The 66,385-nt window shown below is 42.0% G+C and overlaps 2 protein-coding genes across 2 annotated transcripts; both read right to left on the bottom strand.

Annotated features, from left to right (window-relative positions):
* Positions 1-16,334: 16,334 nt before the first annotated feature.
* On the bottom strand, positions 16,335-34,121 carry LOC310789191 (extracellular calcium-sensing receptor-like; the record flags this gene model as incomplete). The annotated part of the gene is made up of 6 exons (XM_083650778.1): positions 16,335-17,248; positions 30,727-30,847; positions 31,969-32,196; positions 32,378-33,172; positions 33,428-33,725; positions 33,889-34,121. The coding sequence occupies 6 exons, from the start codon at positions 34,119-34,121 to the stop codon at positions 16,335-16,337; spliced, it is 2,589 nt and encodes an 862-aa protein (XP_083506904.1).
* Positions 34,122-49,971: 15,850 nt separating this feature from the next.
* Positions 49,972-65,559, bottom strand: LOC310789190 (extracellular calcium-sensing receptor-like; the record flags this gene model as incomplete). The annotated part of the gene is made up of 7 exons (XM_083650777.1): positions 49,972-50,885; positions 57,675-57,798; positions 58,594-58,821; positions 59,130-59,924; positions 60,151-60,306; positions 64,994-65,135; positions 65,327-65,559. 7 exons carry the CDS (start codon positions 65,557-65,559, stop codon positions 49,972-49,974), a joined length of 2,592 nt encoding a protein of 863 aa, XP_083506903.1.
* Positions 65,560-66,385: the final 826 nt, after the last annotated feature.

The following is a 66,385-nucleotide window of genomic DNA, read 5'->3' as shown; positions in this document are numbered from 1 at the left end:
TTCAAACAGTCTGCTTTTCGTGGTGAATTTTACTTTCGGCCCTAATTCTAGGCTATTTTGTTTCTCAATTGTAGCAATCCACAGAATGGAAACCACGCAGAAGTGAAATTTGCAGTGACGTCAATGAGAGAGCGAGAGAGAGAGAGGGAGAGAGAGAGAGCTGCACCCACATGAGCAGACAACGCGATCTGATCACTTATTTAGTGATCAGATTATTTAGTTATTTATTTAGGCTATTTAATGACCTTGGCATGGCACTGTTGCGGTTGGCTATTATTTTGTTTAGGTTTTGTTTATTTTTGTAGTCAACTAGCCTCTATCTTTGATTGTGCATTTGTAGCCTATGTTCAGACTCAGAGTGCAGACAGTTCCCGACATGTTGCATTGTGCAAGGACACTCAGGTTTAACAGTGCCTTCATTTCACCACTGCTGTGAAATAAATATTTTACTTGATTTCGAAACATAGTCTTTAGTTTCTTGTGTTGTTATTTAGCTTTTCAGAGGCTATGGTTAAAAAGTGCAGAAATAGGCATGGCGGGTATATAATCTAAGGTTTTACTACAAAAAAAATATCAGCCCCCTCCCCATAACTGCACCCTCAGTCATGTCATCCTCCCGCCGGCCCGTAGGTTACTCCCGAGTGGAGGCATAATGTTAGATTGCGTGGACAGCTGTGGAGTGGAGAGAGAGAGAGAGAGACAGAGAGAGAGAAGAGGAAACTAGTTAAAGTGTCCTAAAGCAGTACAATAAAATATTAGTTTTTACAGTTGGTTTAGGCTACATTTCAGCACCCCTGCCGATGGACAGCGACATCAGCCTGCCTGGGAAAGGATGTTCTTGAGTGCGACTCAGACATTGGTAAGAAATAGCCTTTATTTAGATGTCGGCTGCCTTTATTTAGATGTCGGCTGCGGACCTTTTTTTTTTTTTTTTTTTTTTACAGTGTGACTACTTTATTAGATAATATGTATTTCTGGTTGAATAAAAACTACATGAAATTGATTGTGACAGACAAAGCACTACTCGAGGTGATTGTTTGCACTCTGGGAGCCGCTGCTGCAGGGACTGGGCACAGCTGTCCCGCTTGCTTTCTCCCCCACTCCACTGTGGGAGATCTCCCAGAGCAAAAGAAATAGGCTAAACCTTGAGAACGCACACTCTAAAGCGCGTATTGGGCCCGGAGCAGTGTTTTTCTTTTCTTTTTTGGCACACAGACTTTCCACTCTGCTGGTCTAAATACCAGGTGTGGTCTTGCACATTCCTGAGTCGCAGTTTTCTGCAGGTGCACAGAGATATCTCTATAATCACTAAACATTGTTCATTTATGTTGTCTTTCCACACAGTTTGTTAAGTTTGTCAAATGCGTAATCCGAGAGTGCGAGGATCTGTTCCACAGCAGCATATTCAACTGATTATTTATATCTCCTGACACGCCAACAGGATCTAATCATAAATTATGTTTTCTACACATCTAAAGGTGAGATGTTACACACGCCCACATTCATACCGTGAAAAGTGTTTGAAAAAAGAAATTGTAACTTTGAGTGAAATGCTCACAGTTGAATAAGGACCATTGAGTCATATTAGCAAGATGAGGACGTTCTTATTTGTGAATGCCAGTCGGGTTGAACTGATTTTGTCTCATGAAAATCTGAGGAAATGTAGCTTCCCCATTCCCGATGTCTATAACGCCGCCTATGCATATTTTCAATAAAAAACAATGAGTTGAACATTTCAAGCTTTTGTAATTGGCTGCAGTTTATTTCCAAATTGTGCGATTGCGGCCGGAGAGCTGGCTGCAGTGTTTGATGCAGGAAACTCGGAGAAATATGGACTTGAAAATCAATTTCGGAGTGGGGGGGTTTCGAAATGGAGGGGATGTCCCCATTCGGAATAGCGGTGCCTTTAAAAAAAATGGGAAACCCCTCCATTACGAAGAATGGAGGTCGATCTTCGGAGTGGGGGGGTTTCGAAAAGGCAGGGTGTAACCGATTACGCTAATGTTTCCGTGGCATTTTGATTAACTATATGATTTAATTCCTTTTGGAGCAAATGTTGGTTTAACAAATCTGACCGTGACGCTTTAGCTTACGTTGTTTACTGGTATAGTGTGTGGTAGGTTAGCCAAACCTAACGTTAGCCCAGTGCGTTAGCCAGGCTGCCTGTCTCTTCTCTGACTAACCCACTGAGCTATATCTTATTTATGTCAATGGTATATCATTACAACAGCTGAGAGAGGAGCTTGTGAAGAACAAACATCCCCACACTCAAAGCATTCCCTGAGATATCCATATAAAAACGTTTGTTGCTTTAATACCAAAAATAAAACCTCTGTTTGTATGTGACGCTAACCCGTTAGCGATTAGCTAATGGCTGGTGGTTGCGTACTAGGCCCCATCTTACCCGGTACGGGAGTTAACATTATAAAACACATTTCCTGGCAGTTGGACAACCTGGTAAGTTCTGAAAATATGTGTATATTATTGTGTTATTCCAGCTATCGTTATCGGTTGTTAAGTTATAGTAATATTAAGCCGATAAATAATGAAAAACAGTCGACTAGCCTAAGCAGCTAACGCTAGCCTGCATGTTAAAAACCATTGTGTACCGATAATGCTGGAGTAACTAATAAAACACATATTTTCTGAACTTACTTCAGTCCCCAACCAACGTTAATTCCTTGCGCACCTTTCTCAAAACAATGTTCTTTTTATTGCGGTCCATCGATATGTCTGGTAGCCAGCACAGCCACCCCGACCTCCAGGCAGCCACTACCCGTGGTAAGAGCCCCTGTCCCGGCCCCACACACCCACCCAGACAGACCTCCAGGCAGCGTTAGATAACAGATGAAGCCGTGTGTCTTGTCTATGACGATAGATCTATAATATGAAGAGCCTTTCCAGCCAATGGTGGCTTGAGACTGGCTGCCACAGCTGTCAATCATTCATTTTTATATGTCAAATAACTACTTAAAAACAAACTGATCAGAAAAATGACCACTTGCACAGGCATTAGCATGATAATAACTATCTAAAATGATACAAACCACCTTTGGAAAAAAATTATCTGATGTGTACTGTGATTATATCGGTTGTCCATTTCCCCATCCACTAACATGGGGAGGTGGGCCTTGTGACCTATACTGGCACCTGCCGCCAGAGCGGTGATCTAACATGCATCACTGAACAGGACCAGAGCTGCACCCCTGGTGCGCTCCGGGTGCGCTCCGAGAGCGCGAGGTATTTGCGACGATAGGGTAATGCCATCTTTTCCACATTTTAGCCCTGAAATGCCTGCTTTGGCTTGTGGCAGCCAATGTCCAGTACAATTATCACAGGCATGCGCTTGTGTCCGCCCCCAATTTGCATTGCGCACAGCGTTAAACGAGCGCAAACGCTAAATTAGCGCATTTGGGGAGATAGAGCCCTATGATTTCCAGCTTGAACAACAACCTTGATTTTCAACTCAGACGACGACTAGGTTTGAACTCCAGCTTAAATGAAAGAGGGTAGAGCCTGCACACTTACTCAAAATGCCAAAAAAGTTTAATTCAAAAACAAACGTTTTCGATCCACACTGGATCTTCGTCAGGTCAGCAATGATTGGTGGATGAAGAATGCCCATATATATAGTACACCACAAGCGCAGTCATAGGCTGATGGGCTCTATGCTGATAGGTGGGGGTGACACAATCACCACCTCACAGGGTGGAGCACATCCACACATAATTGATAATTAACCATTTAAAAAAGCCCAAGGAAATAGATAATAAAGTGAAACAAAGTGGGCTTAAAAGGGAGAACAATATACAAACAACAATATAGGACTATAATGCAAGAAACACCAATTAAAATCTACATTACGCCATGATACATAATATAAAGGTAGCAATGGAAGTTTTGAATAGAAAAATAGAAAAATATAATAATATGGAAAAGGTTTAATTTTGTAAATGTTTTAAAAGGGGGGGGTACATATATTATACGTATCTAGATGGTTCAAGGCCCAATAAATAAATAAATAAATAAACCGGACACTAGAGAAGACATTAGGAAACAATCATAGGGGCAATAATAGAACCTCCTATACATAGGCACATTTACAACTGTTTCAAGTTTTATTAAAGAAAGTGTTTTATATCGTACTCTTGGTTCAGACCTCTGGGTGCGAGAGTCTGAAGGTTAAAGATATGAAAACTCTCTCTTCTAAGTAGGAGGGTGTTTTGGTCACCTCCTCGTCTTGGAGTTGGTACATGCTCAATGCCTATATATTTCAGGGAGGACACTGGGTGCTTTGCCTCCCTAAAATGGACTGCCACCGGGTTCCGTGGATCCTGGGTTCTGATGCAGCTCCTGTGCTCTGCAATCCTAGTTTTAAGAGCTCTTTGTGTTTTACCCACATACGCCAGGCCACATGGACATTTAATTAAATAGACCACATTTTTTGTTGAACAGGTTATCATGCCCTTTATTTTCATCGTTTTACCTGTTGTCGGGTGAGTGTATGTGGTGCATTTATATGTGAAATTGCACTGTGTGCAAGAACCACATCGGTAGTTGCCAGGTGGCAGATCAAGAAAGGTGGTGTTTTTTGTTGGAATGAGGTCAGATTTGACCAGCATTTGCCTCAAATTAGGAGGACGTTTGTACACTACCTTGGGAGCCAAATTGAACTCATTTTTGAGCGATGGATCCAAACTTAAAATGTGCCAGTGTTTCCTAATAGTTCTCTCAAAGTCTTTCCCCAGAGCTGAATAATTAAGGAAGCATCTAGGGGTGTTAGTGGGTGGAAGTTTATCCTTCTTAATAAGACTTTGTTCTTGTGTGACAGTTTTAAACCTATTACGGGCAGAGTTAACCCAGCTGTCATTGTAGCCTCTGTGCTTAAATCTTCCACCCACTTACACCCCTAGATGCTTCCTTAATTATTCAGCTCTGGGGAAAGACTTTGAGAGAACTATTAGGAAACACTGGCACATTTCAAGTTCGGATCCATCGCTCAAAAATGAGTTCAATTTGGCTCCCAAGGTAGTGTATAAACGTCCTCCTAATTTGAGGCAAATGCTGGTCAAATCTGACCTCATTCCAACAAAAAACACCACCTTTCTTGATCTGCCACCTGGCAACTACCGATGTGGTTCTTGCACACAGTGCAATTTCACATATAAATGCACCACATACACTCACCCGACAACAGGTAAAACGATGAAAATAAAGGGCATGATAACCTGTTCAACAAAAAATGTGGTCTATTTAATTAAATGTCCATGTGGCCTGGCGTATGTGGGTAAAACACAAAGAGCCCTTAAAACTAGGATTGCAGAGCACAGGAGCTGCATCAGAACCCAGGATCCACGGAACCCGGTGGCAGTCCATTTTAGGGAGGCAAAGCACCCAGTGTCCTCCCTGAAATATATAGGCATTGAGCATGTACCAACTCCAAGACGAGGAGGTGACCAAAACACCCTCCTACTTAGAAGAGAGAGTTTTCATATCTTTAACCTTCAGACTCTCGCACCCAGAGGTCTGAACCAAGAGTACGATATAAAACACTTTCTTTAATAAAAGTTGAAACAGTTGTAAATGTGCCTATGTATAGGAGGTTATATTATTGCCCCTATGATTGTTTCCTAATGTCTTCTCTAGTGTCCGGTTTATTTATTTATTTATTTATTGGGCCTTGAACCATCTAGATACGTATAATATATGTACCCCCCCTTTTAAAACATTTACAAAATTAAACCTTTTCCATATTATTCTATTTTTCTATTCAAAACTTCCATTGCTACCTTTATATTATGTATCATGGCGTAATGTAGATTTTAATTGGTGTTTCTTGCATTATAGTCCTATATTGTTGTTTGTATATTGTTCTCCCTTTTAAGCCCACTTTGTTTCACTTTATTATCTATTTCCTTGGGCTTTTTTACATGGTTAATTATCAATTATGTGTGGATGTGCTCCACCCTGTGAGGTGGTGATTGTGTCACCCCCACCTATCAGCATAGAGCCCATCAGCCTATGACTGCGCTTGTGGTGTACTATATATATGGGCATTCTTCATCCACCAATCATTGCTGACCTGACGAAGATCCAGTGTGGATCGAAAACGTTTGTTTTTGAATTAAACTTTTTTGGCATTTTGAGTAAGTGTGCAGGCTCTACCCTCTTTCATTTATGCAGCATTTTTTGCTCCAGCCTTATTGCACCTTCCCGTGATGTGCGTATAAATCCCTCTTTTTACTTGAACTCCAGCTTAGCCAACAAGTAGCCTGGTAAACCAGCCGGTCACGTGAACTCACATTTCATTTCGTTCTTCGTTCCCGTCTGGCCAACCCATTCTCACTCCGAGCGCGTAGCGCATTGACGCTCTGTCCCGTCCCTTGTGAGTCGCTTGTTACTAACATGGTACCCTTGAGCGACCCATGAAACGACTTGGGCTTTCCGACTAAACTCAATGTAAACTCATTGAAGTCATCTTTGATGCTTATGGCAACTGCTCCCCATTAGCCTAACTGCTCCCCCATTAGGGTCTGGGGGGAGGAGCTAACCTCTCCAGACCCTAACCCTAAACCTAACCTCTCCCACCCCCCACGCCTAAACCTAACCTCCCCCAGACCCTAACCCTAAACCTAACCTCTCCCACCCCCCATGCCTAAACCTAACCTCCCCCAGACCCTAACCCTAAACCTAACCTCTCCCACCCCCTACGCCTAAACCTAACCTTCCCCAGAAACCTAACCTTAAACCTAACCTCTCCCACCCCTGTAGGCTAAATAAGTCAAGATGCTATGTAGGAATGGTGGACCTAATATCTTTCGCAATGGTGAAACCTTTTTTGGAAAGCATAGAAGTCAGTGATCGGAATGCCGACACTTCGGAATGGCGAGAGGACCCCCATGAACGACTTACTGACCTTTGTTCTATAAACAAGAAAACTCCTAGGCTAGAAGAACAACAGGAAAATACATAAATCACCAAAAAAGACAAACATCACTTGTCATAATACATTGTGAGACCAATAGAATAAGAAAATACATATATAATAATCATGATGCAGAACGGAGGCTAGGGAAAATATAACAGAGGAGTAGGCTACTAAATTCCTGAGGGGAGGAGGTCTATAGAAAATAAACCATATCTATAGCATCGTTCAGCCCTGGGGAACGCAAAGCCTGTAGCCTCTCTTGACAGATTGTGTCTGCTGGGAGTGCTGCTCTTAGAGAGTATATATATATATAATATGTTATATTTTCTCATCAGGAGCGATGAGACGTTACAAAGGGTCTTCCCAGATCCCCCTATATTCTCTTTCAGAAGAGCACCGACTTTAGGAGATAAACTAGTGCGCAATCACCAGCCTGCCAAGGAGACAGCCACTTGGCTACCTAGAGTCCTGAATGGCACCTTCAAATGTGGCCATTGCAACCAATGCCGACCTAGTAGTAAAATCTAAAGGCTTTACTCATCCACACACATTACAGACCTACTCTTTAAGACATTTTGTGAATTGCAAAACCACCCATGTAATTTATATTCTGTCTTGCCTTCGATGCGAGGCGTTCTATGTGGGACGCACTAAGCGACGGCTTCAGGACCGTCTAGCAGAACACAGATATGCTGCTAAAATTAACAACATGGACTATGCTTTGGTCAAACATTTCAAAGATAGCCACGCTGACTACTCTGTTTCTTTCACAGCCATCGCTATAGATCACGTCCCGTCCACATCTAGAAGAGGAAATTGAGAAAAAGCCCTGAATCAGTTAGAAAGCCGCTGGATCCATAGACTACAGGCTTTGCGTTCCACAGGACTGACCGATGCTACATATATGGTTTATTTTCTATAGACCTCCTCCCCTCAGGAATTTAGTAGCCTACTCCTCTGTTATATTTTTCCTAGCCTCCCCTTTATTTATGTACAAGGGTTCTGCATCATGATTATTATATATGTATTTTCTTATTTTATTGGTCTCACAATGTATTATGACAAGTGATGTTTGTCTTTTTTTGTGATTTATGTATTTTCCTGTTGTTCTTCTAGCCTAGGAGTTTTCTTGTGTATAGAACAAAGGTCAGTAAGTTGTTCATTTATGTGACATGGTTGACCTCTTGTGGTTAACATTATGTACTATTTCCCAGCTAACAGCTGTTAAGAATGGAAGGACATATTGTGCTTGGCCAGTATTGAGCCTAAGGGCAACAATGAAAGTAGGAAGAGAATGGGGCCCAATATCGACCCTTGAGGAACCCCGCAAGTAAGGGGGGCCACAGATCAGAAAAATTCTCCTAGCTGCACTGAAAAGGTCCGGCCAGACAGGTAGGACTAAAACCAGCTTAGAGCAACGCCTGTGATGCCCACATAATGCTCAAGGCATGACAGTAGGATTCAGTGATCCACAGTATCAAATGCGGAGGTAAGGTCTAAGAGCACCAAAATGGCGGGACTGCCAGAGTCAGCGACTAAAAACAGGTCATTAAGGACTCTCAAGAGGGCCGTTTCAGTGTTATGGCGCTGTTTGAAGACAGACTGAAATTTCTCATGGATGTCATGCATGGCTAGAAAAGACTGCAGCTGGACATAAACTGCTCACTCCAGGACTTTGGACAGAAAAGGTAGTTGAGAAATGGGCCTGAAGTTAGAAAGAATAGAGGGGTCGAGATTTACTTTTTTTTATATCAGTGTCAAGCTGGCCTGTCTAGTTGCATAATGACATATAATTTGTAAATATGTAAAATAGTAGTGGACCCAGGCAACTCCCGTGAGGGACCCCACAGTCCAGCCCGACTGCTCGATAAAGGACCATTGAAATATACCCTCTGCAGAAGATGAAGGTGTTACTGGACGGCAGACAAATATACTTTGATCAAGATTACGCGCCAGCAGTCCTGCAGAAACGCAAGGAATACACTGAAGCGAAAAAAATACTGAAGCAGAAAAACATTCGTTTCCAGACTCCCTTCCCTGCTAAACTGAGAGTCTTCTATGGTGAGGACGACACACAACTGTACGAGACAGCAGAGGAGGCGACCGCTGACATGGCCGACAGGGGATACGATGTCAGAGTTACCACAGCGAAAGAGAGCCTGGCCGAGCAGTTGGCGCACACCGCCTGGGAAACAGTGGAGTCGACAACGCAGAGCCGAACGGGGAGGGAGAAGGAACGAGAGCGAGATAAAAGCATCAAGGACAGGCTGCGCGTCTACAGGAGGCGGGACACTTCCCCGCGAGGAAAAGGAAAGAGATGAATAACTTTTCATAAAGTTGGTAAGATAAGCAGTTTATAAAGATGGATAAGGCGAGACGATTTTATAGCCTATAGTATATTTTTCCCATTTTTTGGTTACTTTTTTGCATTCATTTCCCCCGATATAAAGTGAGAAAATGTATACAGGAGGATTACACAGAGACCTTCTACCTGTGTAATGGACAGAAACTGTTTTGGGTTAGGCAAGGAGGGCCCTCATCCTAGGAGAGGTTCTCCCTCACAGCTAGTTCATACTAGCCCAGTCCAGGGTCAGCTAGAGACCCCAGCCTTGGAACCACACCTTGTTCACGTTATGTTTTTATATGTTGTTTTGTTGTTTATTCAGGGAGTAAAGATACCAAGTTTTATTTTGCTTATTATAATGACACATTTACAATCAATGCTCCATGGCCACAGATAAGTTAAAATTTATTTCCTTTAATGTAAATGGAATGTTGAACCCAATCAAACGCAGTAAAATTCTATCTAAAATGAGGAAGGAACAAGCTCAAATAGTATATTTGCAAGAAACGCACTTGGATGATAACGAACATGTAAAACTGAAAAGAATGGGTTTCACTAATGTGTTTTTCTCTTCATATAAATCAGGACATCGTAGAGGAACTATAATTCTCATATCACGCAAGGTAAACTTTGAAAAGGTATTTGAAATGGGAGATAAGGAGGGTAGATTCATCTTGGTGAGGGGGAAGATAGATGGGAATCCAATTACCCTCTTGAATATATATGCACCCCCAGGAAGTGATTTTGTTTTTTTTCAAAAAATGTGTAATATAATGGTAACAGAGACAAGAGGTTTCCTTGTATGTGGAGGGGACCTGAATTTACATTTACAACCAAGATTAGACTCCTCTAGTAAAAAAAACCAATGTCACAAAATCTCTATACAGAAAAGTGAATACACTTTTTGAGGAAACTGGTCTAATTGATGTATGGAGAGACTCTTTCCCTAACAGAAGGGACTACACCCACTACTCTGCCCCTCACTCTGTATATACAAGAATAGATTATTTCATAACATTTGGAAGAGATAAAGATAAGATAACTAGCTGTGGAATTGGGACAATAGATATTAGCGACCACGCCCCTATATATCTCACTGTTGACCTTAATTTGAGACCAAAAAACAATACATGGAAACTGAACTCTGGCCTTCTAAATGATCCACATTTCAAGGAACAGATCAAAAAAGAAATCAAGACGTACTTGGAGCTCAATGATAATGCAGAGACCTCGCCTCCCATTTTGTGGGACGCTTTAAAGGCTGTTCTAAGAGGGAAAATTATAGCAATATCCTCATATAAGAAAAAGTTAAGGGACAGCAGATTAAATTATCTACAAAACAAACTAAAGGAACTAGAAAAGAAACATAAATTAAATTTGGCACAGGACATACTAGAAGAAATTAAAACAATTAGGAATGAAGTTAACGACATAGCCACACAGGAAATTAAGAAAAACCTGATGTATCTTAAACAGAGATATTACGAAAGTGGATCTAAATCGATGAAAATATTAGCATGGAAACTAAAAAAAAAGGAAGCAGAAAATACAATTCATAGAATTAGACACCCAAGAACACAAACAATTAAGACTAAACTGAGTGATATTTTGGAGGCCTTTGAAGCGTTCTACAAAACATTGTATTCTGAAGTTCCAGGGGAGGGCTTGACTCAGATTGATGCTTTCCTGAATTCCCTAGACTTACCGGGCTCTATCGTTGCAGCGGCGCAGTTTCTAGGCCGAGCGCCAGCCGCAGCGCAAAGCAGTGGGCGTGGAAAGGCGCACTTGATATCTTGGTATCGGCGCTAAACTCAGCCTCAACCATTATAACCACGCCTTTTAAGCGTAAAATTATGCATTGTCCGCTCATTGGAGAATTGCAGGGAAGAGACACACGCTTGCCTTTTAAGCTCCAATTCCTGGACAAATCCGGTAAAACCAGACAAAGCCAAGGGCTCCGCCGCCCCCCCCTCCCTTCATCCGGTCTGTCTATCTCCATATATAGGCTATTATTCCATATTATTATGCTTCTCAAACCAATCTAACTGCAGTTAAAATACTGCAAGCATGTAAATACGCTACACTATAGCAAGACCAAAGTGAAAATAATGTTCTAAATGCATCTGATAGAAAAAAATATTGCCTATGGCTGGATGTCATGAGATTAGATGAAAGTTTGGCCAGAATGATATCGTTTTATCTCTCCTCCCCCACTGCACGATGCAACATCCTCTGAATGACACCTATCACTTTTACTGGATCTGATAACTTTATTCTATTTAATTTACTGGATTTTATTATTGAGTAATTGTATTTTATTTGGCCTATATATGCCCCCCCCCCCCCACCCCCTGCCCACAGGCGCTGACAAATATGTTAATTCTCAATAAAATCTTCAGTAATCAATCAGAGTGGCTTTAATAGCCAGATTGGCAGCAGCTGGCGCAGTGTGGTCAATATGGCAGACCAAAACCGCTCCACTAAATTCACAGCAGAGGAGAAGATGGTGCTGGCGACTCAGGTGATATATCTGTCCACCATTCATTTTGAATAGCTACAAAACAACTCTTTACTTAAGTCGTTTATTCATCTATCCATCCAGGTTCAAATGTACCATCGCGCACTGTTTGGGGAGGGGAATTACTCCCGCCGGGAGGGCCGATATGCGCTGCGGCTTGTTCAGCACCTCGGACAGCGCCGCTGCCACAGACGGGGGAAACATTTGGAAATAATTCTAACTACTATGCTTTGCACACAGAAAAAATAAATACAAAAGACAATTCTGTAATGAATAGCTGTAATGAAGAGGGGGGTTTGAAGAAGCGCTACACAACAGTTTATCCAGTTTCTCTCTTTCTCTCTTTCTTTCTCTCTCCCTTTCTCTCACATTAAACGATATACATGCCTATAATGTCAATTATCTGAATGAAATAATAATACATATTAATTAGGAATATTAGTAATATTAGTAGCCTAGCTAATTTCGGGGGGGGGGGGGGGGGGGGGTAATAAAACGTAGAGCTATATTACACATAAATGGGGATTATTATGATAGCCTAAACTAAATTTATGAAACTGCATTACAGCTTCACCCAAAGCCTGAGAAGGGTTGCAATCTTATATTCTATTGTATTCTAAAGTATTTTTTTCTATATATTGTATTCTCCATTCACTTTCCTGTCCCCGGTGCACAGAATCCTGCTTTAGGCCTGCTTTTCAAAAGTGCAAAGCGCTAAAAGTAGGCCAGGTCGGAAGATGGCTGGAAGATAGCAGTACGCCGGTATTTAGCGCCGACACGCCCACTTTGGCGCATTCAGGGACTCCGCCACGCCCATTCGGCCTAAAGCGCATTTGGCAGCCTAAAGCCTATTGCTATCTTGCCGAAACAGGCGCAAGGCACGTTTTTTTGCGGTTAAGGCCCGTAATAGCGCCGATGGCCTGTGGGAGAATAGAGCCCGGCCGACTTTAAATGAAGAACAAAACAGAAAGATGATCGCTAGCATAACTGAAAAGGAACTGAATGCTGCGATTAGCAGGCTTAAGTCAAATAAATCACCGGGATCGGATGGATATATATCAGAATGGTATAAAGAATTCAGAGAGGAATTAATGCCTGTTATGCTTTCCACATTGAATTGGGTTTTAAAAGAGGCACAGACACCGCCTAGCTGGAAGGAGGCAATAATCTCAGCTATACCGAAAGAAGGCAAGGACAAGATGGAATGTGGATCGTTTAGACCGATATCGGTTCTTAACATAGATTATAGACTGTTTACTTCCATTATGTCCAAACGATTAGGAGTTCCTACCAATACTGATACACAATGACCAGACAGGTTTTATACAACAACGTCAAACACAAGACAACATACGAAGGACACTACACATTATGGACCACATTAAAAAAAATAAGGTTGAGGCATTAGTTATAAGTGTGGACGCCGAGAAGGCATTTGATTCGGTGAGGTGGAGTTTTCTATATAGAGTGTTACATCGATTTGGCCTACATGAATCAATTATTAAGACCATACAAGCATTGTATAGAAATCCCACAGCTAGAATTAAAATTAATGGATATTTATCTAATAGTCTTACACTAAGAAGAGGTTCACGACAAGGATGCGCTTGGTCTCCATTACTCTTCGCTTTATACCTCGAACCATTAGCCCAGTATATAAGACAAAATAAGGAGATCAAAGGAATTATGATTAAAGGGATAGAACATAAATTGGCCTGTTATGCAGACGACATTTTGATTTTTCTGGGGCAACCAACAAACTCATTACCTGAGTTAATGAAAGCAATGAAACAGTATGGTCAATTATCAGGATATAAAATGAATATAGGCAAAACACAATCACTAGCATATAACTATAACCCACCAGAAATAATTGTAAGTAAATACCCCTTGACATGGCAAACAGAATCATTCAAATATTTGGGCATACATTTACCAAAAGATTTAACCAAACTATCAGAATACAACTACCTACCCTTAAATAAAAAAATCAAAGAGGATGTAACAAGGTGGAACCTAATTCCTTGTTTTAGTCTTAGTTCAAGAATCGAATCCATCAAAATGAATATATTACCCAGACTGCTCTATTTATTCCAGACCCTACCGATAGAAGTTAGCCAAAATCAATTCAATGAGTGGGACAAAATGCTGTCAAGATATATATGGCAAGGCAAAAGACCTAGGGTTCGCCTTAAAACCTTACAACTAAGAAAAGAAAAAGGGGGATGGGGTTTACCAATTCTTAGGGACTACTACTATGCAGCACAGATGAGAGCCATGATATGTTGGTGTAACCCCTCATACTCCGCTCAATGGAAAAGCATTGAGGAGAAGGTATCTTCCATTCCCCTACAAGCAATCCTGGCAGATAACCTACAAAGCAATATGGTAAACGCAATTGACAACCCATGGGTAAGACTCACTCTCAAAGTATGGAAAACAGTGATAAAAGAATATAAACTAGAGAAAGGTATTATTATTCTTAAATGGTGTGCATATGATTCTGACTTTACTCCGAACAAATTTGATTCCAGATTTAAAGATTGGGCCGATAAAGGAATAACAGCAATGTGTGGGGTAATGGAAGAAGGATCATTTCCCAGCTTTGAACAGCTTAAAGAGAAATACTTGCTAGAAAATCAAGACTTCTATCGATATCTCCAATTACGACATTATTTTGAAAAGAAGATAAAAAATGTAAACGAAGCAAACACAGGCATATTAGAACTTTTTAGAAAAGCATACAATTCGAATATCAGTAGTAAAACTATATCTTGCATATATAGGTCCTTGTTAAGTCTGAAAGGACATTCTACCTCATATATAAGAGAAAAATGGGAAAATGAAGGAGGAATGGCTATATCTGAGGAAGAATGGACAACAATGTGGGGATATCAATGGAAGTCTACTAGATCACAAATATGGAGGGAATTCACATGGAAATGCATCATTGGATATTTTATTACACCATCTCAGAAAGCTCACTATGATAATAACTCATCTTCTTGCTGGAGAAACTGTGGAAGTCAAATAGCACATCACTATCATGTCTTTTGGGACTGCCCTGTTATCACGGGTTATTGGAAACAGATTCACGAAGCTATACAGGATGTTTTCGAATGTGTAATACCCCTAGATAGTAAAACAATGTATTTCGGTATATCGGAAGACTGGTTGAAAGAAGACAGATATTTGATTAATATATTGCTGGTAGCTGGTAAAAAAGCTCTCACCAGGAAGTGGTTATCACAGGAAAGCCCTAAAGTGAAAGAATGGATGAATATTACGATGGATATATATAAGATGGAAAGACTAACTGCTGTTATCAATCATAAAGTAGAACAATTTACCTCAAGATGGGAATGCTGGGTTCAATATATAACACCCATTAGGCCAGATTTTATTTTTTTGGATACAAGATGAATGTATAATGAAAAGTCGACTCCCTGCTCTATATGTTTTGTTTTTTGTTTTTGTTGGTTTGTTTTGTTGCTGCTGTTGCGGCTTTTGTGGTTTTGTCTTTTCTTTTATTTGTCTATAAAAAAAAAAATCTATGGCAGTACATATCTACAATGTATACAATGTAAGAATATATAATAATCTGTCAATAAAAAGTAAAAAAAAAATATATATATATATATATACCCTCTGCGCCATAGATGATAGATATAGCTCCTGCTGAGGGTTTAAAACCATCACTAATGAGTTTGGAAATTAAAATGTTGTGATCGATCACATCAAATGCAGCACTGAAGTCTAGCATCACTGCACCCACAATCATCGAGTTGTCAATTGATTCCAGCTATCTCACATAGCAGTGCAGGTGGAATGACCAGCCCTATAAGCATGTTGGTACATACTGTAGTAGTTAAACCGTTTGCAGAAAAATAAGTTTGGATTTGTTCAAGCACATTTTTTTCTAATAATTTGCTAAGTACAGGCAACATGCTGTTGCGACTGCAGAAAGTTGATTTTGTGTCTTCACATCTATTGAAAATATGACAGATTGGCTTGGAAATGTGTGCAGCAGATATTCTTGCAGACAGAATAAGCCAGCAAACTAAATGTCCTTTCACAGTTTTAATCCATCATCTGGGCAGTAGCAACAACGGACGTTTCAGACGTTTCAGGCCTTCTTCAGCGTTGTGCTGTATAAGGCGGGAATGAGAGCTATATACAACCATACCGGAAGTACATTCAATTATTCAATAAAGGATTTTACAAAGACACCATGTAACCACTGATAGAAGAATACATTTGTAAAGAAACACTGTTACACAAATGTTCCGTTTACAAGTTACACACATCATAGAAGACTCCATCAATAAACAATAACAAATATGTGTAGCATACAGACAGAGATGGGGAAAAGTCATTGGGTTTGCAAGAGCTAGTTTGCCTGTCTGAGAAATGAACCTAAACAACAACTTGTTTTAATAAAAACACATTTCATTCATCAATGCAATAGGGCCTATTGCATTAATGCATGAAAAGTGTTTTTATTGAAAGAAGTTCTTGTCATCCCACTATTTTATATTCACTTGTCATGATGATTTTGATGGCATTTTACCCATTATGTTCTTTTTTGTATTCTTTTCTGGCTTCAATAAGATTATGTAACATTTTGGAATAAAAATACAGATTAGCAGTGCAAAACTGGAGGCCAGAATTGCAAATATCTCCACAGCAACACTGAACTTCCCCGGAGAGCTGACATACGCAGGGATAAAGGTGATCCAGACCGCACAGAATATCAGCATGCTGAAGGTGATAAATTTGGCTTCATTGAAATTATCAGGCAGTTTCCGAGCCAAAAAAGCTAGAAAGAAACATAACATAGCCAGGACTCCTATATACCCCAACACAGACCAGAAGCCTACAGCTGAGCCTAATGCACACTCTAAGATGATTTTGTCTTTAAAGTGTTCAAAATTCTGGAAAGGAAAAGGAGGAGAGATAGTTAGCCAAAGTATGCAAATCAGGGCCTGTATGAGAGTGAAAGCCAGAACACTGAGTCTCTGCTGAGCAGGGCCGAACCATTTCATGATATTACTCCCTGGAAGTGTAGCCCTGAAGGCCAGTAACACCACCATCGTTTTCCCCAAAACACAAGACATGCAGAGGACAAAGGTGATCCCAAATGCTGTGTGACGCAGCATGCAGGACCACTCAGAGGGCCGGCCGATGAAGGTCAGAGAACACAGGAAACACAGAGCCAGGGAGAAGAGCAGCAGGAAGCTCAGCTCAGAGTTGTTGGCCTTGACTATGGGGCTCTTCCTGTATCTGAAGAAGATGAAAGCCACCATAGCAGTCATGCAAGTTCCTAACAGGGCCGCCGCCGTGAGCAGTGCCCCCATAATCTCTTCATATGATAGAAACTCTGTGTCCTTCTTTTCACAGTCATCTCTTTTCTCGTTTGACCAGAATTCAGGATGGCATCGCTCACAGGTGATGGAATCTACAAGTTAAAATCAAAACAGATATTAGATTTCCTGACTAGCTCCCTTATTTTCCCACGGCGGTGGCAGCAGGACAGGCCGGGGTCAGAAGATGCCAAAGTCAGGACACTCACTCACTCACTCATACACATTTAGGGAAGGGGGCTAGTGAATAGGAGCCATAGCGAGGGATAGGTAGGTGTCGAGTTGGGGTTTGACTGGTGGGTAGGGGGAGTGGTTAGGGGGATGTGGGTGGTGGGAGGGGGCGTGGTCAGGAAACAGGGTAGGACTGGGGAAGAGGGGCCGTAGCTTTACTTTACTTTACTTTACTTTACTTTATTGTTTAATTAGACAGGACAATGCACATTAATAAAACAGTTTTACACATACATAATGATCCATACGTGACAACAGTAAATGTGCCGGGATTAGCCGAAGCTAATTTTCACCCGCAGTCCTCGGGACATAGATAACTAAAAACTACAAGATAAATACAGGATATGGGAATAAAAAAAGCAATATAATAAAAATGCACAAGGGATAACAATACATACGCAAGGGATAACAATACATACGCAAGGGATAACAATACATACACAGGATAAAAGCAATACACACAGACAAGATAAAAAGATAAAATAATAAAATGATAAAAAAATAAAACGTCCAAGAGAAGGCTACTGATTATGGGTGCAGTTGTTTCGTTTTGAGCCATTCCTTGAGTTTGACTTTAAAGGTAGGGTATGTGGGGCATTCCCTTACTGCGGCCGGGAGACCGTTCCAGACCTTTCCGCCCACGATGGACAAGATGTTTTTTCCCGAATGCGGTGCGTCTGTGGCCTAAGTCACAGTCTCCTCTTTGACACGCCCTGGTGGTCATGCCCTCCACGGACCTCCGCTTAAAAAACTCTCCCAGAGGGGGTGGGGCAAGACCATGGAGACACTTAAAAACAAGGCAGGCCTGTCTGAAGGTTTTAAAATTGTCAAAATCAAGGAAATTATTCTTCTTTATAATGTTACAGATATGAGCGAAGATGGGTTTTTTATCGAAGATCTTTAGGGCTTTCTTAAAGAGAGATTAAATCAGCTTAAGAGCTGTTTTACAAGCCAAAGAACAGCTCGTTAAGCAGTAGTCATGTGGGAAAAAATCATAGAGTGTAAGAACATCAAGGCAGCATCGTCCGTCAGGAAATTTCTGATTTGTCTGAAGTTCGCCAGATTGTATTTGACTGAGTTGGTCACTTTCTTAATGTGTTTCTGAAAGGTGAGGGTTGAGTCCAGGGTGACTCCGAGATATTTGAACTCGTTTACTAGAGCGAGTTCCTCGCCGTTCAGGAACACACCTGAGTGAGTGACAGTTTTGTTATTTTTGTGTGTGAACATCATACAGACCGTTTTTTTTGTATTCCTGGACGTGGACCATCGCTGCCATGACGGTTTGTGCAGCATCCGCAGCGTTTGCTGCAGCCGTAAAGATTATGGCGTCGTCCGCCTATAACTGTGCATGGAAATTTTTGCATACATCAAAAAAATCATAAATATATAAAGAAAATAAGATCGGACCGAGAATGGATCCTTGGGGGACCCCTACTGGAGAGTCTATGTATGGTGATTTGACTCCATTGATCACCACACACTGCTTTCTGTTGGAGAGATATGATTTAATCCAATCGAGTGCCTGGGCCGAGAAATTAAAATGGGCCAGCTTGGTCAGCAGTACACGGTGGTCGACTGTATCAAAAGCCCTCTTGAGATCGAGGAACAGAGCACCGACACAGCCATTCTTGTCCAGGAGGCATTTAGTTCTTTCAATTAACATGCGTATAGCCGATTCTGTGGAGTGGTGGGCGCGGAAACCGAATTGCATTGGGTGCAGGGCTGTGAGGCCACTGTTGAGATGTTCTATCAATTGTTTGACCATCCATTTTTCTATGATTTTTGAGATAGCTGGGAGAATATTGATCGATCTGTAATTATTAATGTCGGATTTACTTCCGGAATTAAAAATTGGGCTAACCATGCCCACCTTCCATGCGGCCGGGACAACAGAGTGTTTTATAGATAGGTTTATCAGGTGTGTAATAGGGCAAATCAGAGAGTCCATATGTTCTTTCAGAAGTTGGTATCTAAGCCATAGACGTCTTTCGCATGAGATTTGTTCAAGGAGCAGATGATTTTAGTTACTTCTGTTTCTGATATTTAATTTATGGTCAAGGTAGACTGTGCACCAACGATGGTGTTATTTATATTACAAGATGGTTGAGTACCAACGATGGTAATACATAAGGGAGAACCGTTGGTGGTAGACGTGGTTGAGTGTGGAGTAGCGAAAAGTCGCGATATCTCTAGGACAGAGTTTATTAAAAAAGAATTAAATTCTGCTGCTAGGGTAGCCGGGTTATTTACTAGTTGATCCTTGATCCTTATTTCCAGGTCTTTATTTTCTCGTTTAGTTTGGCGGCCAGAGAGTTTATTGATTTCTTGCCAGACTTTTTTTGTGTTACCTTTTGCGTTTTCAATTATATTTATAAAAAATGTTGCTTTGGCCTTTCTTATCGCATGTGTAGCTTTATTTCTAGCTGTGGTGAAGTTTTGGCGGTCTATGATCAGGCCAGATTTCAAAGATATTTTGAGTAGTTGATCTCTAAGTTTCATTATATCAATACAGTCGCTCGTAATCCAGGGGAGAGAGCCGAGATTTTTTTTCCGAGGGCTCCCTCTTCTGGAGAGTGACTGTAAGACATCTTTAATAGTATTGAGGAAAGCTAGAGATAGGAAGGTCATCGAGTCGGGATTCTAGGGGTGGGTATGGGTTGTGGGAAGGGGTTTGGGTGGTGGGAGGTGGTGGGGGCAAGGAAGGAGGTGGGGCTATGAAAAAAATGGCCGGAGCTAGGGATAAACTAGAATGACCGCACCGCGGATATATGAGCAGTCGACATCCATGTGTCCATTTCCATTTAATTGAAATTGTTTTATTTATTCAACCAAAAAGTTGCAAAATCTTTAAAATCGGTGTGTTCATAAATTCAATCTGAACATTTGATCTCCGATCTGGAGAGAGTGTCACAGAGATTACTACAAAAAGTCTAACAAATAAAATATGATGCAATACTACTGTATTTATTAAAATATCCAGCATTTTGTAAGGATTACATGCTGCTACAGTATCACTGCCGATACCAACATTCAGTCAGGAAATTGTAAAAAATAAAGCAAGACAGACATGGGCTGCTCTGGGCGTTATCTCTCTTCTAGATGGAATGTTGAAAATATATCAGTCAAATGTTTTATATATCAGTTATATTTGCAAATTCAAACCAAGTTAAATGTGTAAGATAATGTTTATGCCTAGTGTTACGGATTGTTAGGTGAGAGTAGGCAGTATCCCATTAACTCAAATATGCTAATGTTTACATATGTATTTCTGGCTGTCTGATCAATGCATATTGTTGAATTGCCGCCTGGTGGAATTATGAAACTGTGACTTTAAGAAGGCTTCCCAGGGTGACCTTTTCCCGCTTTCTTCTGGAGGGAAGTGCTTCCGGGGTGAGAAGGACAGTATTCACGAGGAGAACGACGGGCTAGCAGGAGCTAACAGCCTGCTAGCTAACAGAGCAAGTCAACTCTGACCTGCCCCGGATGTGCTTTAGAAGAAGCAGTGAGAAGTGCTTCTCTTTGGTAACAGAAGAAGAGAAAACCACAGAAGAAGAACAAGCACATCTGGGGCAGGTCAGAGTTGACTTCATCTGTTGTATTGTGTAGCTTAGCAACCTAGCTTAGCATATAGATATGATCTGATTTCAAGATTATGGACGATTCAATTAAATTGCCGCTTGTATGGAATAAGGCCATATATCGATTATAAACAGCAGTGGGAGATAAAGCGGGAGGTGTTATCTATGTGACGGACACTCAGACAGCAAACAGAGCAGGCACTCGGCAGCACAGAGGTTTGTTACATAGCTAATTCATGTTCTCATAATTATATAACAACCATAATGAACCGTGATGTGACAGAACATACATAATTTACAGTGTGAATGATGTATGCCCCGTTTACGCCCGTTTTGGCCAGTTCCAGGACTCTACTCGGATCTGAATAGGGGATCAGAGTGACACCACAGTTATTTGGGTGAGTAAGACATATTTTAAGCTGGAAATAAGGTCTGGGTGTAAAAAACAGGAATTCCCCTTCAAGATGTTTTATCACAACTGAAAAACTCACTGAAATACATTACACAATTGGAATCACAGATCAAAATACACTACCCGACTGTGCACCCAGCAAACTCACGTATTTCAAGTTATAAGACAGTGTATTGAACCCATACCACAAATAACAAGCAAATTGACGTGACCATACTAAGCATACGGAAGCTAGACAATTTTAGTTTAAAAATAAAAGCACCAATGCATTACTGCATGACTCACTACGGGTTAAAATTGACTTTTCGAAGCCACAACATTACGTTAATTTAAAACAGGTTTCTATGCAAATGTGTTCTTTATTTCCTCTTTGGTAGTTGGGGTATTTCGGATCACACACACAAAACGGTTGCAATGGTATACTTTCATTTTGAAATTTGTAACGGGAAGTTTCGGTTTTATTGTTTCTCACTTAACCATGAGCAACCGGCATACTATCGTCTTTAATTCTTCCCTCTATTATTCACGTGTGCCGTGGTATCAGAAATATCTACTGTATGAAGACGAGCTATTTGACTGCTTTTGGCTCATTGCCTCATAGTTTTTCATTGGATATTGATGATGGGATTCCACATGCACCTGTGAGTTGAGTTGAGTCGGGTCGTTGGACCAGTTTACACTACACATCTCAACGCGAGAAATTCAAACATGTTATCATTGTGGCTCCGACTGGTGTCGGGAGGCAGTTTACACTTGACGATTATAAATCTGTACCCATAATACACTAACAGATTTTGCTGCTAATTGGCACAACAACTGCAGACTAGAGTCAACAAAGACGGACTGAGCCCAACTGGAAATCCTATGTAAAATCGGAGGGAAACGCTTGTAGTAATAGAGGTAGACAACAGCACTCGAATTAGAGTAAATCTTTAGTTTTTTTTATTAAGGGCAAAACAGATGCGTTTCAGCTTTAGGCCATCATCAGTGTACATCAGAACAGATGACAATGGGTAATATACAGTATATAGGTGTGGTCAAACAAATCACCTTGAAAAAAATATCAGCAGATGGAGTGCATCTGTGGAAGCTGCAATGCACCCAATCACAGAGAAGGAGGTGAGGCCACAGCACAAACAGGCAATCAACATTATTTCCAAGAACTATCATACTAGTGACAGCCCTTGTTAAATACAAAGAAATGCGGATTACAAACAAGATAAAATACAAAATAGAAAGGTAAATAGAAGGTTAAAAAGAGGTCTTTTCGCTAATCAATGGGACAAATTACTCAGGGAGTTAAGACATAACATTACAAGAAGCAACCTAACAGCAATTCTTCATTAAGGCCTCTAGGGGTCTCAGTTTGTAATGTGTGGATGTAATAAGCTTCCCTTTGGAGTAACAGTTTATCTCTGTCTCCACCTCTTCTGAGAGGCTGAATCATTTCTATACCTTGAAATTTGAGAGAGCTGACATCATGTCCAACAGAGTTAAAGTGACGAGCGACTGGGGATTTCTCGTCCCTGTTCCTTATGCTGGACTTGTGTTCAGATATCCTGATTTTTAACTCTCTTTTAGTTTTCCCTATGTAAATGAGCCCACAGACACATCTTAGAAGATAGACAACACATTTAGTTCTACATGAAATTATATTATTGATGTAGAATTGTTTTCCAGTATGAGGATGTGAAAAAGTGTCTCCTTTGATCATTGCGTTACATTGGGCACAGTTTAAATATGGACAATTACCTGCTGGGAGGTTACAATTAGAAAGAAAATGCTGTGGAGGAACATAACAATCAGCTCTGACCAAAGTATCTCTCAAGTTTTTGGCACGTTTATGTGCAAAGATTGGTGGGGCTTGGAAAGAATGAGCTATAAGGGGATCGCTGGATAAGATATGCCAGTGTTTCAAGACTACTTGCTTAATGTCAAATGATAAAGGAGAGAAGGTTGTAGCCAGAACTGTTTTGGGGTCCCTTTTAGGGGGAGGCTTAAGAGTCAACAGGCTATTCCTTTCAACCTTTTTATCTTTATGTAAACAGGTCTCAACCACAGAATTATTATAGCCTCTTTTTTTGAAGCGTTCACACGTTTCTGAGGCTTGCTCTTTAAAAGCCATGTCTGAACTGCAGATTATTTTTGCTCTCTGGCTATATGGGAGACCCTTCTTTAGACTTGGAGGATGGCCAAAAACACGAATGTGAAAGCGACCTTAAATTTCAAGGTATTGAAATGATTTAGCCTCTCAGAAGAGGTGGAGACAGAGATAAACTGTTACTCCAAAGGGAAGCTTACTACATCCACACATTACAAACTGAGACCCCTAGAGGCCTTAATGAAGAATAGCTGTTAGGTTGCTTCTTGTAATGTTATGTCTTAACTCCCTGAGTAATTTGCCCCATTGATTAGCGAAAAGACCTCTTTTTAACCTTCTATTTAGCTTTCTACTTTGTATTTTGTATTGTTTATAATCCGTGTTTCTATGTATTTAACAAGGGCTGTCACTAGTATGATAGTTATTGGAAATTATGTTGATTGCCTGTTTGTGCTGTGGCCTCACCTCCTTCTCTGTGATTGGCTGCATTGCAGCTTCCACAGATGCACTCCATCTGCTGATGTTTTTTTTCAAGGTGATTTTGACCACACCATATTACCCATTGTCATCTGTTCTGATGTACACTGATGATGGCCTAAGGCTGAAACGCGTCCGTTTTGCCCTTAATAAAAAAAACTAAAGATTTACTCTAATTCGAGTGCTGTTGCCTACCTCTATTACTACAAGCGTTTCCCTCCGATTTTACATAGGATTTCCAGTTGGGCTCAGTCCGTCTTTGTTGACTCTAGTCTGCAGTTGTTGTGCCAAAAAAAAGATTTACTCTAATTCGAGTGCTGTTGCCTACCTCTGTTTCTGTGATCTCCCTGCAACCTGCACCGATTGAGCTGCTTAAAGGGGGACTTACCCCCCAGATATGTATCAGAACAGTGATTTGAAAAAACCTATGGAAAAAACCAAGAAATGACATATACTCTTGTCTATAGTACTATACTCTTTGGCTGTGTTCAGCTCAGGATTTTTTTTCCGGAAATCGAGGCCATTACAGTTTGCCCACCGCCTCGAAAATAATTTATTCGAGAGCTGCAATATCTTTATAAATATCAACAACTAGCCAACGCTGGTGGCCTGTATGGAAACAGCGTTGCTCAAAATGGTTGAAAGTTATATCAATTTGGCCATTCAGTGGCGAACTAGAAATTTAATTATTTTTCTCCCATGTGTGTGTGTGTGGCTTGTCTTATGTTACGTTAGGAGAGACTAGTGACGCGAGGCTCGTTACCGCAGCACACAGCACAGTGAGGACAAACGCCCCGCTCTCAGCTTATGTAATCACAATGCGAGATTTCTCCACGTCATTCCCTCGTCCAACTTGCGATAAACCGCGCCATGAAATCCGTTTTTAATTTGCGTTTTGGGGCTTTTTGTGATTCTTGTTAAAAGTTACAGCACCTCTGATTTTTCCTCTCAGGGCGCAGGCAGCGCAGGGCAGAGCTGCAGAGCTCTTCTCCTCCTTGGCCCATTCAGTCTGTCCAAACTCAATACCGATCTAATCCTCTCAGTATGAGATGCAGGGAAATATATTATAGTAGCCGATGTGTTTAGAGCAGCTTTGTCACGTTGTCATGTCGTAGTATAGCGTTATATTTTACATGTGCGCTAAACTGCGATGAGATTTGTTTGCGGAAATGTCACTGTTCTCATCCCATGCAAAAGCCCCCGCCTCGGCCATGAGAGGCAGAGCACTGCTGCTGCTGCTTGCGCCCCCGCGGCTCGGAGCTTGGGGCTCGTGCATGAGGATGACTCTCTCCCGCCTGACTGGCCGGGAGAGAGTGCTTCCAACTCGGACTGATAATATAAACATCATCATTTGAGCTTATCCAGGTAAGATATTAATAATGTAATGACACATTCAGCGATAAACTGTCTACAATGACGTTGTCAAATATGAAAACGTGGTGTTCAGTATTTTAAGAGCGCAGGGTTTTTGTTTGGGAATGATTTACAGCAACACAAAACACAATGCCATGTCCTTCCTTTTATGATTATAGTGGCATTTATTGATAGTATTGTGTTACATAGGAGTTGGTAGGAAAATAACAGGCGATTGTAATCAATTAACAGGTGATTAACAGGTCAAGTGACATCATGGGAATAGGCTTGGAGTTGTGAGGAGCCGAAAGGGTACAGGGGGAGTAGGGGAGTAACTATCTTGAAATCCCATAGTCTTTGGTTCATCGTGATGTCACGACGTATCAAATATCCCATTCATTTGAGGGCAAAAAAAAAGCAGTGTTCCACCCTTAGAGGGCGCTTATGCCAGGTATGCTGCTGAAAAATGATACAAATGCTAAAATGGCAACAGTTTGGTCACAAATGTGGAAATTTTGACCAGCATTCTTCACACATCACCCCCAAAGTCATATACAGTATATTGGTTAAAAGCTGAAAAAAAGTGTTTTGGGGGTAAGTTCTCCTTTAAGACCTGGAGCTGTGCGAGCTATTCCCTTGCTGCATATAAACAATTGTAGTGTATTTTCAGCATTAGATGAAAAGCAGAGATAAACAGGCTTGCTGCATTGTCAGAGGAAATTTTGCCAGTGTATTTCTGTGGTGAAGGCTGATTCACGTTATTTTGTAGATAGTGTACAGATAGCTTTTATTTTGAAGGCTGGCTATGGAAGTGTTGTGTTGATGGCGGAGCGCCTAACGCACACCTGGGGTGAATAATAAACCCCGGCGTCTCGTGTGGAGTCATCCAAAGTTGGAGTTGTCTCCGTCTTTCAGAAACAAAGATTTTGTTTATGGACTCCTTATTAGGATAGGGATTTGTGCTGACATGTGGGCATATGTGGTGTAAGGTTTAATGTTAACTGACAATGCATCTCAGGTGATGTTTAGGAGTAACGCAAAATTTATTTAACGAGTAGTGTCATGGATTACTTGCTCCAAGGAGTAATACATTTTTTATATATATACCGGTATATAAATTACACACACATATATATATATATATTAGGGCTGTCAAACAATTAATTTTCTTAATCGCGATTAATCTTGCGATTAACTATAGTTAATCACGATTAATCGCATCTTTGTATCGCGTTTAAAATCCCATTATTTTGCATTTCAAACCGTTTTTAATTAGATATTAATCATTCTTACCAGTGTGTCATGATTGGGAATCAAATGAATGCAAATAAATGTACTTTGTGATCTTGAATTTTAGATTTATTTTCAATTCAATAGAAGTGCAATGTAGACAGGAGGTAACAACAGGCACGTGCACACATAGACATGAAAGGGGGCTTGAGCCCCTGCCTTTTTTTCAGTCTGTAAAAAGTGCCCTTTTTTTTCTTTTCTTTTTTTCTTTCTTTTTTTTTAATTATAATACATTTTTCATTTTCATTCCAACAACACATGAACAAAACAAACAGCTCAGACACATGAAAAAATGCCCTTTCCTGACCATGAAGGCATTTCTAATGATGCTTTGTATGGAAATTGCCCTTTCCATGCCATCACTGAAGGCAGCATTCAAAGAGAAATGCCTTTTCCGAGCTCTCTTGGCCTTGAATGCACCATTTGTAATAGGCCTCTGCATGGAGCAGTGTTTTTCTAAACCGCCCCTGAAGGCACCAACCCAAAATGCACGTGGCCCATCCCCACCCACTCCAGCAGTGCGCACTCCACTCAGCCAGAGCAACCATGCAGACGGACAGCAGCAGCACAGGCGCACACAGTCTGACAGATATATCAGTCAGTCAACGTGAATCAGGTATGTATGTTTGTCAAAGTCTCATCCTAAAATGAGATATTCCTCTAAATCTGGTTAAAATCGGAATATTTAAAATGAGTTATACCCCTAAATTGGCCTTCAAATTGCCTCAAATTTCCTGTAGTGCCCCTCTAATGTTCTCTGCACGTCCCTGGGTAACAATGTCTACAAAATGTATCTTGAATAGAAAATGAATGCACAATTGTAAACAGTGCAGTATACGCTCCAGAACCGATACTTCTGGCGGCGGCGCTGTGGAGCAGTCGAAACCCAAAATGAAACAGCCGAAGAAGGCTGTGTGTGTGAGCTAAAAACTTTGGCACTTCCATGTGAATAATGGCTCGGTATTGGAAACTGTGTATTGATAACGTGTATATCGTGTGAAGCCATTGGAGCCGACCTCCCAGTGGTTAGAGGACCCGCACATCCGAGACTCTGAAGGAAGAATGAGTGATGAGTCTCGCGCTAGCTAGCTGGCTGCTAGCTGGCCTCTAGCTGCTCCGGTATGCTTAGCTTTTAGGTGATAGCTCAAACTCGATGTACTTCGGATTCCCACTGTCTCCCATTGCCCAGAGAGGGGATGAGAAGAGGGTGACATAACGTCATGTTAACATTACTTTATTCTCATCAGAAACCACTTCGATTTGCACGTTTAACCAAGTTTGCAGGCTAGGGATAACTCGAAAACATTTTATTGATCTGTTCACGTCAGAGGAAGCCAGGATTAAACAAAACAATATACAGAACGTCCGCCCGTGTGTCTTTTCCAGGTATAGTGTCCTCCTCGCTGGGGAGGTACAGACGGAAGCAGGATAAAGCTAGGTTTGAGTGACAGATTGAGGGTGAATGGCATTACGAGAATTACTCACAAGCTCGTTTTAATGCTTTTCCATTGGTTGCATTTTGTAAAACCCACGCAGTCAGAGACATGAAGCGTTATTACGGAACCCTGCGGTTTTGGGCAGACCACGCCCTGTGACTGCTTACGCAGCAGTCAAGCGCCGGGATTGGCCAGCCGCCCATGCTCTGTGAGCCAATGAGCCAGTGGGATGACTATTTATTTTGACAAGCTGTGGCTTCCTTGAAAAGTTGCGTGAAGGGTGACCAGTGGCATTGATTCATGACACGATGCTTTGTCTCTCCCCCCATCTAAATTGATAAGTTATTTATTGTTTACACTTATTTAGGTCTTATTAGTCTTGAGAAGAACTGTAGCCTAGGGATTGGACATGTCATTTTAAAGCAGTGGCAATGTCCTTTACACATTAATTTGTTTATTCATGTAGGCTACATGTTGTTGTTGTGAGGTCTCCAGACCAAATTTCAAGCAGAAGGCCACACATGCATAACCTGATCACCCCGTGACATCAGTCAAGTTCTAGTATGACGTCAGCTATGTTGTGGTCAGTCAAAGTCCAAGTATGACGTCTGCAATGACGTCAGATATGACCTCAGTTCATTCTCATATATATAGCAAGGGTTCTACGTCACCTCTCTCTCTCTGGCCGATCATAGCTGCAGCTAGCTTCACGGCAGTCCATCTCCCCTGAAGCCGTCCTCTGAAGCGTCGTTTTGCCCCAACCCACCTCCCCAGTCCGCCACCAACAAGTTTTGACTCCTGTAGGATCCCCCATAGCTTAGGATAGATCCCCCGTGCTTTCGGCGTTGTCGCCCCTAAACTCTGGAATGAGCTGCCGCTGCAGATTAGGCAGGCCTCATCACTGTCACACTTTAAAAGCCTCCTAAAAATGCACCTTTTCTCCCTGGCTTTCGACACCACTTTCGGATGTTGATTTTGCGATTTTATTGTTTTATTGATTTACTGTTGTTTTATCATTTTTTACTGATTTTAGTGCTGTTTCTTTTGTTTTTACATATTCTTATCTATTTTGTTGTTTTATTGTTTTAATGTTGCCTATGTTTTTTCAATTTTTATTCCATTTTAGTTATTCTACGTATTTTTATCTATTTTATTGTGCTGTTTATTTCTGTTCTGTACAGCACCTTGTGCCCCTGTGGCTGTTAAGGCGCTTTATAAATAAAGTTTGGATTGGATTGGATTGGATAGCTGACGTCATACTAGAACTTGACTGATGTCACGGGGTGATCAGGTTATGCATGTGTGGCCTTCTGATTGAAATTTGGTCTGGAGACCTCACTTCAATCATGAGAGGCCAGTTGGTAGGATTTAACAAACTTTATTTAGCAATCGGCATGCATGGCAAATACTTTAATGCATTACTCCATTGGCCAGTGGCCCTCCTCTTGAGGCGAGAGGAGGGCATCTGCATAGGCTAGGATAGGGGATCCCCCAAAATGAAGATCCGATTACCGGAGGTTAATTGAGATCGGTCCGTCACTTGCCTTACTTTGACTAGGCGTCTTACAGCAGCGACTGGTGGAGCTGCTGGAGCTTCCCGGTTGGCCTTGCTTTTGACCTGCGGGCACCGGTAGTTTGACTGTACTTTTCTGGCCCTCAACCTTTAGCGACTTACAGCTATTTGCGGCTGGCGCTTCCCAACTCGGTCTGGCCTTAATTCGATCTTTGTACATTAACGATTTAACTAGGCGCTTCCCAACTTGGCCTACTTGGCCCCCAACTTGGCACCTCACCTTTGACTAGGCACCACCCAACTTGGCCTTCTTGGCCCCCAACTTGGCGCGCGTTGCTCAACTTGGCCTCCTTGGCCCCCAACTTGGCGCCTCCCGACTGACCCTGACTCTCTCTCTTTTGACTCTCCCCCCCCCCCCCCCCCCCCCAAAAAGGGGGATCCCCTATCCTAGCCTATGCAGATGCCCTCCTCTCACCTCAAGAGGGGTCTCGCCTCAAGAGGAGCGCCACTGGCCAATGGAGTCATGCGCCATGCATGCCGATTGCTAAATAAAGTATCCTACCAACTGGCCTCTCATGATTGAATTAATGTTTAAAGGGTGAAATAAAAAATAGGCAAAGAGCCAGAGAAATATGTCTTATTCAGACCCCATTATCCCGACGTCGAATTGCTGCAATTGACTGTTAATGTGGTCAAATAATCACTGAAGATATTCTAAAATTATAGAATAGTGGAATATTCGTATTGGACAGTCGAATCCGAGTCGACTGGCAGAATCCTAAGTCGAGGACAACCCTAGGTCACAGTGACCTTTATCTTTAAGCTTTGACCACCAAAATCGAATCAGTTCATTCTTGAGTCAAAGTGGACGTTTGAGCCAAATGAGCCGAAATTCCATCAAGGCGTTCATGAGATAAAATGTATGATGCATATTAGTTATTTGTTATGTTTGTTATGTTATGTTGTTTGTGATTACATAATGCAACTCAACCATTTTCTATGAATCAGAACAAGACTTTACAGTACTCCCAAATTTGATATTCAAGTGGACTGATGATGAAGTCCTTTATTACTATAATTGTATTGTATATCAACATATAAATACTGGTATTATAGTTGAATATGTATTTGATTGTTGATATTGAATTGACGGGTGTTATCCATTGAATAATACTAGAGTACCTGTGGTGTTGCTGACTTCTCCCTCTGCACATGGTATATCATAGCAGCAGACTGGCTTTCCTTTCTGGAGGACCTTATGTGTTCCTGGGGGACAGCTCTCACTGCACACTGACACAGGCACCTGCATGAACAAAAAAGCAGTATGAGATACACTTTGATATGCTGTTGTCTTTACAGGTCACCATTTGGAATTCTGATTAAATTTACATTATGATACAATAATCCCATTCCATGAGTGATCATACGGTATTAAAGGAAAATTACTTTTTCTTTTACACCCTGGTCCTTATTTACAGCTTTAAATATGATGTTTAAGTCACCCTGACAACTTCGGTTTGATTAGCAGCAGCAGAAACGATAATCAGTTTGAACTGCAACCTGAAAACGAGGAAAATGGGGCATCTGAAATGATTGTATTTATGTCTAGTCAAAAGCTTATTCCGACACACAGCGGCTCATTATGCTTATTATATAACAGAGAGAACATGAATTAGTGATGTAACGTACCCCCGTGCTGCCGACAGCCTGCTCTGTTTGCTGTCCATCACATAGATAGCACCTCCCACTTTATCTCCCGCTGCTATTTGTAATCCATATGGCCTTATTCCATACGAGCGGCAATTGAATCAGATCATATCTATAGGCTATGCTAGGCTGGCTGCTACACAACAGACTGAGTCAACTCTGACCTGCCCCGGATGTGCTTCAGAAGAAGAAGATAAGTGCTTCTGTTTGGTAAGAGAAGAAGAAGAGAAAACCACAGATGAAGAAGAGATGCACTGATTATCGTTTCTGCTGATGCAAACCAAAGCTGTCAGGGTGACTTAAAGGGGGACTGCTCCCTAGTCCGATACCTCACGAGTCCGACGACACCTCATGGTTTTGGGTTAGGGTCTGGGGGAGGTTAGGTTTAGGCGTGGGGGTGGGAGAGGTTAGGTTTTGGGTTAGGGTCTGGGGGAGGTTAGGTTTAGGCGTGGGGGTGGGGGTGGGAGAGGTTAGGTTTTGGGTTAGGGTCTGGGGGAGGTTAGGTTTAGGGTTAGTGAAAAACGGGGAATATAGAACCCGGGGAACATAGAAGCCGGGGAACATAGACATGATCCCCTGTCCAATGCCTCTTTTTTCGGACTCGTGAGGTGTCGGACTCGTGAGGTATCAGACTAGGGAGCATGCACCACTTAAAGATCATATTTAAAGCTGGAAATAAGGTCCAGGGTGTAAAAAAGAACAGAATTCTCCTTTAACCTGTTCTGAGTTCTGTGCCCAAATTAAGGACTTAGTGTGCAGATTTAGCTGTTTTTCGGCAGGTAAAGATGTGTCATAAAGACCAACGGTCACAAACTCCACACTGCCATTTTCGTCCGGCTGCCAGTTTATGATTTCATACTTTGCTGCTGGGTCTCCATTCTCATCAAAGTAAACGTTCTCCCCCTCCTTTGTCTTGAACTGAACCTTTTGTATGTGCTGCAAAATCTAAGCAGATAGATATTACTTGACTTATTCCATTAAATGTAAACCACCTCGTATTAGCTCTGCAGAATGATTAACATGCAATAATTTATTAAACAATACCATTAAAAATAAAAAAAATAAAAGAAAATCTGTTCATGTGAAGCACATGATGTAACTATTCAGCCTTCAGTGTTCAACTCACCGTGAATGGATCTGGCTGTACCTTGTTGCCACATATTTCTTTACAGCCAAGAACACTATGCAGTGCGTGAGCCACAGCATACACTGCTTTATAGACATTGTTGAAGATGGGCATGTATGACATATCAGTGAAACTGTTTTGCTGCACAGACAGATCTTCAGACCCTGTACAGTATCTCTGATTCCCTCCTGAGCCCTTCGTCTGCTTGAACTTACAATCAAACATTGTCTCCCAGAATTCTGTGAACAATTCATGACTAGATGAATTGAGTGACTTTACATCCAAAATGAACTCTCTCATGCCTGTGACATGGGCCTTGGGGATGTTCAGCCCTATAGCACCATCCAGGATGTGGTGTCCATTCATAGTTACAATGTCGGGATCAGCGATCCAGGCCTCACTGCCAACCCACTGGTACCCAGTCAGGTTGTGGGAGGCCACCTCATGTATTAGTATTTCCAAATCAGCATAGAGGAGGAATGCAACAATCACCTGGGAAGTGGAAGCTTTGATAATGTCAATTATTATCTGTATTTTCTCTGGTGGATCTGTTCTAAATAAGGATACAGAGTACTCTAGACAGATGCCCAGCTTTTGAGCTGTCTCTGTGAATATGGCCATGCCATTATTGCCATAATCATCATTGCTCCTAATTGCCCCAACCCAAGTCCAGCCAAAGTGCTTGACCAACTGGGCCAGAGCTCTGCTCTGGTGGAAGTCACTGGGTATTGTTCTGAGGAAGGATGGGTACCGGACTTTGTCACTGAGACAAGCACAGGTGGCCCAGTGGCTGATCTGAGGAGTAGAAATAAATGATATTGCCAAGATGAGGTTGCAAATTCTAAAACAATGTACACAGGAAAACATCGAGCACATCACATTAGCAGTAATGCTGTTAAAACTGCCTAAAACTCTGAGCAGTCAGACACTTTGCAGTATAATAATTACTGTATTATCACCAATACAATTAAACAAAATAAATAGATCAAACTGTGGCCCAGATCATTACAGTACATGATTGTACTTTAAGTGTAAAAAGAAAACACCCACCAATGGGATATGAAAAGGTCCAATAACAGTGGATATAGCCATGGAAGAAGAGGAGTAGGTCGGTCCTATAATGGCCTGCACTTGGGCTGGGCTGGTGCAGGGTGCCATGGAGGCTGTGGATATATCCTCATTACTATTAGCCAAGGCCAGTGCCACCCTTATTCCCTTTGGAATGGAGGCACATGAATCATAGATCTTGTAGCCCAGAAAGATGCCAGGCAGCAAATCTGTGCTGTTGTTAATCTCCTCAATGGCAAAGAGCATAGCCTGAGCAACCTGGAACGCTGGGAGAAACAAACTTGACCCAAACAGTTATAAGCGGTTGGTGTTATAGCCAGTATGTCTTGGAAATGAAACAGCGTGATAACTTTTTTAATTCATTTTGTATATCTATCTACCCACTCAGTTCTTCTAATTTTCTATCTTACTTATGTCAAACAGCTTGCTACAGTATTATTTACCTTGTGCACTGCAGTGGTGGTGGTCTGTACGTGTAGGTGTCCTGTCTGTCTTTCCAGCTGGCGTGGAAACCAAAGATTCCACCTAAAATAATGTCCCCATTCTTAGACAGCTGGGGGATCTCCGGCTCCCCTATCTGCCGACACACTGGCTCCTCAGCCCCAGAGAGAGATGCTACCAGCAGCAGCTGCAGAAGGGTCCAAGCCTGCTCTGTCCACCTTTGGGTCGACATCATACTCAAGGCCAAGAGTGATATGACTATTCAGCACAAAATTGTGATGCACATTTTTACCCACCTGTCAATCACAGCAACAGATGTGTACACGTCGGAAGCAAATTTCTGAAACATCATCCCTGGTGCGAAAAAATAAACGCTGCAAATGAATCGCACAAGAAGAAAAAAAAGGATGTGTATAAGGACCTTAAGAGACAAACGGCAGGGCAGCAGCAGATGTGCCCTAACAGGAGCAGAACAGAGCTTGCATCAGTATTTATAGATATTAAAGCATGACACATAGTAATGGACAGTGATTTTCCATGGCTCCACAGGGAGGACAGGACAGAGGAGGGAGGTGCAAAACTGGAAAGTTCTTAATTTACATACAGCCAAAGAGTTTTGGCTGTATCTTATGAGTAGTAGCCTATTACATACAATTTAGGGATGGGCAATGAATTTCGTTTTTTCGAATAATTGTTTTTATTATCAAGATCAAATTTTATTATAGAAAGTCGAAAATAGTTAGATAGTATTTTTATTTATTATTTTCATCTTTACCGGCGCCTGTCTCTTTAAGAGTGACATGTTTGTCCCAGATCTGACAGATCTGACAGAGTCGCGACATCTCCATTCACTCCAATGGACCAGTTTTTTACTCTCTACTCTACTAAGGTTCTGGATTAAGCAGCGCTGTCAAGTTGCAGCAAAATTTACTATTTGTGATGTACCTTGAAAGGGTCATACTGTATATGGAGCACCAGAAGGGTAATTTGGAATGTAATAAAGTGTTTCCTTAATTATTATCTAATTGTACAATTAAAAAGAGTAATTCCAAAAATAATTCACAAATTAAGTATTAATCCATCAATAAATACTTCAATTTGAAAAGGGATTTTCAAAATCACCCACTAAAGCAGCTACGAGCAAGATTTTCGATTGTTATTAAACAGTCTAAATGTAATATTGATGCATCACATCTTACCTATAATGGTGGTCTCGACCTAGTTTCAAGATGAAGACCAGACACGCTGCCTCGCACCACGCGCAATCCTAGTGACCTCACCCACCCCATGTAATCCTAGTGTGACGAGCACAAGTGTAATCCCAGCGTGACGTCCGCGTGACGCACTCGCCTATATGACGCCGATAACGTCGTCAGTGCCAAGGCTATGACGTAGCAGTATTTATAGCCATGCTCTGTGGGTCATCGTCCTCTTTCCCTGATCTTCTGATCGCGGTACCCGAGCTGATCGCATCCCATTCTCTGAAAGCTGCGTTTCGACCCACCCACCTCCCCAGGCCATCACCAATGTCTTGACTCCTGAAGAATCCCCTACGGGGGGGGGGGGGTTCTCTATTCTAGTCCGAGCAGATGCCCTCTCTCACTGCAAGAACAGAGGCATCTTAGCGCGGAGTCATTACGCCTTCTTTCTTAACACTAAATCAGCGCGCCGAATTATGCGGATTGGTCGATCACCCAGCGCCCGCTGTAGCGCTGCGGCCACGCCCGGTCGGTGAGTTCGTAAGCCGCCGCGGGGTTTTCCTAATGCTGAGTCAGCGCGCCGAACTATGCCGGATTGGTCGATCACCCAGCGTCCGCCGTAGCGCTGCGGCCACGCCCGGGCGGTGATTTTCGTAAGCCGCTGTGAACCAAGTAAACCAAGTAAAGCCGCGACCGGGCTGTGCCCGGTCGGCGGTTTCCCTTAGTCAGCGCGCCGAAGCTCGCCGGATTGGTCGATCACCCAGTGCCTGCTGCAGCGCTGCGGCCACGCCCGGGGGGCTCCGTAAGTCGCGGCCGCCAAGCCAACCGGTCGGCAGTTTGGGTTTTCTTTCTTTTGGGGGATTCTCTATTCTAGTCCGAGCAGATGCCCTCTCTCACCGCAAGAAGAGAGGCATCTTAGCGCGGAGTCATTACACCAAAGGACTAGTCGCCATGCTGCCATGCCATCGGAATTAGTTGCCATACCATCCCATGCCATAGATCAGGGGTCGGCAACCTTTTTGATATGAAGTGCCATTTTCAATTTTGCTTGTCAATCAGTGTGCCACACCAAGATTAACTCATTGAGTGCCAGCCACTTTTGGATAAGCACACCAAAGACCAGTGGTATAAGGGAAAACAAGTAACAAGCATAGAACAATTATAATAAGATGAAAATGCAAATGGATCAAGTTACATTAAAAAGCCATAAGTGAATAGTATGGACAAACAGATGACTAAATAAAGGGTTATCATTTAATGACAACAATAGCCATTGAGCTGCATTGAGCCTCTCTCATGAGAATACTTTGAATTGAATTCAACTTAATTGTAACCGGTCAGAGATTAATAGAGTCGTATCTTATACATTCTATATCGCTCTGCATTGAATTTTAATTGTGCCCCTAAAATTCTTCATGTGCTTTTTATGTGCAATTAGTATTATTGATAAATTTATATCGTGATAAATATCGACATCGATCGATATAAGAAACCATATCGTGATAAAAAAAATTGACATATCGCCCAGGCCTAGCTCAGTTGTGTGCACGGATTGACTGCTGTTCGCAGCCAACAAGCAACAGCAGCAGCATGAGCGGTTTCTCTTTGATCACGGAGGTTTTTCCTGCTGTTTTCGGACCTTCCTCTAATCTTGAGAGCACTGTCGCCACCTAATGGGTCGGTAAAATAGGTTATACACCTTCAACATGCCCCCAAATTTTACAGGAGATATATTAGGCTTTGATCCACGTCCCACCGTCAAAAAAACGCAATTGACGACTAAAGTCGTCATTGGCACTCAATGAGTTAATGACTCGCACATCAAAATTTAACGTTATTCCTTCCAAAATCAGGACATTAAAGTAAAGCACTATACAATATACACAGCACGGTCCTTCTCTGTCTTCGGCGCTGGCATTTTTCATCTGCTTTATGGGTTCTATAGCTTGAAACCCTGTAAAGGTTCTGGAACACACCAGTACAACAAATAAGTAGTCCTCAACAGTACACAAAATAAACAACAACAAAGATCACACCAGTACACAAAATAAACGATGATGATGATCATAATAAGTTTCAGTTGTTCTAGTCTAGTATAAGGGGCGACTGAAGGTTATTTATCCACCTTTTTTGTAACGGCGCGACGCGCGAGAATGCTGCCCCAAAAATGTATAGTTTACCCACCTTGTTTTTTTTTTACCACTACAGCCCTGATCCAGACACGTTAGTGATAGGGATGGGCATCGAATTTCGAATTTTCGAATAATCATTGTTATTAAGGTCGACTTTTATTATTGAAAGTCGAAATTCAGATTTTTTTTTTTTTGTGTGTGTGTGAGTGAAATGTTGCATTGTCTCCCCTGATTCTAAGTATAGTCGAATCGCTTGGTTTGAGCAAGTAAAACTATTTTTATAAGCATTTTAAGCAAGGTTTATGGAAAAATGAATGGCGTATGAAATCCCATGAAGAGGGAGAGGGGGTGACTTTGGCACCCCTTTGGCACTCAGACCTGAGCCTACTAAATATTTAATGAACCACTCATGATTGTCAAAACTGTTTTTTATTTTTGAAAATGTCAATGTCATGTAACATGTTCTTTACTTCAGTGGTGCAATGCTTGTTTGAGCTAAAAATCCACAGCAGAAGCTTTTTCTATTAATTAATAAAGCCTTAGACTTTGAATCAGGGGAGACAATGCAACATTTCACTCACATTTTTTTTTTTTTTTTTTACATTCCCCCCCCCCCCCCCCCCCCCGAATTTCGATTAAAAGTCGACTTTGGCCAGCGAATTTCGAATAGTGTTTTTGCTAGAAATGCCCATCCCTACTTTCTTCTGCCCAAAGTGCCCAGAGCCATGTATATACAGTACTATATAGGATATTTACGGTAGTGACCCACTCTCTGCCTCTGATTGGTTGCCTTCTATGGCAGCAGCAGAGCAATCAAGTAAGATAGTGGCATCTTAGTAGATTGCTCTGCAGCTTCCATGGAAGGCAACCAATCAGAGGCAGAGAGTGGGTCACTACCGTAAATATCCTAAATAACATGGCGCACAATTGCAAATGGCTGTGAAGTAGGTCATTTGACACGGCACTTCAACACTTCTACAAAAAATCTCAATTGCGCACTTATTGCTGCTGTGCGCTGCCGTGCCAGTGGTTAACTCTTCGCGTGCCAGAGGTGGCACCCGTGCCATAGGTTGCTGACCCCTGCCATAGATCTTATCGCTCTGCCATACTTGAATAAAGCTTGCTTGTTAAAACTCTACCCTCTGGTCTCTCATGATTGAAATAGTAGCTGAGACCAAAGCCGTGTGAATCAGAGATTGTTCTCTTGATGATTGTAGGGTTTGTGTCTGTCTTCCGGCCAGGAAGTGAAACAAAACGGTTTACTGCCTTCAACCGTTTCGCTCTGCCTAGCAACAGACCATAAACAAGGAGAACGCCATGCTCGCTACATCTAGGGGATTGCTACTCTCGCGAACATCTCTCGTTATATTCAGCAAAACAGTTTGTTTGGAAGTAATTTTGTTATTTTGTGGTTATGGCCGAAGTGGCTGCCGCAAACCGTTTCATTTCACTTCCTGATCTGCCCCGGCCGCAGACAGACTAATCATCAAGACAACACTGGCCAATAGACCCCTTATACAGCTGTCAACATTGGAGCTGCGCACGCATCGTGTAGGCAAAAAGCCGTGAGCCCAGCATTGACAGACACAGAGAGCTGTGTAAAAGCCCCTGTTACGATCTGGTATTTGTGGTCCGTTAGAATGATTAGGTGTGATTTGGTCAGCGGAGATTATTGATAGCGAAGACTGACGTCATACACAAAAGGGGTGGAGTGTTTGTTTGATTGCCTCAATAGGTCCCAGCTGGTGAGCAGCGCTCAGTGGCGTTTGGAGTGTTGAACGCACACCACGACGGGCGAGAGGACGCTACGCTTTAGGCGGACTCTGGAAACAAACACAGACTATTTTTCCATCTCACACACGGACCACTGGATGATGCACTTTTTCCCCTAACCCCTGAATGTCCATACGGAGAGCGGGCTGGCCAAGTTGACAGACGAAGCAGCGGATACCGGGCTCGTCTGCTCAAGCGCGAGCTGTTCCCCGCAACGCCAAGGCCAACACAAACGGCAAGCCGTGGGTAAGCAAACACCCCTTAGGTAGAACTGCATTCACCCAGGTAGGCTTATTTTCACGTTAAATGCACACGTAGGGAAGCGACAGTTTACGGGCTAATTAACCTTATTGGGGAAAATAGGAAGTAGTACGAGCTAGGTTAGTTAGCAGCGTAACAAGTGGGAACGCGTCCGGGATTTGAACATTTGTTATCTGCGCGTGTTGGTAAGGTGTGTATGGTTTTTAAGGTGGTATATGTGTGGTATCGTTGTGTGGTGTTGTGTGCTCCGTTTTTGACTCGCGTGTGTTGCATGTTGTTGGCTATTAGCTTGCTAGGCCTAGACAGTGTGGGCTACGGTGGCTAATGCTATAGGCTAACGTGTGCTCTGTTGTGCGTGTGTGGTCCTTTGTTGCATAGCGCTGTTTGCGTGTAGTGGTGCACATGGACACTGTTTACTGCGCTAGAGTCTTGCAGTAGCGTGTGTGGTCGTGTCCTTTGTAGCTGGTGTGCGCCGCTTTTGTTGGGTGCGTTTTGAGCGGCTTGTGCTGCTAATGTGCTGGAATGGTGAGTTTATATATCTTTGGTTGGCTGTGTCAGATTTGGATGTGATTGGTTTTGCTGATACTAGTTTTGAGTTGTGGGGCATTGTGGAATGCTATTCATAACACGTTTTTCTATCAGTATTTGATGTTGCTTTTCTGGTGACTTGATTCACATAGCCTATCTGCCTGTCTGTTTCATTGTGTATAAAGCACTAGTTTAAAATGTAATTCGATCCAGAGGAGTTTCTTGACATTGATGTGACGCGCGCGCGCTTGACTAAACTTGATAAATCTAAGCTATGGAAGTTAATGGAGCTCTTAGAATTAGAGGCCCCGGAGGATGCAAAGAAACCAAAGCTCATGGAATGTATAATGGTTCATTGTGATCCTGAAGAGAGAGAAAGAGAACGGGTGCGCCTGGAGAGGGAGAGAGAGATGGAACGTGTGCGCCTGGAGAGGGAGAGAGAGATGGAACAGGTACGCCTAGAAGGAGAGAAGGAGAGAGAGCAGGCACGTTGGGAAAGTGACAGGGAATTACAGCGTGATAAAATGAAAATGGACTTTGAGTCTCAAAAGTGGGAACATGAGAAAATTAAACTCAATCTTGAGAAAGCTAGGATTGCTTTGGATCGACAAAGTCAGGAGCAGAAAGCAATTTTTGATGTGAACAAAAGCTTTTCCTTGGTGCCCAAGTTTGACCCTGAGAAGGAAGAACTATTTTTTGAGATGTTTGAAAAAATCGCTCTGCAGCGAAACTGGCCTAAAGGAGAGTGGGTGACCCTTATACAGGGCTCACTAGTAGGGAAAGCCCAAGGAGCCTATGTTGCTCTGGAACTTAGACACATTGATGATTATGATGTAGTCCGGCAGGCAGTATTAAAAGCTTATGAGCTGGTTCCAGAAGCGTATAGACAGCGATTTAGAACAGAGAGAGTAGAACCAGGACAGACATACTTGGATTTTGCACGACAGCAGGAGGCAGCTTTTGATAAGTGGCTGAGAGCCAGCGAGGTGTATGACTTTAAGGAGCTGCGCGAGTTAATCGTGCTAGAACAGGTTAAGCAGAGTCTGCCGAGAGTCATGCAGACATATTTAAATGACCTGGAAGTCAAAACCGTATCTAAGGCTGCTGAAGCATCTGATAATTATGTCCTGATTCATAAAGAGTCTTGGCGTGACAAACCCAGTGGTCAGGTTAAAAGGACAGGGGAGTTTGAGAAACGATCCACTGAGAGGAGCGGTGGTAGTTGGCGCCCTCCTCCCCCTGTGCATTTACAGCATGGTGGGCGATATCAGCATAAGTCTTCTCCTTTCCCAGGAGATATAATCTGCCATTATTGTCACAAACCTGGTCACATGAAGTCACGTTGTCCAGCTCTCCAAAAGAGAGAGACTCCTAGAGGAGATGGTCGCTCTGTCCCCTGCAATCTAATTGGTGTGAGTCCAGCCCAAAAACAACACACTGGACACTGTTAGTAAAATAGGCGTTACAGAAACAGTTGGTAAAGCCGACTTGAAAATGTTTGATGGTTTCTTGTCTGACGGCAACGTTGCAGTTGAGGAAGGGGTAGTCGAAACACCGGTTACAGTTCTCAGAGACACAGCGTCCGGTCAGTCTGTCATGGTTGCGGGTACGATAGATTTACCTGAGGCTGCTGCCCTGGGGACTTTTGTGCCCATTCAAGGTTTTGGAGGAGCGTTTAGCGCTGTTCCTCTTTATAGAGTTTTCGTCAGGACAAACATCTTTGTTGGATATGCACCTGTGGCGGTGGCGCCCGAACTTCCAGTGAAGGGTGTGGCTTTCCTGTTAGGGAATGATTTGGCCCATACACATGTAGTAGTGATCCCGAAGACGGAAATACAGCAAGGCAGCCAACCACGCTGTAGCAGCGGGGCAGGGCGTTTATCGCTCATGTTGGTGTGTAGGGCCCGTCACACGGTCACTCAAGTCACCTGGTTTTGGTCCCAACTGGGTTACATACATAGTGTTACGATGGCGCCGGGAGAAGGCGACTCGCTAGGGAGCTCTAGTGACTTCATAGACAAATAGGCTTGTATTCCAGTGTAAACGCGTTTTGTTTTGATTTCGTTGCTTCGACTCGCTTTGTAAATACCTATTGTATATAACAGTGTTCTGAATAGTATAGATAGTGGCGTCTTCGCACTTTTCTTTGCAAGAAACTGCGACGCCGGGGACCCGCTTTGCCCGCTTTGTCCGCTCGCACACAAAAAACAACAACAAACAACAGCCCCGCGCCCCCGCCATGGAGGCAGAGAACGGAGGCACGGACACCAGCGGATATAACACGGAAATCAGCGACGGAATAAAATACAACAGGGACGCGCTGATCAAAATCAGGAAAGAACGGATATATTCCAACAGCAACTGGCAAGCTCCAGATCTTACGGATTTTCCTGAACTCAAAAAACAACGCAGGAGGAGGGGGAAGAGAGGAGGGCTTCTCACCCGCTTGAGGAAGCGCGCGGATAAACCACCTCTCCCCAGCCTACTTCTGGCAAATGTTCAATCGTTGGAAAATAAACTTTGTGAACTAAGAGCACGTGCAAAATACCAAAAAGACATAGCGCGATGCAATGTTCTGTGCCTAACGGAAACCTGGCTTACTCCTGACACAACGGACCACTCTATCGCGTTACCAGGATTCAGTGTATTCAGAGGAGACAGAAACGAACGATCCGGTAAGAAGAAGGGAGGGGGCGTTTGTCTTATGATTAATGAAAACTGGTGCGTGAACAACACAGTCATAGGAAGATACTGCTCGGAGGACCTTGAATATGTAATGCTCCAATGCGTGCCGTTCTGGAGTCCTCGAGAATTCAGTACAGTAACCGTGATGGGTGTATACATCCCCCCACAGGCAAACACCACGGCTGCGCTGAAAGAGCTGCAACGAGCGATCAGCGCACATGAGACAAAACAACCGGAAATGGCCCTGGTAGTGACCGGGGATTTTAACAAAGCAAACCTGAAAGGAAGAATGCCCACGCTGCACCAGCATGTTCACTTCCCCACTCGAGGCAATAACACACTGGATAAATGTTATACAAATATCCGCCACAGCTACAAGGCCGTACCCCGTCCACCCTTTGGCAAATCAGATCACGCCTCCATTCTGCTGTTGCCCAGGTATCAACACAAACTGAAAAAACAGCCCCCAGCATTCCGAACCGCCCACTGCTGGTCAGACCAATCAGACGACATCCTGAGGGACTGTTTTGACCAAGTAGCATGGGAGGAGTTCAGAGTGTCAGGAGACCTGGGCGCGTACGCAGAGACGGTGTCATGCTTCATTAAGAAGTGTACCGACGACATAGTCCCGACAAAGAAAGTCAAAATAATGCCCAACCAGAAACCCTGGATCAACAGCGAGGTCAAGGCTGCCCTGCACGCCAGGACCACCGCCTACAGTTCAGGCACACCAGATCAATACAAGCAGGCACAATATGCCCTCCGGACTGCTATTAAAAAAGCACAGAGAGACTACGGAAGGCAGCTGGAGTCAAAACTGGACACCAACAACCCCAGACACCTGTGGAAAGGCCTCCATGCTGCTACAGACTTCAAAGAGGTGAAACGACAGAACCCCACCCACCCTACCGGATAAACTCAACGCGTTCTACACTAGATTCGACCCCTCTGTCAGAGCGCCTCCCATACACCCCCCCCCCCCTCCCCTCCCCCACCCCTCTCCCACTCTCCCCCCCCATCACCTCCCTCCCTCCCCTCACCCCCCCCCCCTCCTCCCCTCCCCCCCCTGCCACCCCTCCCCCCTCACCACCCCCCCCCCTCTCCGTCCCCCCACCACCCTCCCCCCCCCCCGACCACCATCCCTCCTCCCCCCCCCGACCACCACCCTCCCCCCTCTCCCCCTCCCACCCCCCACCCCTCAGCACCCCTTCCCATTCACACCCAACCACCAACCCCCCCCCCACCCCCCAACCACCCCCCCCACCCCCACAGATCCAGACCGCCCTCTCATCATCACTGAGGATGAAGTGTGCCGGTCGTTCCTGCGTATCAACCCACGCAAGGCGGCCGGCCCGGACGGCATCCCCGGGCGGGTCCTCAAGGCCTGCGCTCACCAGCTGGCACCCGTATACACAGACATCTTCAACCAGTCCCTCTCCCTCCGACGAGCAGCAACAATCATCCCCATTCCCAAACAGCAAAAAGTGACCAGCCTCAACGACTGGCGCCCAATAGCCCTCACGCCAATAGCCAGCAAGTGCTTTGAGAAGCTGGTCATATCAAAGATCCGCCCCACACTCCCCCCGGACCACGACCCGCTACAATTTGCATACCGCCCCAACAGGAGCACAGCGGATGCAGTAGCACACGTGCTCCACACCGCCCTGTCCCACCTGGAGGGGAAGGACACCTATGTAAGAATGCTGTTCGTGCACTACAGCTCAGCATTCAACACCATAGTACCCTCCAGGCTGGTAAGCAAACTCAGGGATCTGGGACTAAACACGGCAATGTGCGACTGGATCCTGGATTTCCTGACAGACCGCCGCCAGGTGGTGAGGGTGGGCAACCTCACCTCCTCCCCACTGACCATTAGCATAGGAGCGCCCCAGGGGTGCGTCTCCAGCCCCTTCTGGTACGACCTCTACACCCACGACTGCGTGGCGACTCAAACTTCAAACACAATTGTGAAGTTTGCAGACGACACAGCGGTCGTGGGGCTGATCTCGGGGGGCGACGAGACGGCCTACAGAGAGGAGGTGGGGGTCCTGGAACAATGGTGCCAGGACAACCACCTCTCTCTGAACGTCTCCAAGACCAAGGAGATCATTGTAGACTACAGGAGAGGGGGGGGCGCACACCCCCCAATCACCATCAACGGCACAGTGGTGGAAAGGGTGGACAGCTTCAAGTACCTGGGAGTCAACATCCACCAGGACCTGACCTGGGCCGGCCACACCGCCACTGTTGTCAAAAAGGCCCAACAGCGACTACACGGACTCAGGCGCCTGAAGAAATTCGGGCTGAGGAAAGAAATCCTCGGGGACTTCTACAGAGGCACCATTGAAAGCCTGCTGACAGGCGGCTTCACCGCCTGGTACGGGAACTGTACCACCATGGACCGCAGAGCGCTACGGAGGGTGAGGCACGCGGCCCAGCACGTAACAGGAGGTGAACTGCCAGAACTGCACGAACTGTACAACCAGCGGTGCCTCAGGAGGTCCCTGAAGATCATCAAAGACACAAACCATCCCCACAACAGCCTGTTCTCCCTGCTACCCTCAGGGAGGAGATACAGGGTTCCAAAAACACGCACAAATCGCTTGAGGAACAGTTTCTTCCCGCAGGCCACGAGACTCCTTAATATGCACAAAATAGTGCAGTAGTCGTACCGTACCGTACTGCAGCTGCTACTATTACGGATATCTAACGTTTAATTGTAAATTTAAGTGTATGTTTAATAAGGTGCCTAACGTTTAATTGTAAATTTAAGTGTATGTTTAATAAGGTACATGCTATTTGCACATGTATGTATAAAACGTCGAATTTGGAATGTCTGAACACGTCTAACGTATGCACATGACATGTGCACCTATGTGCAATTAATATGCCACTGTCGTATAAGCCACCGACTTGTCTTATTGCTTATCGATGCCTATTTCTTATTGCCTTATTGCTGTCTTATTGCTTATTGATGCCTATTTCTTATTGCCTATTACTTATTGCTTGTTGCCTATTTGTACTATGTCGTAAACGGAGTCCACTGCACAAGAATTTCACACGTGGTACTTGTACCATGGAGTGACAATAAAAATCTTGAATCTTGAATCTTGAATAATTTTGTCTCCAACTCCCTGTGAAGTCGCGGAGACTAAGGCGTTAGAGGAGGAGTATCCAGAAGCGTTTCCAGTCTGTGTAGTCACCCGTTCACAGACAAAAGCTGTGGTAGATCCCACTATTAGTGGTGAGGATGATCTAGTAGAGGCGCCTGGGTCAGAGGGTCCTCCCTCAGTTGATTTAGCAGACACAGTCTTTGCAAAATGGTGTGGAGTGGAGGAGTTGCCCGTGTTGACTCGAGACACACTAGTTGCAGAGCAGGAAAGGGATCCCACTCTGAGCCCTCTCAGACAGACAGCTTCTACTCCTGAGGAGATTAAGAATCTGGCTGAGGTTTTTTTTCTTAAAGTTCTCATGAGAAAGTGGAGACCCCCGCATCAACCTGCTACAGATGAGTGGAGTGTACATGAGCAGATAGTCCTGCCTCAGGGCTATCGTGAGGAGGTGCTACGTTTGGCCCATGAAACACTGTTAGCTGGCCATTTAGGCATTAGGAAGACTCAGGCTAAGGTTATGAGACATTTCTATTGGCCTAAACTCCATCGAGACGTGGTAGCTTTCTGTCGTTCATGTCACCCTTGTCAGCTGGTAGGGAAACCAAACCAAAAAGTCCCTGTAGCTCCACTGACTCCTGTGCCTGTAGTTGAAGAGCCATTTTCTAAAGTAGTCATAGATTGTGTCGGCCCTTTACCTAAAACTAAGAAAGGTAATGAATTTTTGTTAACTATAATGCATGTCACCACAAGGTTCCCTGAGGCTGTTCCTTTGAGGAACATCAAAGCTAAAACTATCATAGAAGCATTAGTGGGGTTCTTTTCTCATTTTGGGTTGCCAAAGCAAGTGCAGCATGACCAGGGAACCAATTTTGTATCTGGAGTCTTTCAGGAGGTCATGTGTGAGCTTGGCATTTCGCAAGTAGTTTCTTCAGCATATCACCCTGTCCCAGGGAGCTCTTGAACGTGCTCATCAGACGTTAAAGACAATGATAAAGACATACAGCATTCAGTTTCCTGGAGATTGGGATGTAGCTCTTCCATTTTTGTTGTTCGCTATGAGAGATTCTGTGAGTGAGTCTACTGGTTTCACCCCCTTTGAACTAGTGTTCGGACATGAGGTTAGGGGTCCCCTGAAGTTGTTTAAGGAACAGTTACTCCAACCTGAGTCAAATACAACAACCATGTTGCAGTATGTGTCTGAATTTAAAAATCGTTTGTCGTCTGCTTGCCAGGTAGCTAGGTATAATCTTCTCCAAGCCCAGAACCGTATGAAGGCTCAGTTTGATCAGAAGGCCGTTGACCGCCGTTTTGCAGTTGGAGACCAAGTCCTTGCCTTGGTGCCACGGCGTGTATCTGGTCTGAGTGCATCCTTTTGTGGTCCATACACTGTGTTGAAAAAGGTGGGGGACAAACATTATGTCATCAGTACTGAGGGCAGACAAAAGTCTAGGTTGTGCCATATTAACCTGTTAAAGCAGTATCAGGGTCGTTCAAGTGGGCCATCTGTTGCCTCTGTAGCTATGGGGCAGTTGCCTGAGGAGGAGGTTAGTGGAGAGGTGGAAACTGTCGGGTCTTGTTGTCAATTTGCCAAAGTGTGAATTTGGGAAGGGGCAAGTTACTTATCTCGGACATCTTGGGTCAGGGAAAGGTGATGCCTCGTTGGGCTAAGGTTGAGGCCAACCTTGATCTTCCCCAACCTCAGAATAGACGAGCCATACTTAGAGTATTGGTCATGTGTGGACTCTATAGGAGATTTGTTCCTAACTTTGCTGCAGTCACTGAACCCTTGACTAATCTTCTTAGGAAAGACATCAAGTTTGTATGGACAGAAGCCTGTGAGCGTGCATTTGGAGGTGTGAAATCTATACTGGCATGTGAACCTGTGTTGCTTTGAAATACCTTTTAAACTTGCAGTGGATGCCTGTGACATTGGCGTGGGGGCCGTACTCTTACAAGCTGATGCAGATGGACTAGAAAGACCAGTGGCATATTTCTCAAAGAAGCTAAACAAACATCAGAAGGCTTATTCAACTATTGAGAAGGAAGCTCTGGGTCTTGTCTTGGCCGTTGAGCATTTTGAAGTGTATGTGTCTCATTCAGGTCGAGAGGTTGTGGTGTACACAGACCACAATCCTCTGTCTTTCCTAGCCAAGTTCAAAACATCAAACCAGAGAGTGTTCCGATGGGCACTGGCTTTGCAGCCGTACACGTTGGTTATACAGTACCTGGCAGGAAAAGATAACGTCTTGGCAGATGCCCTGTCTCGTATGCCAGTAGGGGAGCCTAGCTGAGCATTCCTTCTTCCAGTTTTGGTTTAGTTTGTACACTCACCTAGTGTTTTCCTTCCTGAGAGGAAGAGGATCATTTTGATATCTCTGATTTGATTTATGCAGCAGATATTACAAAATTGTATAGATAAGTTTACGTATAAATAAAAGAGGAGATGAAAGGAGGAAAATATACAAAAAAATCTATAAAATATGGTGTGGGTGTTACTTATTTTCTATATGTTTTCTTTTATGGGGTGAGACATGTTACGATATGGTATTTATTATGCGGGAGATGTGGTTCCGTTATGATTAGGTGTATTTTGGATAGAGTAGCGTGGTGAGAGGGATAGACTGACGTCACACAAAAGGGGTGGAGTGTTGTTTGATTAAGCCCCAGTGTCAAGCTGGCCTGTCTAGTTGCATAACATATCATTTGTAAATAAAATAGTAGTGGACCCAGGCAACTCCCGTGAGGGACCCCACAGTCCAGCCCCTGACTGCTCAATAAAGGACCATTGAAATATACCCACTGCACCATAGATGATAGATAGCTCCTGCTGAGGGTTTAAAACCATCTCTAATGAGTTTGGAAATTAAAATCACATCAAATGCAGCACTGAAGTCTAGCATCACTGCACCCACAATCATCGAGTTGTCAATTGATTCCAGCTATCTCACATAGCAGTGCAGGTGGAATGACCAGCGCTATAAGCATGTTACTGTAGTAGTTAAACCGTTTGCAGAAAAATAAGTTTGGATTTGTTCAAACACATTTTTTTCTAATAATTTGCTAAGTACAGGCAACATGCTGTTGGGACTTCAGAAAGTTGATTTTGTGTCTTTGGGAAATGGAATAATATTTCCCTCTTTCCATAATTCTGGACACATACTACTCAGACATCTATTGAAAATATGACAGATTGGCTTGGAAATGTGTGCACAAGGCCGGATTAACCATAGGGCAACCGGGGCAGGTGCCCTGGGGCCCTCGGGGTGAAGGGGCCCTCCAATTTTTTTTTTTTTTTGTCGGGCTCATGTTGGGCTCCACAGAACTATGACACAAAGCTAAGACCAATCAGGACAAAATAAAATGTGTTTCCAAGAAGATTAAGTCTGATGATTTAGTCTCATTGGATGCCTGTGGGCAAGTGGTGACCAGGGGCGCGGGAAGTGGGGGTGCTTGTGGTGCTGCGGCACCCTCTGCTGTTTTGTATTGGAAATGTAATGTCAATTATTTTTTCATCATTGTAAAGCCACAGCACAATGAAGAGGATATTAATGTGAAGATTAGCCTCTTCCTTTTGCTCTCAGAGTGCATCAGATTCATGCATTTTACTTTAAAATGTACAAAATTTCTTTGAAACCCCCCAGTCAGACAAATATCTTTATCCTGCTGGTGCTACCTCTTTGCAAAGCCTAGAATCGCCTATGAGTGAGTGAGAAACTGAATCTCAGAAACGGAATAATAACATAACAGTATAATACTAATGTTAATTGAAAATGAGATATTCCTCTAAATATGGCGAAAAAACATCCAAACATCCGGACGATGGGTAGGGGGGGCCCTGGGAGCTTCAGTGCCCCTGGGGGTGTTAATCTGGCTCTGTGTGTGCAGCAGATATTCTTAGAAGAGAGAATAAGCCAGCACAATAAATGTCCTTTCACAGTTTTAATCCATCATCTGGGCAGTAGCAACAATGGAGGTTTTAGCCCTTTCAGGACTTCTTCAGCATTGTGCTGTATAAGGCTGGAATGACAGCTATATACAACCATACCGGAAGTACATTCAATTATTCAATAAAGCATTTTACAAAAACACCAAAAACAAGAAGAATACATTTGTAAAGAAACACTGTTACACAAATGTTCCGTTTACAAGTTACACACATCATAGAAGACTCCATCAATAAACAATAACAAATATGTGTAGCATACAGACAGAGATGGGGGAAAAGTCATTGGGTTTGCAAGAGCTAGTTTGCCTGTCTGAGAAATGAACCTAAACAACTTGTTTTAATATAAACACATTTCATTCATCAATGCAATAGGGCCTATTGCATTAATGAATGAAAAGTGTTTTTATTGAAAGAAGTTCTTGTCATCCTACTATTTTATATTCACTTGTCAAGATGATTTTGATGGCATTTTACCCATCATGTTCTTTTTTGTATTCTTTTCTGGCTTCAATAAGATTATGTAACATTTTGGAATAAAAATACAGATTAGCAGTGCAAAACTGGAGGCCAGAATTGCAAATATCTCCACAGCAACACTGAACTTCCCTGGAGAGCTGACATACGCAGGGATAAAGGTAATCCAGACTGCACAGAATATCAGCATGCTGAAGGTGATAAATTTGGCTTCATTGAAATTATCAGGCAGGTTCCGAGCCAAAAAAGCTAGAAAGAAACATAACATAGCCAGGACTCCTATATACCCCAACACAGCCCAGAAGCCTACAGCTGAGCCTAATGCACATTCTAAGATGATTTTGTCTTTAAAGTGTTTAAAATTCTGGAAAGGAAAAGGAGGAGAGATAGTTAGCCAAAGTATGCAAATCAGGGCCTGTATGAGAGTGAAAGCCAGAACACTGAGTCTCTGCTGAGCAGGGCCGAACCATTTCATGATATTACTCCCTGGAAGTGTAGCCCTGAAAGCCAGTAACACCACCATAGTTTTCCCCAAAACACAAGACATGCAGAGGACAAAGGTGATCCCAAATGCTGTGTGTCGCAGCATGCAGGACCACTCAGAGGGCCGGCCGATGAAGGTCAGAGAACACAGGAAACACAGGGACAGGGAGAAGAGCAGCAGGAAGCTCAGCTCAGAGTTGTTGGCCTTGACTATGGGGCTGTTCCTGTGTCTGAAGAAGATGAAAGCCACCATAGCAGTCATGCAAGTTCCTAACAGGGCCGCCGCTGTGAGCAGTGCCCCCATAATCTCTTCATATGATAGAAACTCTGTGTCCTTCTTTTCACAGTCATCTCTTTTCTCGTTTGACCAGAATTCAGGATGGCATCGCTCACAGGTGATGGAATCTACAAGTTAAAATCAAAACAGATATTAGATTTCCTGACTAGCTCCCTTATTTTCCCACGGCGGTGGCAGCAGGACAGGCCGGGGTCAGAAGATGTCAAAGTCAGGACACTCACTCAGTCACTCATAGACATTTAGGGAAGGGGGCGGGGCTAGGGAATAGGAGCCATAGCGAGGGATAGGTAAGTGTCAAGTCGGGGTTTGACTGGTGGGTAGGGGGAGTGGCGAAGGGGGTTGTTGGTGGTGGGAGGGGGCGTGGTCAGGAAACAGGGTGGGACTAGGGAAGAGGGGCCGTAGCGAAAGCTGGTGTATCCATCAAGACACTGATCAATTTTTACAGATCCACCGTCGAGAGCCTCCTCAGGGGGAACATAACGGCTTGGTATGGAAGCTGTTCCATAGATGACCGTACTCTTATTGACAGAGTAGTGAGAACAGCTCAGAGGATCATTGGTGCTGATCTGCCTTCAGTAAAAGGCATCTATATTAAAAGGTGCCGTGACAGGGCCTTGAAAATAATCAGGGACCTCAGCCACCCTGGCAACGGTCTCATCACCCAGCTACCTTCAGGTAGACGCTACCGCTGGGAGCGCTGCCCTGACAGAACAACGAAGCACAAGGTTCGTACAAGTAGGCTGGTAAACAGCTTCTTCCCAGAGGCGGTACGATTCCTAAATAAATGAGTAGCACCAGTGCACTTTATCTTATACCTTATTGTTTGAAGTATTTTGTTGTTTTTATTACTCTATTTTATTCTATCTTTTATATCTCTTATCCGGGTCTTAATGTGCGGACTTGCTACTCGGAATAGCACTTAGCACATTGCACTTTATTGATTTGATCTGATTTTATTCATTTCGCTTACTTTTATTCCTTTTACAACCGTTGCACTGAGCCGACATGCTGACTGTACCCATGTTTTACCCTGTTCTTTTTTTTGTACTGTCCTATGTGTGCTGCTCTTATATTTTGTGTGTGGCTTGTGAACAAGAAATTCCAATGCATTTTGATGCAAATTTTAATGCAAATAGCAAAATAGACTTGAACCTTGAACAAGCAAATTGACGTGACCATACTAACCATATGGAAGCTAGACAATTTTTGTTTCTAAATAAAAGCGCCAATGTATTACTGCATGACTCACTACGGGTTAAAATTGACTTTTCGAAGCCACAACATTACGTTAATTTAAAACAGGTTTCTATGCAAATGTGTTCTTGATTTCTCTTTGGTAGTTGGGGTATTTCGGATCACACACACAAAACGGTTGCAATTGTATACTTTCATTTTGAAATTTGTAACGGGAAGTTTCGGTTTTATTCTTTCTGACTTAACCGTGAGCAACCAGCATACTATCGTCTTTGATGCTTCCCTCTATTATTCACGTGTGCCGTGGTATCAGAAATATCTATTGTATGAAGACGAGCTATTTGACTGCTTTTGGCTCATTGCCTCATAGTTTTTCATTTGATATTGATGGGATTCCACATGCATGTGTGAGTTGAGTTGAGTCGGGTCGTTGGACCAGTTTACACTACCCGACTCAACGCGAGAAATTCAAACATGTTTGATATAATCGTTGTGGCTTCGACTGGTGTCGGGAGGCAGTTTACACTTGACGATTAGAAATCTGTAGCCATAATACACTAACAGATTTTGCTGCTAATTGGCACAACAACTGCCCACAACAACTGCAGACTAGAGTCAACAAAGACAGACTGAGCCCAACTGGAAATCCTATGTAAAATCGGAGGGAAACTCTTGTAGTGTATTTTAAGCATTAGATGAAAAGCAGAGATAAACAGGCTTGCTGCATTGTCAGAGGAAATTTTGCCAGTGTAAGCTATTTCTATGGTGAAGGCTGTGATTCACGTTATTTTTTAGATAGTGTACAGATAGCTTTTATTTTGAAGGCTGGCTATGGAAGTGTTGTGTTGTGTTGATGGCAGAGCGCCTGAGGTGAATAATAAACCCTGGCGTCTCGTGTGGACTCGTCCAAAGTTGGAGTTGTCTCCGTCTTTCAGAAACAAAGATTTTGTTTATGGACTCCTTATTAGGATAGGGATTTGTGCTGACATGTGGGCATATGTGGTGTAAGGTTTAATGTTAACTGACAATGCATCTCAGGTGATGTTTAGGAGTAACGCAAAATTTATTTAACGAGTAGTGTAATGGATTACTTGCTCCAAGGAGTAATTAAGTAAAGTAAGCCATTCAATTTATTATACGGGTATATAAATTACACCGAAAATGACATTTGTAAGGTCACAGTAGGGCTGTCTTCTAAAAGTCGATGATTTGATCAGTCGAGAGACCCCTGAGTCGATGGATTTTCCTCAAGTCGAGCAGTCATGTTTATTTTCTCTCCCTCCCCTCCAGTCAGTGTGGTGTGCTGTGCTCTTAAAATACTGAACACAACTGGATTTTTTGCTGCAGCCAAACACAGCGTCCTCTCCCTCTCCCTCTCTCCCTCTCTGCACAATTGTGATTTGCAGTGGTTCTCAACGTGGGGTCCGGGTCCTCTGTCTGGGCCTGGAGTATTTCGGAGGGTGGGGGTTCTTAAAGGGACAGGACCTAAAACAGGGCGTTTCAGACAGAGGGTGAACTGAAGGGGGCAGTGAGAGCCAGTACAAGATAAACAATGAGTTTTTTTAACTATGAATGATGCAATAAGTTACTCTACTGGTAGTCTCGGTTTCTAGACGTTTGGTGAGTGGCGCCAACAGCGCCACCTAACCACCAAATGTCTGGGAATGTACTGTTCCAAATCTGGTTCATTGAGCCCGGCGAGAACGGCCCGGCAGCACACACGCCTACATTTATTATTAGAATTTTATATGGTATGTAATGTTTCATAGTTCCAATAGAGCAAGACACTGATGTCTGGGAATGTACTGTTCCAAATCTGGTTCATTGAGCCCGGCGAGAACGGCCCGGCAGCAGACACGCCTACATTTATTATTAGAATTTTATATGGTATGCAATGTTTCATAGTTCCAATAGAGCAAGACACTGATGTGCTGCAAAGAGAGTTTATACCTGTTGTTTATTTTACAATAATTTCTCCTACCCGGAAGTGGTCCGCTTGGCACTGTGAAGTAATCAGCAGGACTATGTAATGTTAGGCTCGGGAGTCTGGCTTATCGCTGGGGGAAAGACCTCTAGCCGCCGGGGCCGGATGAAACACGTCCTATTAACAGGTTATGTTTGTTTCCAAGTGATTAATATGTTTCTCTGCAAACGCTGCGATGTTTTGCGAGATACCGGTTCTGCATGAGCGTCACTGCCCCCAGAAAGCAGGCCCGCCCACAACACTCATGATTGGTTATCCGATGCAAGGCTTCCAACAGCACCACCTAACGTTATGAAAAGATTTAAATAGTAATATTCTCAGTCTTACAGTAGTGAAACGGATTAAGACTGAGAGCTGAGTCTACTCTACTGGAGGCCAACAATAAAATAATAATACATTATATTAGCAAAATATGGGCCCTTTAAACAAAACGATACACAGAACGTCTGCCCGTGTGTCTTTTACGGGTATAGTGTCCTCCTCGCTGGGGAGGTACAGACAGAGAGCAGGATAAAGGCGAATGGTGTTACGAGAATTACTCACAAGCTCGTTTTAATGCCTTTCCATTGGTTGCATTTTGTAAAACCCATACAGTCAGAGACGTGAAGCGTTATTACGGAACCCACTGCGGTTTTGGGCAGGCCATGCCTTGTGCCTGCTTACGCAGCAGTCAAGCACCGGGATTGGCCAGGCGCCCATGCTCTGTGAGCCAATGAGCCAGTGGGATGACTATTTATTTTGACAAGCTGTGGCTTCCTTGAAAAGTTGCGTGAAGGGTGACCAGTGGCATTGATTCATGACACGATGCTTTGTCTCTCCCCCACCTAAATTGATGTTATTTCTTATTTAGACTTATTTAGGTCTTATTAGTCTTCAGAAGAACTGTAGCCTATTGGACATGTCATTTAAAAGCAGTGGCAATGTCCTTTACACTTTAATTTGTTTATTCATGTAGGCTACATGTTGTTGTTTGAATGTTTAAAGGGTGACATAAAAAATAGGCTAAGAGCCTAATTTAAAAAATAAATATGTCTCATTCAGACTCCATTATCCCGACGTCGAGTTGACTGTTAATATATTCTAAAATGATAGAATAGTGGAATATTCGTATTGGACAGTCGAATCCGAGTCGACTGGCAGAATCCTAAGTCGATGACAGCCCTAGGTCACAGTGACCTTTATCTTTAAGCTTTGACCACCAAAATCTAATCAGTTCATTCTTGAGTCCAAGTGGACGTTTGAGCCAAATGTGACGAAATTACATCAAGGCGTTGATGAGATAAAATGTATGATGCCTATTAGTTATTCGTTATCTACAACTAATTTACATGCTATAATCACATAATGCAACTCAACCATTTTCTATGAATCAGAACAAGACTTTGCAGTACTCCCAAATTTTATATTCAAGTGCACTGATGATGAACTCCTTTATTACTATAATTGTATTGTATATCAACATATAAATACTGGTATTATAGTTGAATATGTATTTGATTGCTGATATTGAATTGACAGGCGTTATGCATTAAATAATACTAGAGTACCTGTGGTGTTGCTGATTTCTCCCTCTGCACATGGTATACAGTCATAGCAGCAGACCGGCTAATCAAAATCTAATCAGTTCATTCTTGAGTCCAAGTGGACGCTTGATAACCTTGCTTGCAAGATGGATAACCTTGCGAGATCAAAAGAGATTCTTTCGACGTATCCATCTTGTCATGCACAGGCAGTTAAGATGATTGGTCGAACCATGCCGGCCCGACGAATCAGCGGCAGCCGTAGGCGGGCTCAGGCTCGTCTGGGCAAGTAGTGGGTACATGGTCTTTGTAGTTCTTTTCACTCGTCAACATGGCTGCCGCCGCGGAAATGACAGGCAGTCTGAATGAAATTGAATGTAACGTTCCCAATTCTATGTATTAAATTCTAAAAAACGACCCTCAACATTTGGGAAGGCTAAGCCACACAACTAGTTTGTTATAATCTAACTAAATGCTTCGAAGGTGACTTTAAGACCGTGAGGACTCAATCAATGATGAATACCACGGAGATCAGGCACAGGCACCTTCGGCGATCTTATTGGTTGAAGTTAACACCCACCAGCGGTGATAGACAGATGGGTCATCCAATCACCTGCCAAGTCGCTTGGAAAAAGTGCCCGCCTCCGTCAGCGGGTCTGGTTACTGCATTCCCAGATCGACTGGTTTAGTGAAACGTATGTGGAGCTATACCGTCCATCTGGCAGCGTCAGGTTAGACGCTTGAGCCAAATGTGATGAAATTCCGTCTCACTCGGTGTGTGTGTGTGTGTGTGTGTGTGTGTTGTCAATGGAAATCTCAGAGAGGTCTTCCTCCTAGAGGTTGGCTGCACCTTTGACCACAGCCTAGAGGAGGCCTTTCTGACCAAGATGTTAAAGTATCAAGAGCTGAAGCAGACCATTTCACAGCTGGGCTACAGAAACTTTTAGTTTTCATATTTGGTAGCCTGGGTCATGTTCACAAACTGGTTGTGAGAGGCCTCCAGATGGCTGGACTACCTAAGAGAAGTGCCAAACAGCTAGCAAGGTATTGCTCAGTCTCTGCTATTATTGGTAGCCGCTCAATATGGAGAAGGTGCTGCTTTTTGTATCCTTGAAGTGGATACTAACCAATATCTAGTTTTACAGTATATCGGTGTATTTGTCAATTTGCCACTGCCATCACCCTGTGTGGTGTTCCTTTATTTTTTTGTATGCATTATTGTGGTTGCCAACTAGGCACTTTTGTAACTAACTGTCTCCCAGCATCTGACTGCATTATTAGTGTTTATGTCCTTTGTACTCTGTATTTATGTGGACATAAATAAATAATTTAAATGTGTGTGTGTGTGTGTGTGTGTGTTTGTGTGTGTGTGTGTGTGTGTGTGTGTGTGTGTGTGTGTGTGTGTGTGTGTGTGTGTCGCATTACAGTCTGCACCTCGGCCCGCCTCCGCTCGCCCCTTGCTTGCAGGCTCCTCCACAACTCCTCTCCTCTGTTCCTGCTCTCTTTGACGCCTAGCAGGCTCAAAATTATGAGGCTGAGGCCCATCATATGCATGTGCATAAATATTTACTACCTCCTCTTCCTCCTGAAAACCGGCGTTAACATCCATAGTGTGTGACTGACAGCCCTGACCTAAGTGACGACAGACAGAGGGACAGACGGGCATGCCTGGTGACTCCCCTTTCTTACGTCACAGCTTTGGGGTCCAATATTTCAAAATAAAAGCACAAAAAGTAACTGTAGTGTATATGTAAGTGTCCTAATGTGAAAATCCAGTTCCTCCATAATTCACCTACACATTGACTGATTGGGGTCTCTAACCTGCACCATGCTCTTTAAGCTTTGACCACCAAAATCTAATCAGTTCATTCTTGAGTCCAAGTGGACGTTTGAGCCAAATGTGACGAAATTCCATCAAGGCGTTCATGAGATAAAATGTATGATGCATATTAGTTATTCGTTATCTACAACTAATTTATATGCTATAATCACATAATGCAACTCAACCATTTTCTATGAATCAGAACAAGACTTTACAGTACTCCCAAATTTGATATTCAAACGCACTGATGATGAACTCCTTTATTACTATAATTGTATTGTATATAAACATATAAATACTGGTATTATATTTGAATATTTATTTGATTGCTGATATTGAATTGACAGGCATTATCCATTAAATAATACTAGAGTACCTGTGGTGTTGCTGACTTCTCCCTCTGCGCATGGTATACAGTCATAGCAGCAGACTGGCTTTCCTTTCTGGAGGACCTTACGGGTTCCTGGGGGACAGCTCTCACTGCACACTGACACAGGCACCTGCATGAACAAAAAGCAGTATGAGATACACTTTGATATACTGTTGTCTTTACATGACACCATTTGGAATTCTGATGAAATTGACATTACGATACAATAATCCCATTCCATGAGTGATCATACGGTATTAAATAATAATTACATTTTTTGTACACCCTGGTCCTTATTTCCATCTTTAAATATGATGTTTAAGTCACCCTGACAACTTCGGTTTGATTAGCAGCAGCAGAAACGATAATCAGTTTGAACTGCAACCTGAAAACGAGGAAAATGGGGCATCTGAAATGATTGTATTTATGTCTAGTCAAAAGCTTATTCCGACACACAGCGGCTCATTATGCTTATTATATAATAGAGAGAATATGAATTAGTGATGTAACGTACCCCCGTGCTGCCGACAGCCTGCTCTGTTTGCTGTCCATCACATAGATAGCACCTCCCGCTTTATGTCCCTCTGCTATTTGTAATCCATATGGTCTTATTCCATACGAGCGGCAATTGAATCGAAATGAATCGGCCATAATCTTGAAATCAGATCATATCTATAGGCTATGCAAGGCTGGCTGCTATACAACAGACTGATTCAACTCTGACCTGCCCCGGATGTGCTTCAGAAGAAGAAGAGAAGTGCTTCTGTTTGGTAACAGAAGAAGAAGAGAAAACCACAGATGAAGAAGAGAAGCACTGATTATCGTTTCTGCTGATGCAAATCAAAGTTGTCAGGGTGACCTAAAGATCATATTTAAAGCTGGAAATAAGGTCCAGGGTGTAAAAAAAACTGAATTCTCCTTTAACCTGTTCTGAGTTCTGTGCCCAAATTAAGGACTTAGTGTGCAGATTTAGCTGTTTTTCTGCAGGTAAAGATGCGTCGTAAAGACCAACGGTCACAAACTCCACACTGCCATTTTCGTCCGGCTGCCAGTTTATAATGTCATACTTTGCTGCTGGGTCTCCATTCTCATCAAAGTAAACATTCTCCCCCTCATTTGTCTTGAACTGAACCTTTTTTATGTGCTGCAAAATCTAAGCAGATACATATCACTTTACTTAGTCCATTAAATGTAAACCACCTTATTAATTAAGGCTCTGCAGAATGATGGACATGCAATAATATATTAAACAATACTGTAAAAAGCAGATGAGAAGAAAATCGTTTAATGAGAAGTACTTTACTTATTCCATTAAATGTAAAGCACCTCGTATTAGCTCTGCAGAATGATGGACATGCTATAATTCATTAAACAATACCATTAAAAATAAAAAAGCAAAAAAAAAATCTGGTCATGTGAAGCACATACTGTTGAAGTATCATTCAGGATTGATCAACTCACCGTGAATGGATCTGGCTGTACCTTGTTGCCACATATTTCTTTACAGCCAAGAACACTATGCAGTGCGTGAGCCACAGCATACACTGCTTTATAGACATTGTTAAATAAGGGCATGTATGACATATCAGTGAAACTGTTTTGCTGCACAGACAGATCTTCAGACCCTGTACAGTATCTCTGATTCCCTCCTGAGCCCTTCGTCTGCTTGAACCTACAATCAAACATGGTCTCCCAGAATTCTGTGAACAATTCATCACTAGATGAATTGAGTGGCTTTACATCCAAAATGAACTCTCTCATGCCTGTGACATGGGCCTTGGGGATGTTCAGCCCTATAGCACCATCCAGGATGTGGTGTCCATTCATAGTTACAATGTTGGGATCAATGATCCAGGACTCAGTGCCGACCCACTGGTACCCAGTCAGGTTGTGGGGGGCCATCTCCTGTATTAGTATTTCCAAATCAGTATAGTGGAGGAATGTAACAATCACCTGGGAAGTGGAAGCTTTGATAATGTCAATTATTATCTGTATTTTCTCTGGTGGATCTGTTCTAAAGAAGGATACAGAGTACTCTAGACAGATGCCCAGCTTTTGGGCCGTCTCTGTGAATATGGCCATGCCTTTGTTGCCATAATCACCACTGCTCCTAATTGCCCCGACCCAAGTCCAGCCAAAGTGCTTGACCAACTGGGCCAGACCTCTGCTCTGGTGGAAGTCACTGGGTATTGTTCTGAGGAAGGATGGGTACCGGACTTTGTCACTGAGACAAGCACAGGTGGCCCAGTGGCTGATCTAGGGAGTAGAAAGAAATTATAGATGAGGATGTAAATTCTAAAACAATGTACATAGGAAAACAGAGCACATTAACAGGAATTGCCTTCAAACTGCCTTTACTGTGAGAAGTCAGACAAATTGAAGTATAATAATTACTGTATTATCAACAAAATAAAACAAAATAAATAGATCAAACTGTAGCCAAAGTGATGATTATACAAAGAAAATAAAAAGTACTACCCACCAGTGGGATATGAAAAGGTCCAATGACAGTGGATATAGCCATGGAAGGAGAGGAGGAGGTCGGTCCTATAATGGCCTGCACTTGGGCTGGTCTGGTGCAGGGTGCATTGGAGGCTGTGGATACATCCTCATTACCATTAGCCAAGGCCAGTGCCACCCATACGGAAGAGGCATATATACACATATATGGACATACATCCGACACAAGGTCCACATATATGTCACCATACATGTACATGTATGCACTTTGCATACAAACCCACCTGAGATATATGCATATATATGTGAGGATCATATATGTGATCCAAATATAAATTGACATGTATGATCATATAGGCAATTAACATATATGAGTACTCCCATACATGTGATCATATATGCTCATGTAAGTAATGGACATATAGGATTATTCTAGCATATGTTTAGATATATGTACATATAAGCAATTAACATATAAGAATATTTCTACATATTTCCGCATATATGCAAATACAAGCAACACACATATATGTTATTCTCTTGCATATCAATATATGTGTGCATATGAGCATTAAACATATATGATTATTATTACGTATGTCAACATATATGCTCATATAATCAATTAACATATGCGGATGTTCGCATACATGTAATCATATATGTTTGTGTAAGCATTGAACATATAGGGTTAAACTTACATATGTCTACACATATGTGCATATCAGCAATTAACATATAAGAATGTACTTACATATGTAAGCATGTATGCTCATATAAGCAATTAACATATATGAGTATTCTCATACATGTGATCATATATGTTCATGCAAGTAATGGACATACAGGGTTATTCTTGCATATGTTTAGATATATGTACATATAAGCAATTAACATATAAGAATATTTCTACATATTTCCGCATATATGCAAATGCAAGCAACACACATATATGTTATTCTCTTGCATATCAAAATATGTGTGCATATGAGCATTCAACATATATGATTATTATTACGTATGTCAACATATATGCTCATATAATCAATTAACATATGCGGATGTTCGCATACATGTAATCATATATGTTTGTGTAAGCATTGAACATATAGGGTTAAACTTACATATGTCTACACATATGTGCATATCAGCAATTAACATATAAGAATTTACTTACATATGTAAGCATGTATGCTCATATAAGCAATTAACATATATGAGTATTCTCATACATGTGATCATATATGTTCATACAAGTAATGGACATACAGGGTTATTCTCGCATATGTTTAGATATATGTACCTATAAGCAATTAACATATAAGAATATTTCTACATATTTCCGCATATATGCAAATACAAGCAACACACATATATGTTATTCTCTTGCATATCAACATATGTGTGCATATAAGCATTAAACATATATGATTATTATTACGTATGTCAACATATATGCTCATATAATCAATTAACATATGCGGATGTTCGCATACATGTAATCATATATGTTTGTGTAAGCATTGAACATATAGGGTTAAACTTACATATGTCTACATATATGTGCATATCAGCAATTACCATATAAGAATTTACTTACATATGTAAGCATGTATGCTCATATAAGCAATTAACATATATGAGTATTGTCATACATGTGATCATATATGTTCATGCAAGTAATGGACATACAGGGTTATTCTATTATGTTTAGATATATGTACATATAAGCAATTAACATATAAGAATGTTTCTACATATTTCTGCGTATATGCAAATACAAGCAACACACATATATGTTATTCTCTTGCATATCAAAATATGTGTGCATTTAAGCATTAAACATATATGATTATTATTACGTATGTCAACATATATGCTCATATAATCAATTAACATATGCGGATGTTCGCATACATGTAATCATATATGTTTGTGTAAGCATTAAACATATATGGTTAAACTTACATATGTCTACACATATGTGCATATCAGCAATTAACATATAAGAATGTACTTACATATGTAAGCATGTATGCTCATATAAGCAATTAACATATGAGTATTCTCATACAAGTGATCATATATGTCCATGCAAGTAATGGACATACAGGGTTATTCTTGCATATGTTTATATATATGTACATATAAGCAATTAACATATAAGAATATTTCTACATATTTCCGCATATATGCAAATACAAGCAACACACATATCTGTTATTCTCTTGCATATCAAAATATGTGTGCATATAAGCATTAAACATATATGATCATTATTACGTATGTCAACATATATGCTCATATAATCAATTAACATATGCGGATGTTCGCATACATGTAATCATATATGTTTGTGTAAGCATTGAACATATAGGGTTAAACTTACATATGTCTACATATATGTGCATATCAGCAATTAACATATAAGAATTTACTTACATATGTAAGCATGTATGCTCATATAAGCAATTAACAAATATGAGTATTCTCATACATGTGATCATATATGTTCATACAAGTAATGGACATACAGGGTTATTCTCGCATATGTTTAGATATATGTACATATAAGCAATTAACATATAAGAATATTTCTACATATTTCGGCATATATGCAAATACAAGCAACACACATATATGTTATTCTCTTGCATATCAAAATATGTGTGCATATAAGCATTAAACATATATGATCATTATTACGTATGTCAACATATATGCTCATATAATCAATTAACATATGCGGATGTTCGCATACATGTAATCATATATGTTCGTGTAAGCATTGAACATATAGGGTTAAACTTACATATGTCTACATATATGTGCATATCAGCAATTAACATATAAGAATTTACTTACATATGCAAGCATGTTTGCTCATATAAGCAATTAACATATGAGTATTCTCATACATGTGATCATATATGTTCATACAAGTAATGGACATACAGGGTTATTCTCGCATATGTTTAGATATATGTACATATAAGCAATTAACATATAAGAATATTTCTACATATTTCCGCATATATGCAAATACAAGCAACACACATATATGTTATTCTCTTCCATATCAAAATATGTGTTCGTATAAGCATTAAACATATATGATTACTATTATGTATGTCAACATATATGCTCATATAATCAGTTAACATATGCGGATATTCTCATACGTGTAATCATATATGTTTGTCTACGCATTGAACATATAGGGTTAAACTTACATATGTCTACATATATGTGTAAATCAGCAATTAACATAGAAGACTTTACTTACATGTCAGCAGGTATGCTCATATAAGCAATTAACATTGAGTATTCTCATACATGTGATCATCTATGTTCATGTAAGTAATCCAGGGTGCAGCAGAGAGACTGGTTGGAGGGGGCGTGAACATTTCTCCAGAATTTGCATGGAAGTCCCATGATGCATTTGGGGCAGAGATTAGGGATCTAATATGGTTAATAACTCCACAGGATTTAATTTATGAAGCTTTTAAATTATATATTTGGAATCAGCTTTACGATGAGCTTCTAAATCATATATAATATATAATGTTTACACTAAAACCATAATATAGACTATGGGGCATTTTAATGACTCCACTGTCAAAAAACCCTTATTTTTCAATCTCATGCACACTGGACAAACCTTGAAAATATCCAGTAGTGCTGGAAGTCTTGCACAAAACTAACCATTTTTATGGTGGGTTTCACTTCTGAGATGTTGTTCAATCAAAAATAATTTGGAAAATTATATTTCTTTTAATTAAGAGATATGTGTTTTGATTCCATACATGTTCATATATTGTGATATATATGCACATATATCCTGGATATACAAAATAAAACATATATCTATGTATAGTTATTATTCATATATAGTTTTATATGTATTAACCATATATGCCCGTATAGTGTCAATGCATACAAATGTACATATAATTAATTGCCATATGTGTCCATATACAATCTATACATGTATGCACATATATAATTATATAGGACAAACATATATGGACCATATATGAAACGTTCCAATTCCATACGTGTTCATATATTGTGATATATATGCACATATATGCACATCTATCCTGGATATATAGGTGGATATATGTCGAATACAGATAAATACATACAGTTATACACAGGTAATAGTCATATATGTTCATATAAAATAAAACATATGTATGTATAGTTATTATTCATATATAGTTATATATGTGTTAACCATATATGCCCGTATACTGTCAATGCATACAAATGTACATATAATTAATTGCCATATGTGTCCATATACAATCTATACATCTATGCACATATATAATTATAAAGGACAAACATATATGGACCATATATGAAACGTTCCAATTCCATACATGTTCATATATTGTGATATATATGCACATATATGCACGCATATCCTGGATATATAGGTGGATATATGTCGAATACAGGTAAATACATACAGTTATACACAGGTAATAGTCATATGTGTTCATATAAAATAAAACATATATGTATGTATAGTTATTATTCATATATAGTTTTATATGTATTAAGCATATATGTCCGTATAGTGTCAATGCATACAAATGTACATATAATTAATTACCATATGTGTCCATATACAATCTATACATGTATGCACATATATAATTATATAGGACTAACATATATGGACCATATATGAAACGTTCCAATTCCATACATGTTCATATATTGTGATACATATGCACATATATGCACATATATCCTGGATATATATGTGGATATATGTCGAATACTTATATGAACATATACTACATGTATGTTTACTACATATATGTGTATATATGCCTCTTCCGTATGGGCACTCTTACTGCCCTTACAATTGAGTCACAGGAATCATAGATCTTGTAGCCCAGAAAGATGCCAGGCAGCAAGTCTGTGCTGTTGTTAATCTCCTCAATGGCAAAGAGCATAGCCTGAGCAAACTGGAACCCTGGGAGATACAAACTTGACCACGACAGTTATAAATAGTTATAGCCAGTATGCATACCTTGAAATGAAACATTAAAAGTGAAAACTATATGAAACATTTATTACAACTCACCATGACTTTAAAAAAAATCTATTTTGTAGATCTACCCAGCTCTTCTAATCTTCTATCTTACTTATGTCAAGCAGCTTGCTACAGTGTGATTTACCTTGTACACTGCAGTGGTGGTGGTCTGTACATGTAGGTGTCCTGTCTGTCTTTCCAGCTGGTGTGGAAATGAAAGATTCCCCCCAAAATAATGTCCCCATTCTTAGACAGCTGGGGGATCTCCGGCTCCCCTATCTGCCGACACACCGGCTCCTCAGCCACAGAGAGAGATGCCACCAGCAGCAGCTGCAGAAGGAGCCAACCCTGCTCTGTCCAGCTTTGGGTGGACATCATACTAAAGACTGTTATACACAAAGAGTGATGTGAATATACAGCACAAAATTGTGATGCAAATTTTTACCTACCTGTCAATCACAGCAACAGATGTGTACATGTCAGAAGCAAATTTCTGAAACATCATCCCTGGTCTGAAAAAATAAACGCTGCAAATTAATCGCACAAGAAGACAAAAAAGGATGTGTATAAGGACCTTAAGAGACAAACGGCAGGGCAGCAGCAGATGTGCCCTAACAGGAGCAGGGCAGAGCTTAATTTATAGATAGTAAAGCATGACACATACTGTAGTAATGGACAGTGATGTTCCTTAGCCCCACAGGGAGGCCAGGACAGAGGAGGGAGGTGCAAAACTGGAAAGTTCTTAATGAGTTTTGGCTGTATCTTATGAGTAGTAGCCTATTCAGTCGCATACAATTTAGAGATGGGCAATGAATTTCGTTTTTTCGAATAATTGTTTTTATTATCAATATCAACTTTTATTATTGAAAGTCGAAAACAGTTAGATAGTATTTTTATTTATTATTTTCATCTTTACCGGCACCTGTCTCTTTGAGAGTGACATGTTTGTCCCAGATCTGTGTATATAGAAGAGTCGCGACATCTCCATTCACTCCAATGGACCAGTTTTTTACTCTCAAGAGTTCCCGGAAGTAAGGTTCTGGATTAAGCAGCGCTGTCGAGTTGCAGCAAAATTGACTATTTGTGATGTACCTTGAAAGGGTCATACTGTATATGGAGCACCAGAAGGGTCATTTGGAATGTAATACAGTGTTTCCTTAATTATTATCTAATTGTACAATTAAAAAGAGTAATTGCAAAAAGA

The sequence above is a fragment of the Poromitra crassiceps genome (genome assembly GCF_964638095.1).
Source record: "Poromitra crassiceps genome assembly, chromosome: 14".
NCBI classification, from domain to species: domain Eukaryota; kingdom Metazoa; phylum Chordata; class Actinopteri; order Beryciformes; family Melamphaidae; genus Poromitra; species Poromitra crassiceps.
Note: the sequence above shows the minus strand (reverse complement) of the source record. Positions and strands in the feature narration are given on the sequence as shown.